General features: G+C 43.4%; 3 protein-coding genes across 4 annotated transcripts in view; 2 read left to right on the forward strand and 1 right to left on the reverse strand.

Moving 5' to 3' along the window:
• Nucleotides 1–15,293: 15,293 nt before the first annotated feature.
• On the forward strand, nt 15,294–31,755 carry thbs2a (thrombospondin 2a; the record flags this gene model as incomplete). Its single annotated transcript, XM_080550400.1, has 21 exons — nt 15,294–15,360; nt 15,853–16,406; nt 16,909–16,993; nt 19,914–20,113; nt 21,222–21,362; nt 21,476–21,569; nt 22,242–22,412; nt 24,027–24,203; nt 24,761–24,934; nt 25,319–25,446; nt 25,568–25,720; nt 26,993–27,211; nt 27,381–27,488; nt 27,924–28,083; nt 28,590–28,708; nt 28,989–29,223; nt 30,463–30,690; nt 30,864–31,135; nt 31,249–31,346; nt 31,461–31,600; nt 31,721–31,755. 21 exons carry the CDS (start codon nt 15,294–15,296, stop codon nt 31,753–31,755), a joined length of 3,558 nt encoding a protein of 1,185 aa, XP_080406526.1.
• A 24,605-nt stretch (nt 31,756–56,360) lies between these two features.
• On the forward strand, nt 56,361–67,854 carry agpat4 (1-acylglycerol-3-phosphate O-acyltransferase 4 (lysophosphatidic acid acyltransferase, delta); the record flags this gene model as incomplete). Its single annotated transcript, XM_080550402.1, has 8 exons — nt 56,361–56,538; nt 57,372–57,541; nt 58,878–59,039; nt 59,168–59,321; nt 60,039–60,141; nt 60,417–60,492; nt 61,042–61,240; nt 67,763–67,854. The coding sequence occupies 8 exons, from the start codon at nt 56,361–56,363 to the stop codon at nt 67,852–67,854; spliced, it is 1,134 nt and encodes a 377-aa protein (XP_080406528.1).
• Nucleotides 67,855–69,333: 1,479 nt separating this feature from the next.
• The window catches only part of map3k4 (mitogen-activated protein kinase kinase kinase 4), a 28,703-nt gene continuing 25,947 nt past the window's right edge, over nt 69,334–72,089 (reverse strand). For both annotated transcript variants that reach the window (XM_080531840.1, XM_080531839.1), the window contains 7 exons: nt 71,831–72,022; nt 71,680–71,750; nt 71,429–71,545; nt 70,923–71,205; nt 70,510–70,616; nt 69,782–69,961; nt 69,334–69,545 (listed from right to left, as the gene is read on the reverse strand). In XM_080531840.1, coding sequence (XP_080387966.1) covers nt 69,525–69,545; nt 69,782–69,961; nt 70,510–70,616; nt 70,923–71,205; nt 71,429–71,545; nt 71,680–71,750; nt 71,831–72,022 — 971 coding nt within the window. In that variant the 3' untranslated portion in view covers nt 69,334–69,524. The remainder of the gene's footprint in view (nt 69,546–69,781; nt 69,962–70,509; nt 70,617–70,922; nt 71,206–71,428; nt 71,546–71,679; nt 71,751–71,830; nt 72,023–72,089) is intronic.

A 72,089-nucleotide genomic window follows, 5' to 3' on the forward strand; every position in this document is an offset into this window, starting at 1 on the left:
CACTTCCTCCTCAAGGTGCAGTTCTTCGCCAGATGGTCGCGCCCACAGTTCCAGCACCTCTGGTTCTTCTCGAGCCACCTCTGCTTGGCCTCGGTACTCAGGTTGTTGAAGTCACTGCACTCATTGAGCCAGTGCTCGCTGGTGCAGTACGGACATGGCGGTGGACCTCTCCGTCCCTTTGGAGGGGGTTGAGAGGAATCCTTTCCCTCAGGTCGGGTGGTCCTCTCTCTCCGAGGCTCCTCCTCCGTGTGCAGCACTCCTACTGGGCGTCCTCTGTTCGAGCTCGGCCCGTCCCAGCGGTCTCCCTTCTCCCTCTCCTTCTTCGGCTCAGCGTAACCCATGGCGTCTACGTTGGTGTCATGCACTTCCTCCAGTAGGAACTCCGCGAAGGCAGCCATGCTCAGACCCAACTTCTCGGGGTTACGAACGCGCTGCTGTCTCCGGAACCTCTCCTGCCGGAAGCGTGGGATCTTGCGGAGCAGCCGCTCTACGTTGGAGGTGCTGTTGATCTCGCTGGCGCCAGCTGGGCCCTGCGTCTTCAGCATCCCAACCAAGGTGTGCACGCGGAGCGCGAAGTCATCCAGCGCCCGGTCATCCTTGATGGGGGCCTGCTGTTCGAGGGCTTGCAGTTCAGCAAGGGCGTGGTTCCAGGGACGACCGTAGCGGGCATCCAAGTCAGCGAGCGCTCTGGTGTAAGGTGTCGGTGCGGAGGCATGGGCCAGTACCATGTTGTGGGCTCTGGGGTTCCTCACATGCTGAAGGAGAATCGCATATTTGTAGGACTCTGAGCAGGAGTTGTCCAAGAGCGTGTCTAGGCAGATGCGTAGCTCCACATACTGGCTCCTGTCCTCGTCCTTGAAGAAGGGGAACTTGGGTCCCTCCACCTGGGGGAACATCCTGTAGTGGATCATCGGTGCTGGAGTGACGGTCTGGGTGTCCGGCCTGCATGCATTTTGGTGCACTGGAGGACCTAGGGGTGTGCTACGCTCTTGGGGGATGACTCCCCTCCCGGGCAGCGACGCTGGCTCCCTCTGGGCCGCGTAGCGGTCGGGTCCCTGGTCCTCTTCCTTCCAGGTGGTCAGCTGGGCCTGCAGTTGGACAGTCATGGCGGGGGTCATGGAGCCATCGGCGGGGGGTTCAGGAGATGGCACTCGAGAGGGCCGTGCGGATGATACTCTGGAGCTACGGGCCGACGGAGTTCTGCTGAGGCACACGTCGCGCATGGTCTGCATCATTTCCTCCATCTTCTCCGCGTGCAGTTGCTCTCTCGCCATCTGCCTCTCCGCCGCGCGTTCCGCCCCCTCCATCTGGAGGCGCTCGCGCTCGTACTGGATGCGTTCCCTCTCTAACGCCTCCTGGCGCTGTCTCTCCGTCTGGAGGCGGTCGCGCTCCATCTGGAAGCGCTCACGTTCTAGCGCTGTCTCTCCGCCTCGCGTTCCGCTCCGTTCATCTGGAAGCGTTCACGTTCTAGCGCCTCCTGGCGCTGTCTCTCCGCCGCGCGTTCCGCTCCGTCCATCTGGAAGCGTTCACGTTCTAGCGCCTCCTGGCGCTGTCTCCCCGCCGCCTCCATCTGGAGGCGCTCGCGTTCTAGCGCCTCCTGGCGCTGTCTCCCCGCCGCCTCCATCTGGAGGCGCTCGCGCTCGAAATGGATGCGTTCCCTCTCTAACGCCATCTCGGCCTGTTGGCGCTCCCGCTCTAACGCCATCTCGGCCTGTTGGCGCATACATTCTGACAGCGCGGCACTACTCCCTCTGGAGTGCAGGCTATCCGCCCCAGAGGCATAACTGCCCACGGAAGCCCTGGACCGGTAGGAAGCCACTGAGCGGCAGGAGCTAGGTCTCGAGCGCGCCGTACTGGGAGGCAGATCGTTAAGGCTGAGGCCCTCCCTCTCCCGCCCGCAGGCGCTGTCGGACCGGGCCTCTCCTTCCTGTTCTTCCGTTTCCACGGCAAAACCCTGCGGTTCTGCCATCTCATCCTCAGGCTGGTGCTCGGTGAGGGCTGTCTCAGTGCTAGCCACCCGCGCGCCGGCGGACACCTCGGCCTCTCCGACCACGGTATCCCGTGGAGTGCGCTCCTCGCTACCACTCAGTGAGCTTTCGACCTCGAGCTCATACTCCTGTAACCTCGGAGGCAACCGCGGGACTCTCTGTGGTCGTGGCTCTGGCTCCGGGGGCGGAGAAGGGGGGGTAACTGTCTGGTCTGGTTGGCTGCGCTCAGCCATGCTATCACTACACTACCGATCCGGCTCGAAGGACCAATTGTAACCAGGGAGTAGCTGAAAAGGACTGTATACTTTAGGAAGGGGCTGGTTATCTAACTAAGGGAGCTAAATAGGCAGTATAGGAGGATACAGGCAGGGGGCGACAGCAAACCGTTAGACTAGCAGTTAATGTCGTTAGCATTAGCAAGGGAACTAGCATTAGCATTGGAGCTACAAACAACTAGCATTAGCATTGGAGCTACAAACAACTAGCATTAGCATTGGAGCTACAAACAACTAACACACGGTATTACATATGAACACACATTTATTACACATGACGGTTGTATACATCCCCAAATACACATTCCCTCCCGGCCGGCCACACACACTCTCAATCACTCACTGATAGTCTCTGGCCTGAACAGGCTTATAGTCCAGTGGCGTGGTGCGCGTTGAGGCCTGGTTGAATGGCCTGTGCGTCGATGAAGTGGTCCGCATCGAAGCTCCGCTGGAGTCTGTGTTCGCTCGTGGAGGCGACGATTAATGTCCAGCTGGCGTCCCGCTTGGTCCAACGTTGAACACAACTAAAACGGGCTACCGTGGTACACTCGATAATCGCTTTCCTGGCGTCTTCAGTTGCTGCACGGGGTGCGCGCTGCTGAATCCGCCATCTTGGATCGGCTTCTCGTTATTCTCTCTCGTTCTGCTTCTCTCTCGTTCTGCTGCTCACCACACACTCACTGACTGACTCCGCCCTTCCGTCTCTTATATAGGCACCACCGAACGTAACATCCGGGTCACAGACACACCCCGGATATACTACGTCATCAACATATACATAAACAGTACAATAATAATACATACACTTCACAAACGTATATAATTGTATAGAAAATAACAAAGGAAATACTAGGGGCAAAAATAGGGCTGGTTTGGGGAAACTAAACTGGCACTAAACTGTGGGCCTTCACAACACTTAGGTTGTGGGTTTGATTCCTGCTGGGACTATATATATTGAAAAATGTATGCACTGACTGCAATGTAAGTCGCTTTTGATAAAAGTGTCAGCAAAATGGCATTATTTTAAAATCCACTGGAAGCTGACAAGGCTACAATGGGTCACTTCTCTTACTTCTGGTGAAAAGCCTGGCAGCTGTATTCTGCACACTAGCTGCAGACGAGAGAGAGCCCTTTGAGCTGCCCTCCCTACTGGTCTCTCACTGCATTTCAGACTGTTGGAACTGTCCATTTATTATCCATCTCTGTCATGCACCACGGTATGATGATGAGAATGAGTCACAGTGAAAACTTAAAACCTTTTTATTAAAAGGAATTGGCTACGCTACTGTGGCTTCTGATTGGTCTTGTCTAATAATTGATACGGATAGGTTAAAGGTCTCCAAGGCAGATTTGATTCTATAACAGGAACTTTATTATCACAAGCGACAGTATATTTACAATCACAAGCAGGGATGCAGCCAATTCCATTTCAGTTCAAATTCAATAAGAAAACATAGTCATTTTGTTCCACTGTCACAGTGGAATAAGCTATATCAAAGGCATTTTAAATGTTTTACAGCAGAATCTTTTCCCTTTGAATATCATTTAATTTTGTTGTTTTATGGTTATAACATGTCCATGCTTGACTTTGAGACATAGGTTGGGATCTCCCTATGCTCTTGTTCTATTTCCTGCTTAATTTCTTACTTCCTCATGAAGCCATTTATTTTTTTAGTTTTATGATGGCAACTTTTCAAATGAATGCCAATTTGCTGAAAATATAATTCATGATGACCTAAGAGAAACTAAAACAATATATGAAACAGTAACACATTTTCCACCACTCTGAGGCTATATTGGTGTAGGGTGACGGAGTAGTAATGCCTAGCTGTGGAATATGCAGTTGCTCCACAGATCTCCGTCATCAGCACTCTGAGACACATGTGAATCTGGAAGTCATTACCAATGATTGCATTACAAAAATGAAAATAGAAGTGCAGAGAGGGTAAGGGACACTGTGATTGCTATTATGTAACACCACCCATTGACTTCAATTTAAATGTGCATGTCACAGTCCAGTGTCTTGTTCACTGCACAACTGTCCCTGAGAAAGGGTATACAGTATGTGTATGAATGGGTACACACGCACACGCACACACACACACATACACGCACACATGCACACACACACACACACACACACACACACATGCACACACACACACACACACACACACACACACACACACACACACACACACACACACGTTATGAGACAGACCCAGTAGAACATTTTATTAAAGATGTTTATAACATGTTGATAAGTAACAAAAAGTAGAGATAAGCCTCTCCTCGGTGGCCATTCCTGTCTCATTATGAAGCACTCCCTCCAGGTTCATTATTTATATCATGCACCAGAGCACTCAACTCAACCTCAATATGCACCTGGTTTATTTCACAAACCATACACAGGATTACGCTCCGCGGACGTTTTGCCCGTGTGCAAGTCCAAGAATCCAAATCACCATCTGGGAAAAAGTCCTTCCTATTGAGTTTGCCTCATAACGGAAAATTCATATTAGTGAACTGAGATCAGCATGGTTACATCACTTTGACAAGCCATGTTGCCTAACCATGGCAGTCATACATACTCCTGATCAAACTTACCTCTTTCCAGCAGGCATCTGGGGCCCCTTAGTGAAGGAAGTTAAAGTAAGTTTAAGTAAGTAAGTAATGTAAATTATATGTCAATAACAAAAGTAACACTTATCAGCTTTTCAAACAGGACATGATATAAGGACATGCTATTGATGCTAACTTTCATTCAGATTCCTACACACACCCAGATATCACTACACAAAATGTGATTGTATTTTTTGTTTTTTTTATCAAAATGGGTTTTAATTCCAGTGTTGAACAACATATGGGAATAGACAGGATTTGATCTGATTTAGACTCACTTTGAACTTAAATCTGTGTGGTATTTCCTGTGGCATCCATCTCTCCCTCTATCATTCCTCCCTGTCTACCTTAAAACCCCTTGGCAAGACAAAGAGGCCCTTTTCTACTATACAGGGAAATATATCATTTCACAATAAGATGAGCCCAAGCTTCTGTAACAATACACCACCTGTAGAAGCTTATAAAACACAAGTGTGTGGTACACAGTGTAAGGTTTTGGGAAACAACCTTATCAGGCCAACCATTTGGAACTGGGTTTCACCACCAAGGAGTGGTATTACATGAATATGAATATGTTAACGTTTTGTATAGTGCTTCAGACTGGGTTAAAAACACTACAAGGGCTGGGGGAAAATGCAATTCTTGGTTCAGACCCAACCTTAAATTGCACTAGGCAGTGTCTTGTGCAGAGTGAGGATATGTGTATTGATGTGAGGATGGAATCTTATTGGTCATCGGATAGTGCCTGTCCCAAATCATGCTCCCAAGCTGCTTTAATCCTGTCCAAAGCATGGAAATGTTCCTACACAATGTGGACAGTGCCCTTCTGGGTAGTGAGTCAAAAGAGAGAAATGTATCAACAGGATTAGTGTCAGATTCCTCAGGAAAGCACGGTAAAATAGAGTGCACATGATGCCTCTGATGCCTTTCCTGTGCCAGTCTTGAAAGACTGAGTCGTGTCGGGATGGGGCGAAAAGATGGTTGGAAGCAACAGGGGTAATAAGAGAGAGGTCCCCATAGCCAAAGCCAAACGTCCTCCTGAACTCCAAACCAAGATGGCAAGATCAGAAATGCCAAGTTCCTCCAGAATATCCACCCAGTCCTTCTATTCTAGGAGAACCTTGCAGGTCGAATTGTTTTTATAACATCAAGTAACATCTAAGGAGTCATGTCATTGTTAAAGTAGCATTACGAGGAAAACGGACAACACCTAGTATGCATACCAAGAAAGACGCTAGTTGAGTGCTAATGTCAGAGGAAAACTGTCCCTTCCCCATCTCCCAATAGCTTTAAAAAAAAAAGTGAAAGCACAAAAAAACCGAAACATCCAACCGTAGATAGTATCACAAGCTGGACTCAAGTTATTTTGTATAATTTGTGTGATGTGACTTAATTTGCTGTGAATCATATCTCTTATGTAGCAGTGGTGTGCAGCTTGCTACCTTTTGCCTATTTCCGCTGTGTTTATTTGAGTTATACAGTGATACATCTCTGTGATTGCGTTAGTGTGTTTTCTTGATTTGATTATCGTATGCGTATGATTACCGCACTCGGCTGGGTTCCTGGAGCCGGCTTAGCTGTATTTTTTGGCCTGTTTCGGTGACATTGTCAAGTTGTCTTGGCATAGGATGTGTGAAAAAAAGAAAACACTAATAAGTTTCACTTCGCTGCGTGCAGAAATTAGGCTTTAGAATACAGACAGTTAGCTGCGGTTCCTCACATCTGCAGCTTTAACGAAAGTGCAGACAGCTTATGATTACTTGTGGTAAACAAGCAATCAGAGGTCTGAACTCACTTTTTGGGGATACACCAACACAGGCAGACACACAAAGGCAGGGGGATAGATTATCTGTTGATACAGTAAGGTTCCCAGTAGCCCCAGTGCATCAAACAACCACCATTACACACGCACAGGGTCACACACCAGGGTCACACACCACAGCACTCGGTCATCACCGCAACAGTGAAACCAATGTCTCCCGGAGACACAGACTCACTGGTTAGGAACCTGCTCAGCTGGACCCTGTGGAATGTTTAACTACGGTACTCTAGAACTTAAGTCTGATTTACATAACTTAACTGATTGTGATGTGTTGTGTTGATCGCTTATCCGCCTAATTTTTTGGCCAGCGTTCTTCCTCAGAATATACAGACTATGAATGCAGATGCGGAAGCTAGGAAAAAGACTGTGCTTGCTGTATTGGGCACTTATAATAATAATAATAATAATAATAATGGATTTTATTTATAAAGCACTTTACATTTCAAGAATCTCAAAGTGCTACAGTCAATAAGAGAAACAAAAACAGCACAACACAATAAAGATCACTAAAAACATCAAAAGCAGAAAGGTTAAAAAGACACTGTGGCATAAAACTAAAGAAACAAATAAATACAAATCTGGCTACTGGAACGCTTTGTTAAAAAGATGAGTCTTAAGTCCGCTCTTAAAAGAGTCGACCGACTGTGGTGCTCTCAGGTGGGCAGGGAGGGCGTTCCACAGTTCGGGGGCGATGGAGCAGAAGGCCCGGTCTCCCATGGAGCGGAGGTGGGTTTTGGTGGGTTTGAGGAGGTTTGCATTTGATGAGCGGAGAGTGCGAGTGGAGGGGCTGTGGGGTTTGACCAGGTCCTTGAGGTAAGGGGGTGCGTTGCCGTGAATGCATTGATGATTTAACAGTGAGATTTTGTAAATGATCCGAGAGGAGATGGGAAGCCAGTGTAGTGAGTGGAGGATGGGTGTGATGTGATCGTATGTGCGCACTCTCATCAGTGTTCCATCCACCATCCACTTGTTCAGTAGATTAGAAAAAGATAATGTTGTCAAGGGAACATCCGGCAGGATATGCATCCAGGTTATGGGAAGCTTTAAATTCATACACTGACATTGTTGGGCTAACTCAGAAGGACCCTCTTTTTGATGCGAAGTGGCCAAGGAGGCAGAGACCCTCAACATATTATGACTCAGATGGAGTTATTGTTTGCAGTAAATGCGGGGAGAGGGGGCACATAGCAAGACATTGTCAAAGCTTTCACAGGGGGTGATCCTCACATGGTTTCTCCTACCACTGCTGTGATGATGACTTAACTCTTTCTCTCTCCCCCCTCCCTCACAGGTGACCCCCCCTCCCTCACAGGTGACCCCCCCCCCTCTGCGTGCCTTGCAGACATGTCTGCTTGGATGTCAGCCCACCACCTCGAGCTCAACCTTAACAAGACTGAGCAGCTCTTCCTCCCTGGGGAAGCCTGCCCTCTCCGAGACTTCTCCATCACAGTCGAGAACTCCACTGTGACCTCCTCCCAGACAGCCAAGAATCTGTGGGTGATCCTTGACAACCATTTGAATGAATGAATGAATGAATGAATGAATGAATGAATGAATGAATGAATGGTCTTTATTGTCATTGCTACAGTACAGGTACCAAACAACGAAATTTAGGAGGGGTGGCTCCCCTGGTGTTAGGAAAGGAAAAAAAAAACTTTAAAAAAAAACACAAGAAGGGAAGGAGCTGGTTTACATAAATAAAGGCTATGTACACTATCCACTATACTATACTGTACAGATAGACGACTAGGGTTGTCATATTGCACATAGTGTTATTGCACATTTATTTAAAGTGTCGCAGTTTGCAGGCTTGAAATGTACATATTTGTGCCTCAGCACTACACCTGATTTTTTCAGTCCAGCAGCTGCCATCAATCCGTCCAGACTGTCCAGGGCCCAGAACCTAGGTCTTTGCTGTGTTCAGGGCCTGGACGGCCCTGTGGTAGAAGCTGTTCTTCAGTCTGTTTGTCCTTGCGGCCATGGTCCTGAACCGCCTTTTCGAGGGCAGCTGGGTAAAGTGTACGTACCCAGGGTGGGTTGGGTCCCTGGAGATCTTGGAGGCCTTCCTGAGACAGCGTGTGTTGTACAGCTCTTCCAGAGAGGGGAGGGGGGCGCCGGTGATCTTCTGGGCTGTTCTCACGACTCTCTGTAGCGCATTTCTCTCCGCGGTTGTGCAGCTGGAGAACCAGTTGCAGATGCCGTAGGTGAGGATTTATCCTGTTCGGCAAACATCACAACTAAAATGTACTCCTGTAGATTCTTCCTCTTACAACATCCGGCAAGGATACATCGATTCCTCACAGAAAAGCGGCACAACTCTTGGCCCAGGCACTTGTGATCTCCCCAGCCTTTGACTACTACAATGTTCTCTTCGCCCCGGGTCTCTGCCTCCACCATCAGACCTCTGCAGCTCATCCAGAATGCTGCTGCCCTTTCTGGTGTTCAATCTCCCCAAACTCTCCCATGTCACCCCCCCTCCTCCGCGCCCTTCACAGGCTCCCGGTAGCAGCTCGTCTCATCCTCTACCAGGATGCAGTGGTCGCATTGTTCAGTCACAGCTTTTCTCCATCTTGTCTCCCCACTGTTGTCAGGTCTGCAGAGTCACTACCTATCGTCTGTCATAGACTGAAGACCCATCTCTTCAAGCTACACCTCGACTGTCCCTCATGAAGACCTCTTCACCCCCCACTACCACTTTGTACAGTTCCTCTACTTCTAATAATAATAAATAAATACAAAATCCTCCCTTCTTCTAGCATTGTGACTGCCAATGGCACTTGGTCCTAGCATAGATTTGTTCTTATGATGACTGATGTGTAGATGATTCACTCACTTTAGACAAATGTACTTGTAAGTCACTTTGGATAAAAATATCTGCTAAATATCAAACATTTTTTAATGTAATGTAAATGTATTACATGTGGCAAAACTGGGTATATTGCGAGACAATGTGAGTCCCAGAAAGTTGATAGACCAGGCTATCTGGACCTTTTGCGGAAGGTAGAGCAGTTGGAAATTGACATGGCAATACTTTTAGCAGTTTAAAATACGACAACGGTTGGTATTTTCTTGGTATTTTCTTACAACAGTCATTATTCTGAATCTGAATCTGAATCTGAATCTATTCACAGGACAAGATTTTTATGACAGGGGTTGTAACTTGTACTGTAGAAGTATGCATCAATGTTTCATGGTGAGTTAGATTAGCAAGTGTTCCTATTCCTCCATAAAGTCTCAGTAAAATCAACATCATATCAGTCACCACGCCACCCAGAAGTCTGAACACATCATCTAAGATGATACTGTGCATGGCTTGGCACTGCTAACACTGGGTTTGGATGGAGGTACTGTTCCATAAACAATTTCCAGGCTGTTTTTCAAAGTATTATAAAAAAAAAAATAGGAGTGTGGAACTGATAGCAGTTGCCCCAAATGTTAATCCCAGTTGATTATCTTTGCTAAAGATAACATGTTTGGAATCTGTTCCATTGCGAATATTGCGTCAATTAAATGCATAGGAAATGTGAGATTTGATGATTTGTTGTCATGCCTCTAATCTTTACGATTACATAAAACAAACCCCACAACGTAGGCGTATTATAAATGACAGTGAAGTGTTATATTCACCCCAGAAATATTCCATTGTATATCAACAAATCCCACTCTCAAAGGTTGCATCTAATCTCCTCTAGGGTGGACCAGTCAAACATTGGTTATCTCACTTGCATACAAATGATTGTAACATGTCAGTGATCGACAATGAACTCTGAATGAAACCATGCTCTGATAATAACAGTAACTACTTTAGTTAAGGGAGAAAACTCCCTTGGTGAAGTGGTTTAATGGCATGTACTGGCCAACTTTTATAGTTTCAACAGTGTTCTGACTCTCATGTTGACTTCCTCACCCCCTTTACAAAACCAATGTCGACAATTCATGCAGCGCTACATTCCAAGTTAATAAACAGGCCTGTCCAGCGACTCAAAGCCTGTCGTAACTTACTGCCTACTAAATAACACTCCTTCACAACATGGGGGGAATACTTGCTGTGTTCTAGATATTAGATATTAGATATACTGTATGAAACCATTTCTCCAGGAAATCAAACTAGCGGTGAATTTCAGAAAAGAGAATTATTAAATAACTATTGCTTACAGAAGTTGGTGGGGAATAACTGAAGGTCATTAGGACATTGCTCTGAAGGCAATGATCTAATGCGGAGTAATCTGCATGTCTGTGTCTATGACCTTAACTTGGCTTGGAACATTCCTCTACTTTACGAAAGATAATGTAATAATTCATTGTCTTTATACAGTTCTTATAGTAGCTCTTAGAGTAGGGTTTTACTGAGTCGTGGGCAATAACTCTTTGGAATGTTTCTTCTTTTTTAAAACTCAAATCTCATCATATGGGTGACCCTCTCCAGGGACATCCTCTGGAACATATATTGACTGGTTAGCCATAGCCATACAATCATGTCAGCCCTGAATGTCCTCTAAATACAGCCAAAGAAACGTCATCTAAGTAATATGAATAATATAATAAAATACTTTGTGGTAATCCTAGATTATACCACCTTTCCAGCTGGGAGAATTGTTAAAGCAGCATTTTACAACGCCAGCCATTCTCGCCAAATTTGTTTTACTGGCATGACTCAATATTTGGCGTAATCAACATTAACAGGCAATTTGCAGTAAATCTTTAGGAATAAAGTCAACAAGTTGACCTTTAAAGAGATGAGTAGAAACCTTGCCTTAAGCTCTCTCCATCACATTCTCCAAATGCCCTGCAGTGCAAAACGTTTAGATGCCAGATTTCCCTTGTGATTTCTCCTCTAGTGTCACTCTAGCCCACTTACTTTTAAAACCACATATGCCCCTATGATGAAGTCACTGTTTTTAAGCAAAGTGGGGGGAAACCAAAATTGTTGATTAACAAACTGACATGCATCAGCGCCTGTGCTCGAGACTGCTTTCTCAGATCAAAATGGGGGAGTCCACGTTTCTCAATGTAAAATGTTGATCTCAGCAGCCGACTAAAAAACATGTGACTGGCGGACCCGTGCTGTGAATTGGCTATTCCAACTGGCGTTGTTTCCCAACAAGTAACTAGAGAAAAAGACCAAAGACAGGCATGTGCAGGATCTGGGTCAGACCACTACCACCGGGCAACTGTTAAGATTCCAGCCTTTTAATTTAGATTCTCAGTTTATAGCACCGTTTAATAGCTAGGTACTATATATATAAGGCCTTTGTACAGAGTTCCTGTTGAAACAATGCCTAAGGTTAGGGCTTCCACATGACCTTTATGCCATAAGTGTTTGAAATAAATAAAATACTGTATAGAAAAGGTGGTTTGTCAAAGACTAAATAGATGAAAGTCTCCTTTGATTGGACTGATGGGCATAACTTGGCATTTTCTCTCCTATTGCTACCATAGGTCGGAAAATGACCATATAGACACCAAATAAAAATCCAGCCTTAATCTAATGTACCTTGGTTTGGCTTGACCTCAGCCTCCCAAGACTAAGTGGGCCAAACCCATAGGTCCAACAGTTCGGGTCGAGGGTGCAACAATTGACTGCACTGCAACCTCCAGTTGGGTCTCTTGGGCCAATTTGGGAGAGAACGTTAGCTGTCACTCTGTCGGCCAACCTTCCTGCAAACAGGCCGCTAATATTTCCTGCATGAGGACCGCCCAAGTGCTACAGTAGCCGTAGCTTAAATGATGGGTCTAGCAAGTTGTCAAACTTGAGGAATTATAGCCATGCTAGCAAGAGTTCAAACTATTCTGTGGAATTGTGAGCACCAAGCTAACTATCGACCTACTTGTGTTTGACTGCTAACTTGGAGAGGAGCAGATATGCGTAAGGTTGAGTTGCATTTCATGTACGAAAGGCGCTATATAAATAAAGCTTTACTTACTACTTACTAAGGTGAAAACCCTCAAACTTTCCTTACCAAGTTCATCAGTGAATATCGAACTAAAACAATAAGGTTTGGGTAGAGTCAACCTAACCCCCCAGGAGAATCGTAGCATTCTCAGTAGAACAGCTTCAGACAGTCAGCAAGTGAAGAGTGAAAAGGTTGCATTGACCTTTATAGGCCGGGCAGTAGGCCCTGGCTACCTGCTTGCAAGTGTCCCCCGCCTGTACGGCGTGATTGAATAGGGCTTAGGTGAATAGGTACACTGAGTTCAGTCCCACAGTGAGGGGTCGAGCTGAGTCGAGATTGAAAGAGAACCTGACTGACGCATTCTTGGACACCATTTAACAAATCTGTTTTTTCCAATAAATGTCACATGAGAACATTGTGTTTTTTTCATTTGGTAAGAAACTGTCTGTTCTCTTTTTTAGGATGAGGTGTCCAAATGATGAGCCACCTCCAAGGTGTTCTATTGTGACATATCCTCACAACCTCCGAACGAAACTCCCAAGAAATTGGATTTCAGTGAAATACGCAAGCCATTCCTTTCTGACACCATAGAGGGGACCAGAAGTATGGGGAAAACTAATTATTTCCTGATCCCAGACAAGAGGTCTTGCCAGCAACGTATTAGGAACATGATATGATATGATATGATATGATATGAAAGCTTTATTTCGAACATGTGAAGAAAAAAAAATAGCAAAGACAAAATCAAAAAGAAAATAGAAAAAACAAGAAAAAAAAACACTATTAACTTAACATGTCCGAAAAGGAGTAGGAAGAAGCATAAGCTTATTTAATCCTACCCCTTCTCCAATACTCAGAGATTAATAATTAATAATCTACAGTTAACTTCAATATTAATATAACATTCGAATTCTCTAAACATTTAACAGACACTTTTGTTTTTAACCCTGAAAATCCTAGCTAGTTTCCACAATGCTGGTCATGCCATTAGTGAATCAACATAGTGTTCTCTTAGCAAATAGCACCATTATCATTCCATGGTACACATGAATGTAGTTAATGAATTTCTTTTTATCTGTTTAGTATCATGTTTCATTACCAATTGCATGTTGAATAATTTACTTATTATACTTATACTTACAGTAGCCTATATGCTAATGCTAATATAGGCTACTAATGCTGGAAGTAGATTAAACAGTATTTTTCATCACAAACTAAAGCACTACTAAAAGCAGACTAAATGATAAGCTCTTTACAGTGTGATGTAAAGAAAACAAATCTATGTTAGATTGTTGTCTATAGTGTCATGTTGTAATAACTGTGCCGGTCTATTATATTAATAATTCCAAGCAATACAATGCCTAATCTTTATGATAATCTGTGTTTTTAAAGGATTGCAAAAGTAGAGCGGAGTTACCCTTATTTATTTACATCAACACAGAATTCATTTATTTATGCATGTCAGTTTTCGCATATCCACAGAAGATATGAGTAGTGCTACACTTGGTGCGCACTACCAAAAGGTGACGTTAGAATTATAAGGTTCTATCTCCATTTTTGTCAAAATTGAGTTTTTTACATAATCTGATCCATTAGGTGTTTATTAATGCCTGTGTGGTGTTATTTTTAAAATGTTGACATTTTTGAGTTAGTAATTAATAAAATACAAAGGTTCCATCTCACAAAATATAATAGAATGTAAAAACTTTGACGCTCAATATCTCTGAACTGCCCTAAACGGAGATTATCATTCTAAACTCACCAAAAGCCAGTGCGCACCAATGCTCGCAATCACTTGATCATCCTAGGCTCCTAACTCCTCCCTGAAACTAGACTCCACTCCGACTCTGGTAATGAAGTGGGTTTGATAGAGAGGTGGGATTGGGGCAGGAGTGAGAGGGAGGGGTCCATGGGTGGCCGGTAACTGCCCCTGTAAACAGGTATGAGCAAATTACGATATCAGAACGGAATGATGTAATTCGGCCTCAACAACGGATCCAAACATCTCACACTGAAGCCTCCCTGACAGACAGGACCATACTGAGCTGTATAAAAGAGGGGAGGGATGTTGGTGCCTCAGCCACTATCGCTCCAGCCTCTAAGTATGTGGATCTAGTCAACCAAGTGGACTTTACATTTGACGCGTTGGGTTAAAGGAGGTCACCTTTTATCTACACTTTTGATATTTATTATTAGAATAACATTTGCTCCTGTTTAACCTATTTTTTTCGTTGGATATTGATTAACTTGAATTAAACGGATTGCACATTCACCAGGTAAGCTCCTAGAATGGGTACATTTACTTTATAGTTTTCTATCTGCGTGGCAAATAATTATTGTGCATTATTTGTCTTTTTTTTTTTTTTTTTTTTTTGTCATAATAGGTCATAATAATCCGTTCCTGCTGTAATATCTATGTGTGTCTTTAGTGGTACTGTGCCGATATTTACCTGGATATAAGTGTGAACGTAGGCTACGTTTATTGTTGTTGTAATAATAATAATAATTTAAAAGGTATTCACACATAGAAGTTGGCTGACGCGCTATTAATTAACAGCTAAGCTCTTAGTGCATAATAGGGCGATAGGGGGGGGGGAAAGAAAAGGCAACTTTATGAGTTATTCAAGTGATGGAGTAATAACATTCCTGAAAAATGATCATCAGCATTTGTCTTTTGTGTTTTGAAGGAGATATGATACTCAGGAGATGTCTCTATTTGCTGCCCATTTTATTTCTTTGCTCCCCAGCGCTACCTCAAGGTAAATACACAGGCTTATATATCTTATGAGCTTCTTCTTCTTCTTCTTCTTCTTCTTCATCACCATCATCATCATCATCATCACAACGTGGATTCTCAGTAGAATCCACGTTGTGATGATGATAGTCTCTGCATAGTCAATAGATTTCACTCTTATTCAATTTCTTCTAAATGTTAGTATATGTTGATGTCATGTTGCATGCATAATGGAGAGAATGCACAAAGTTAGTCTTTTTAGGTAGTAGTAGTAGTAGTAGTAGTAGTAGTAGTAGTAGTAGTAGTAGTAGTAGTAGTAGTAGTAGTAGTAGTAGTAGTAGTAGTAGTAGTAGTAGTAGTAGTAGTAGTAGTACACTTCTATTAGGAAATACTTTTGGTCAGTGCAATGGAATTTACATCTTTTAAGTCTACTGAGAGAATATTGCAGTTTTATCAATTTCCCCCTACACAATACCCCTTAATTAACAACCCCCTGTCCTGTCCTTACTCCTAAAAGATGGTGAGCTGGAGGACGACACTATGTTTGACCTGTTTGATATCAGCCATATCACACGCAAGACTCTGGGGGCCAAGCAATTCCGGGGCCAAGACTCAGAAGCACCTGCTTATCGCTTCATTCGCTTTGACCAGTTACCCTCAGTCAGCGCGCCCGTGCTGAGACAGATGCTGCGGCAGATCCAGAACAACGAGGGCTTCGTGTTCACGGCCAGCATGCGCCAGGACCGCGCGTCGCGGGGCACCCTGATTGGTCTGGAGGGCCCCAGTGGTCGGCGGCAGTTTGAAATCGTGTCTAACGGGCGCGCCAACACACTAGACCTCGTCTACTGGGTAGATGGTTCGCAAAATGTGGTGTCCTTCGAGGATGTGGACCTGTCTGACTCGCAGTGGAAGAATATCACCCTTCATGTTCATGGAGAGAATGCTAATTTGTACGTGGGCTGCAGCCTCATAGACAGTTTCATCCTGGACGAGCCTTTCTACGAACACCTGAGTGCTGAGGGAAGCCGCATGTACGTCGCTAAGGGATCCACCCGTGAGAGCCATTTCAGGGTATGAGTGTTGGCCTACCTACACTGTGCTCTCCTACACTGTGTAGAATAGATGATGTGGTTACCGTACTAGAGATCCCTGTACTGTATGGGAAAAACCTCCATATAGGCCTACTGTAATTGTTTGTGTCTGTATTGCTAGACATCCAAGGGAGCAACTATAGTTTTCCATCTCTCCTCTATCACTGTGTGGTCTCATAGGGTGTGTTGCTTAGTTGCAAGGAGGTCTGTCCAATATCCTACTCATAGTCACGCTGGTAATTAAGGTTTAAGAAACAACTTCAACATCTGCTTTGCAGACATCATCATGCAACATTTGCAGAAAACTGTTTCGTTGACAGGTCATACAGTGTTATCTGTGCTTATTATTTATAATTTGTAGGCCTATTTCACAGAGCACGCTATCATAGAAACCCATGATCCTTCCTCAATGGAGAGTCGGGAAGTAAGTGTGACCTATTGCAACCGCAGTCACAGTGACTGGTCTCTTATTCAACACACAGGGCTTACTTCAGAATGTGCGTTTCATCTTCGACACGACCGTGGACGACCTCCTCCGTAACAAAGGCTGCGAGATCACAAAGCCAGGTAAGAATTGTGTTGGAAGGTTTGAATATTTAGTTTGAACTGATTGAAACCAGCCAGTAGGGGGTGCTATGTCGAGGTACCCCAAGGACATACGCTGAGAGGATGTGATGCTGTACTGTGTAATGTGATGCCACTCTTGTGTGTGTCATGCTGGTTGTGCACGCTCTGAATATTTTGGTGATGTGACCTCAAGTTGTCCTCACTGATCTTCATAAACCCCAAATTAAAGTCCCATGCGATGCAGATGTGACTGCAATCGTGACTCACATGCAATATCTTGGTTACTGTATTCCAGTCAGATAAACCATAGCAAATTTCCAGACCAAACCACTTAGATAGATTTAGATTTCTGTCTTCCATTGTTTGTATATTGCCTTTTGGTCTTTCGTTTAAGTGTCACAAAGCTTGTAGATCAGATATATGGAAATATCTTACAGTATTACATCGTGTTTATGGAAACAGCAGTGTCGGTGTGGTGATGTGAGGTCAACCAATGTGCACAGTGAACAAAAGGAGATACATATGCTTAGACTTATTTCCATTGGCAAACACACACACACACACACACACACACACACACATATGAAACGCTTTGTTAACACTGGGCGTGGTGCCCTTTGGTCCTCAGCAGGGCTCTCATGCAGAGGGGGCTGCTGAGATGGTCCAGATACTCCATAGATATGATTTTCTTTGGGCTGTCTTCCTCCACCACCTCTGGATACACTGTCTCTTCATGCTGGAAGTAGGGTGTCTGTGGACCATGACAAAGCAAAGCCATATGAGCACTGTGTTTGTGAGTGCTTTTGTGAGTTTGTGTGTGTGTTGTCACGTTGCAGTTGTCACCCGTGTGTGTTAAATTCCAGTTGAGTAAGCGTATATATTTAACAAATGTCACAAAGGCTTTCCAGTCGCTGGAAAGTGTCTAGACACTCCTACGAGCCCAGGCTTTGCCAGTGCAAAAGTCACTCATAAACTCACACAAATCACAGTTGTAAAAAACGGTCACATTGGACATTAATGAGAAGCAAGAAATCTGTGAAATTTTTCTTCGTTTTTTTCTCTCTATCTTGATAGAAAAAAAGGTAAATGCGTCCAGAGGAAGCAATTGAAAACACATCCAGAGACAGACAGACACACACACACGCACGCACGTACACACACACACACACACACACACACACACACACACACACACACACACACACACACACACACATAGATTGAAACATACTTGAGATTTGAATGACTCCACCAGACGTTCAAAAAAGAAAAGAAAACATAGCATTGGCTGCAATGGGACCACTTGATGTAAAACTGGGTCAGCACAACTGCTTGATTTAGAGTCCCTGTGCTCTCATTAATCCACGCCAATTTACATACTGCAGATATCAAATCGACCTCTTGGCTGATTAATCAGTGTTCCTCTGTCTTTTGTAGACCGGAGGAGCACTCTCTGGGGCTACTAATCAACGGAGATCTTATGTCTCTCCACAGTTTATCATGTATTAGCATGTATGTATGTCATAAATGTGTAGTGAGACCTCTGGGATGTATTGAGACAATGGGATTCAAGCGAGACAATGTGGATCATAGACGTCATGCATAATGCACTACAGCAGTTTTCAACTCTAGAGAGTATTATAACCACACAATGGGTGGTTAGTAAGTGTATGTTTTCACAAACATAGGAGCCCTGTCCTGTGGAAGGGATATCTGCCCACAGTATGTTAGAAGTGCACAGCTGGCAGACACATCAACCCACCCCGGTGTGTTTAAACAAAAAATGTAGGCCATGCCACTCTGACTTCCTGCCCCACATGTGCACTCCGTGGAAAGAGAACCCAGGGAACTCTGGGTCTTGCCATGTTATTTTTCCCCAAAGCTTGGGGAGAAGAATGGACACACAGACAGGCAGCGGCTGACTGACAGCCACCTGGGTGGAGACTGACGGATAAGGAGACACTTCCTTTTCAAAACATGCACTGTGAGACGAGAGCAAAAGGGGAAGTGTGTCCACAGCCAACACCTAGCTTCCTGTGAGAGAGCCCTGATAATGCTCTCTGCACCGTCAACTGAAGTGAACCTAGACAGGCGCCCGAGGGCTGTCTCTATCCTGTGGATTCGACTGTAAACCTTGCAGAAGAAAACCCCCTTATTTTGTGGTGCCTATTTTTGACTCCCTTTTGGTCTTTTTAGGGGGAATGCTCTCTAAACAGGGAATGATTAGCGAGTCAGAGGCTGAGACCATTCTCTGAAGGAAGACTTGATGCAAACCATGAGTCTGCCAGCCTGCCCACCACAGCGGAGCTCTGTTTACACCACACTTTGGGGGCCTCTGTGATGATTTGCTCAAAGAGTGTGACCGTGAAACAACTTCCTTTCATTGGCTTCTTGTAAAAATCCATCTCCACCCATTATGGTCCACTCGAGCTTGTTAGGCCCACGCACATAGAGTTGAAGTGGGGCTGACGAAACCAAACAGTCTGCTCTTCTATGAGGACTCTTTGACTGCCCTCTCATCTCAGGGGTAATGAAGATTTATGACATGTGGCGTGGCTTTCTCATCACGCGCAGAAGCGGCGCACCCAGATGTGTATTTTGAGTTTTATGGTTTTATGTGCATCCCTCACCCCTCTGTTCAGTCTTTGTGTCCTGTTTGATATGTTACTTTTCCCAAAGTGAAAGTTTCTCTTTGTTGGGGGCATCTCTTTAAAAGAACCATTATTAGCATGTTGCTGACCTCATTGTTCAGTTAGAAGACTCCCAATTATTGTTAAATTCCATGATCAAGTACCTTTTACCTTGTTCCCTTGTTGCACTCTTGTATCATTGTAGATAATCCTTTGTAATGTTCCATCATGCATTCATTCTAATTTCCCTTTTTTCGTCTTTTCTCTTTTTCTCAACCCGTCCTGTCCAGATGAGGCCAACACAGTGAGCGAGAGCACAGAGATGGTGGACGTGAGTCCTGCCATCACCACTAACTTTATCGGGCAGAAGACAGAGAAGCTGGGGGCAGACATGTGCGAGCGCTCCTGTGAGGAACTCAGCACCATGTTCCAAGAGCTCAAAGGCCTCCGCGTGGTGGTTGGCAACCTGATCGACGGGCTGCAGAAAGTGGTAGGTGCTCCATCCATGTGTTAGCAACTGTCAGTCTGTTTATTATACTATAGGTTTGTGATAGAATAGAAGACAGGTTGATGTCAGGAAAGTTACTGTATCTTTTACTGTACATTTAAGTACAGTCATGTTTATAATATGGTGTATATCTGCTTATCTACAGTTTGAATGCTAAATTGTTATCTTGAATCAGTGTATGAACACATTTTTTCTGGAGAGCTATTGTTTGATATCAATTTAAAGAATAGGCTGTTGAATGCCTGGCATTATAATAACCTTGTAATAACATGATAATCGCATGATAAATAGAGACAGAATATTTAGACAGCGGATAGCCTTCATTGATTTGGTGGAACACGTGTGTTTTGAGAGGTGCTGGTGATGCCTTACCTATGAAAGTCGTGCTAGAACTCCCGAGCCGAGCCTGACAGTTGGAAGTCAGACAGTTTTGTTATGGCATGTTACATGTGGATATAGGAAGTGTTCCCTTGGCAGCGATTGGGTCCAGCCTAATGTCTGGCTGTGTTTAAACAGCCCGTGCGCTTCCTCTGGGAGCCTCCTGGCAATAAGGGAGTCTGGGCATGATCCTTGGGAAAAACCTGCTGGGATAAGAAGGGATAAGAAGGGTCCCTTAGGCTCTTCCAGACCAAGTGGTGTCTCGTAGCCTCGTAGAACACTACCGTCTCTCTAGTCAAACACACACACACACACACACACACACACACACACACACACACTCACCCACACACTTTGGCAGTAGCTCATCTGCTGACAGCTCCCAAGAGTTCAGAAACTCAGCCAGGAATCCTTTAAACTCCAATCTGGTCAGAGGTTACAATGTGCAAAGTGAACACGTTTGGCCGCCTTCACATGATAATTGCATGATAATGGCTGCCGTCACATTTTCGTTATAGCAATACACATTTCTGCAGAGAGACAGAGCATACCCCCACTTAATGAGTTGTAACAAAGTCTGTTTGCACATCTTCCCCCCATATGGATAGAGTCTTTCTTTTATTGGGCCTTTGTTGTCATGTTTTTTTTTGTGACAGCTTTCTTTCCAAGCTTCTTTCTAAACGGTATGTCTGTCATCTGCTGTAACCGTCAGACAGAGGAGAACACAGTCATGAAGGAGGCACTGGGGAAGATGAAGAACTCCAAGGAGAAGAACATGTGTTGGCAGGACGGTCGACTGTTTGAAGATAAGGAGGACTGGGTCGTGGACAGCTGCACCAAGTGTACCTGCCAGGTAGGTTGAAGCTATATTGACACATAGAAGACAGAGAAGAGAGATGGCATAACATTAACATGCTGATATGTCACAGATAAGAGAGACACTAATTATCTTCTTTATCGTGGCAGGAGTCCAAGATTGTCTGTCACCAAATTACATGCCCCGCCGTAGCCTGCGCCAGCCCGTCGTTTATTGATGAAGAGTGTTGCCCCGTATGTCTACGTAAGTAATCACTCATCTGTGAATGATCACAATAATGACCGCTTAAACAAGTTGTAAAGGAGATTGCATTTAAGTACTCAACTCACTCAAGTACAGTAAAAGGAATGGCATCGCATTGGCTAATAAACACACCCCCACGCGCACACACACACAGTTAATTTTATGCTTTGTTACTTTTAAGATACAGGTCCTCAGATGCCAGATAGTACCGGAAAAAAACAACGCTCTGTGTATATTAAGTTTGAATAATAAAGCTCTGTTATTGTTATATAAAGCCAGTTTGTTTTTAAGGGCCAACCACAGATTGTATTATTAAAAGCTAACCACCAATTCTAGATGCTTCCAAACATTGAAGTGGTCACTGTGGGACTTAGAATGATGATGTCATGCAAACCCAGGAACCAAAACAGCCTGGACAGATCCTTTTGTCTGAGCTTTTTAAACCTTTCAACAATGAGAAGAACTGCAGAGTATAGTAGGGAAAGATGCATTAACGTCATGGGTGTGTGGAGTGCACTCCATTAAGAGCCAGGAATGAGTCTTTTGTTTTATTAAAGTTGTATGTGTTTCTCTTTACAGTATGAGTGTTTGTATTATGTCCTGTGTGGATTTGTGTGTGTATAATAGAATTGTGTGTAATACAAACGTAATGAATCTAATAATTAATTCCAGCTAAAGACAGTGAGGACGGCTGGTCTCCCTGGTCAGAGTGGACAGAGTGCACTGTGACCTGTGGAACAGGAACTCAGCAGAGGGGTAGATCCTGTGACGCCACCAGTAACCCCTGCTCTGGCCCCTCCATCCAGACCCGCAAGTGCAGCCTGGGAAAATGTGACAGCCGTGGTGAGTCTCTGCTGCCAACCTCTCCCATCACTACCGGTACCTTATACAGTATCTGCTCATAGACTGACTGACTCATAGACATGGACTGTAGGTCTCTCTTGTTATGTTATGTTAATTTTATTTATAATGCGCCCCCCATCCAACTTTTACATCGGCCCGGGGCGCAGCCCGGGTAAAGGAACAGATAAAGACAAGGACAAGGACAAGGAACACAGAAAGCAAACAGACACAGACGACTTAAACGTACATCTCAAGGGATACAATTCACAACAAATAGGGAGTAGACTTAGGGAACATCATTGACGAAGAGGTGGGATTTTAACTTGGCTCTAAAGGAGTCCAGAGTGGGGGCAGACTTGATGGCGGAAGGGAGCGCGTTCCACAGGGTCGGTGCTATCACCGCAAAGGCACGGTCACCCTTGCTCTTGAGGTTGGTGCGGGGGACCCTCAGGCTGAGTTGGGCGTCGGACCTGAGCCTGGGCCTTGAGGTGGAAGACAGGTCCAGGAGGTCCTTGATGTAGGGTGGGGCGAGACTGTTGGAAATGTGATTCCACACCTTAATGACAGTTCACTAGGTAAAGGATAGATTAGATAGACAGGCGCTCAGAAATACATTCCCTTTACACACCTCTAAGAACAGCAACAATGACATGTTAACAGAGTCTAGAAGAGCATTGTAGCAGCGACAGTTGCCTGCCGCTTCCATAATGTGAGTGTGTGTGTGTGTGTGTTTATAAAGTGATAGAGGCTGCATCGTACTTTAACAAAGGATCAAAGTCAGAGAAACAAGAGGATGAGACCAGAGAGCCCTTTCATTATGACATATAGGACAGAGTGACTTAAAAATAGAGAGGTTCTTCTAGGGTGGAGTTTGTTGAAGAAGGACCTCTTCCAATTCTGTCTCTTTTATAACAGTCTGGAACTCAATGCCACCAAGCACTCTGGTCGTTTGGTTAGATTTGTTTGGGTTTTGTGTCCTCCTTTTTTCTCTACTAAATGTTTACATTGATAAACAGTGGGCTGATGAATAACTGGTTCGCTTTGTGGAGCATCACCAACTGTGATACACATCATTCTGTTCCTCCACTTTTGGGCTTAAAGAAAATACAGACAGCGGCTGGCTGACTGTGTCATGGTCTAAAATACAGTCTGACTGGTCTACCTACAATTACCTCTGTTTGGATGGAAAAGTCCAGTTTAAACCACTGGCCCACCTATGATTGATATAGAGAATAGGAAGATGGCTTGTATGAATGAATGGACTTTATTGTCATTGCTACAGTACAGGTACCAAACAACGAAATTTAGGAGGGGTGGCTCCCCTGGTGTTAGGAAAAGGGAAAAAAAAACACTTTAAAAAAAAATCACAAGAAGGGAAGGAGCTGGTTTACATAAATAAAGGCTATGTACACAATCCACTGTACTATACTGTACAGATAGACGACTAGGGTTGTCATATTGCACAATAGTATTGTTTCACGTTATTTAAAGTGTCACAGTTTGCAGTTTGAATGTATTTTTCATTACTCATTTGCTACAGTTGGTAGTGTAGCTATTGAAGGTATGTGATTTAATTCTCTTTTGTATGACTGATTCATCACTGTTTGTGTCCAGTTCGCCAGGATGGTGGTTGGAGTTTGTGGTCACCTTGGTCCTCCTGCTCAGTGACGTGTGGAGAGGGTCAGATCACCAGGATACGCCACTGCAACGCCCCGGTCCCTCAGCTGGGGGGCAACGACTGTGAGGGCAGCGGGAGAGAGACCCAGAGCTGCTCGGCCATGCCGTGTCCCAGTGAGTACTGTATGAATGAATGAATGAATGAATGAATGAATCGTTTAATGACCACATGACCAAGGTCGGTGGAATTTGTTGTCGGTACAGATGGAAAAGCTCAGTACAGCAGTGTCAATTACATCAAACATACACACATTACACATGACTATCACAATGGACAATGTACACACACGTAACCACAAGACAAAATCATAGTCAATATTTACAACTTATAAAGTGCAGTACTTCTGGTAACAGCATTCATACTCACTCACTCACAGTATAGGTGGGAGGGGCGGCGACAGTCACATACCCAACTGATATCCTGTCTGTTGTATGAAATGTCAATTCCAAATCACCTCAGGATGGGTTAGGTTCCAAGCCTCTCATGCTTAGAGTGGAATGGCCACTCTGCAAAATGGATACAAAGTGTTTGCAGATTTGTAGGTCTAAAAACTACAGTAACTCTTTGTTTCACGTTCTTAAAAGTGACATGATGACTATAAGGTCATGATTATACGGTAAAAAGTTCATTATTATGGTCTGTTAAGTGCTTAATTGGTGTCCATGTGCAGTTGATGGTGGTTGGGGACCGTGGTCTCCATGGGCAACCTGTTCTGCGACCTGTGGGGGCGGCATTAAGGGTCGAACCCGTGTGTGTAACAGCCCTCATCCCCAGTATGGTGGTAAGAAGTGTCCCGGGGACGCCCAAGACAGCGACGCCTGCAACAAGAAGGAATGTCCCGTGGGTGAGTCAGCGTCACACACCCCTCCCTTTCTCTGTTTCAGTTAGATTATCTCATTTTAGCATAACTGTGATAACGGCTCTAATAACAAAGTCTGGGTAGATTTCTGACATCTGCACATGGTAATCCATTGTTGTGGCTGGCAGAACCACAGCGTAATCATAATAACAATTTATGACATTTATGAATGCTTCAGTGCCTGAAATAAAATAGTATATTTGAATAGAATAGAATAGAATATTTGCAAGAAAAAAAAGAAAAGAAAAACAAATATATATATACAGTATATATAGCCTTATCACTGTTCAAACCCAGCTTTAGTATGGTCCTGATAAGTAAACAATTTTCTGTTGTTTTAGTTATTAATCTTTTATGACTCCCTTCCAGATGGCTGTCTGTCCAACCCCTGTTTCGGTGGGGTGGACTGCAACAGTGCCTCTGATGGCTCCTGGGAGTGTGGGACCTGCCCCATTGGTTTCCGTGGCAACGGAACAAACTGTGAAGATATTAACGAGGTAAACGATAGAAGCCAAGAAACTGGATATTACAGATATGTATTTTTCCTCTCAGCACAACGTTACTAAATCACATTGTGTGTAATGACCCTGGTTCCCCTTCTGATCCCCCCCTCCCTAGTGTGACATGGTCTCTGATGTCTGCTACAAAGTGAGCGGAGCCCAGCGCTGCATCAACACTGACCCAGGCTACCACTGCTTGCCCTGCCCTCCCAGATACAAGGGCACCCAGCCGTTCGGCATGGGAGTGGACGCCGCCAAGAAAAACAAACAGGTCAGTCACTGGCACTTCACTCAAGGTCGTCTTTAGGCTTATAGAACACACACATACACGTGAACACCGAATTGGCAATTAGTTGAAAGTCATGCAGCTTTTCACATGTCAGATCCCAATATTTATGCCTGACGGGAGTGGCAGCACATGTTGATTTAATGGCCTCATTCTGAGAATGCGCATGCACCGTGCTGTAGGCTAGCCCCCCCAGCTACTATACATAAATGTGACACACCTTGACCCAGGCAAGAGAGGGGAGGGGGTCGGTAGCAGAGCTGGAGTTACGTAATAACATCTGCTACATGTGTCTGTTTTTCTCCTTCAATTCAGCATATTTACAGTATAAGTGGACACACCTCATCGTTCACACCTAATTGTTGTGGCCTTGAGACTGTGGTTATGTTGCTAAGTGTACAGTAGCATAGCTGACTGATCTGGTGGAGGATGTATCATAGCATAAATTATTTAATAATCTAAAAGGCTTGCACACTTTTATCAAAGGTGGTATGGAAGGAATTCTGCATGTGCTTTTGGGTTTCTCTATACCTTTTGCTCGATACCTGAGTGCAAGGGGATGTGTTTGATAAGAGACACATGTATTGCTTTTTAATGTGCTGTTGTCATGGCATTAACCACTGGCACAACATCTGTTGTGGGACATAATATTTCTCCCTTGATAACTGATTTCACAGATTCCTTGGAAAATCTAATCATTCGCCACACCGCTCTGCCAAAATGTTGCATAACACCCCAAGTAAATCCCATTGTCAGTGCCCTCTAAAACTGGAAGGCTTTGATCTGACGCCACCGTTTCACCAATTGATTTGAGGAAAGGGCAATTGTCTCATAGCTGGCAAGGCTCAGCCTCGTTTCACAGTGCAGATGAAAGTCATTCTCATGCTGTCACGTCATGCTCTATGAGTGGCGTCCAGAGTGGAATGATGTCCATCAGTTTATAATGACGGACAGCTGTGGCTTCCTAGTACCGGAATACAGAGGGCACAGCAGGGTAATAGCAGGGGGCACGTATACAATAGACTACTCACATGATAGTTGTATAAAAATATGATATGATAACAATAATAATATGATATGTTGTCTGAAATTCACTTCTCTTCAATAAATGAAAAACTGATTTCCTTAACTTTTCCTGTCTTAGTAAGTAAACATAACATGCCACGTGAAGACAACAAGGTATTAGAGATGCAATATTGTATGGGTTTATTATTTAATTATGTTAACTTTGGTGACATGCTGTGTCCCTCTCTCAAGGTGTGTGAGCCAGAGAATCCCTGCAAGGACAAGACCCACAACTGCCACAGGTCTGCAGAGTGTATCTACCTCAGTCATTTCAGTGACCCCATGTACAAGTGTGAGTGTAGGATCGGTTATGCTGGAGACGGCTTCCTCTGCGGGGAAGACTCCGACCTGGACGGCTGGCCAAATCAGAACTTGGTGTGTGGAGCCAATGCCACCTATCACTGCAAGAAGGTATGGTACCCGACCCAACTCAACCCTTTGGTCTATTTACAGATAGGTGTCTGATATAGATTCTGTGAAGCCATTCATGTGAAGCCATTCATAAATTAATGCTTTGATCCAAGCCTCTGACACTCTGTGAATATCATCAATTGATATCCATTTCTAATCAATGTCGCAGGACAACTGCCCCAACCTGCCTAACTCTGGACAAGAGGACTTTGACAAAGACAGTCAAGGAGACGCTTGTGACAAGGATGACGACAACGATGGAATCGTAGACGAGAGAGTAAGAGCTTGTACAGGCAGATTTATAGAAAAGAGAATCAAATGTCTTCTCCATGAGGAAATGGAAAATACATCAGTCAATATCTGCAGAAGTATAGATAAACAAAATGACTTCTCTGTGGTGTTAATCTATAGTGCTGCCAATATATTGAATCATCATTGTGTGGTCCGATGACATCAAAAGTGGATGCTCTGGGGCGCTTAGGTGGCGTAGCGGGTTAAGCGTCGACCATGTAACCGCAGGGTCTCCGGTTCGAATCCGGCCGGGGACATATCCTGCATGTCATCCCTCCTCTCTCTCTCACCCATCCTTCCTGTCTAAATCTTCACTGTATCTGTCAAATAATATAAAAAAATATAAGTGGGACTGCCCCACTCAGAGAAAAAAATAAAAGTGGATGCTCTAATTAATAAACACATTGCTGCTCTCTCTCAGGACAACTGTGCGCTCCTATACAACCCCCGTCAGTTTGACTTTGACAAGGACGACGTGGGCGACCGCTGTGACAACTGCCCCTACGAGAACAACCCTGCTCAGATCGACACTGACCACAACGGAGAAGGGGATGCCTGTGCAATTGACATTGACGGAGATGGTACTCATCACGAAATTACTTCACAATATACTTTGACATTATTGTCATATCAAGCAGAAGTTCGATACTGAACTAATCAGGATTAATCAGTTCAAGAAGTACTTATTTCTAGTATGTGCTTGGCATCGATTAGCAATTTACCTCTCTGCCCTCAACTGTCTAGTGATTCATTATTATCTAAATGAAAATCTAGATATACAGAGTAGATTGTCCTACAAAGACACTTAGATTTAGATTTAGTAATCTAAAAATTAATTAGACCCCTATACTTTATTTTATTAATTTTTTTGTTTCTTTTTATTTTACTAGTCGATCTTTTCAGTTTGTAAAGTGTCTTTGAGTGTCTAGAAAAGCGCTATATAAGTCTAATGTATTATTATTATTATTATTATTATTATTATTATTATTATTATTATCTCTGTGCCATGGAGTCAGATACAGTATGACATGTGCAAGCACAGGCAAGTACTGTCAATATCTAAGACTATGACTACCCTTTCCTACAGACATTCTAAACGAGCAGGACAACTGTCCCTATGTGTACAACACTGAACAGAAGGACACAGACATGGATGGAGTCGGTGACCAGTGTGACAACTGCCCACTGTTGCACAACCCAGACCAGGTAAGAAACAGAGTCAATGGACCAGAAGTATTATGGTGCAAAGCATCACTTCTCTGGGGGGCCAGCGCGGTTTGTGATTGAATAGAAATGGAACGGAGTTATCTACCAACTTCCCAGCGGGAGTTATTTACTGACAAGCGGGGTGCCAGGGGGTCCTGTTTGCGGCTGAATAACGTTGCTTTCCCGGTGTTAACAGCCAGAATTCTAACGTGTCCATTAAGTAGTGCCAGAGAGGTAAAAGGTATCGGTCTGTGAAAACTGACGGTTATCTGTCCAACAGGCTGACACAGACAACGACTTGGTTGGAGACCAATGTGACAACAACCAGGACATCGATGAAGACGGCCACCAGAACAATTTGGACAACTGCCCCTACGTCGCCAATGCCAACCAGGCTGACCATGACAAGGACGGCAAAGGGGACGCCTGTGACTATGACGATGACAACGATGGAGTGCCTGATGATAAGGATAACTGCAGACTGACTCCCAACGCAGACCAGCTGGACGTGGATGGTGAGGGTGGGGGTTTGGGAGGCCAGGTCCAAATGCTTTAGCCTCTGATGCACTTTCCAGGTCAACTGGTACCACTAGAGTGTGCTAGCCACATGCACACACAGACAGACAGACAGACAGACAGACAATTAGACAGACACACACATACACACACACACACATACACATGTGCGCACTCACACACACACACGTGCGCACGCACACACACACGTGCGCACGCACACACACACACACACACACACACGTGCGCACACACACGCACACACACACACCATGCATCAGCATGTTGAATGTCCTTCCTCTGTTTTCGCTTGGCCTGCCCTGCTCAAGACTGCAGCTGCCTGTCTCTGGAGTATTAGCCAGTAGCTACAGGTTGATTTGTGACTCCTGTAATATCCCAATATATCTGAGATACTGTCACACACCTATCTATCGATCACCCTCTTCAAAATGAGAAAATTAGTCAAATGTGAAATATGGTGGGTTATGTAAGAGTTACAAATGTAAAAAAAAAAAAAAATCAGGGTTGCTGATGATATTAGCATAATGACTTTGACTTGACTTTCAGGTTGTGAAGTTTTTATCTCCAAGGGGCATAATGTGCTGGCTTAATGCATTAATGCTTAGTTAATAGTTGCTTAATGATTAATCCTCATTGCTCTATTTCACCGGGGTTACTTCGAGTTAGTTTAGCTGCATTTTATTGGAAACAGAAGTAAGGCCCTCGAGCCAGATGCTTTCACACTATTCACACCTCATCAGATAGTGTTTATTTGCTAGAATCAAGTCAGTCCCCTGTGCAATAACTAGAGAGCTGAGAACAGGCAGCTACTTCTCTGTTGTGGGCTTTTTTGAACGCTGGCGTCCTCCTCTCCCCTAGCTGTCCGCTCAAGCCCAGAGTCTGTTTCTAATAGACTTCAGACTCTCAGGTAGTTACATGTATCAGTGAAAGTCGTCACGGCATGAAAAGATAGCTGAGGTTCCTTATTGGCCTTGGTGGGGGTATTAAAGCTGGCTTCTTGGGAGGAACTGTTTTTTTCCATTCTGTTTAAAAAAAAAAAAACTTGATAGAACACCTCAGTCCTCCCTGCAGTGGGATTTTTGAAACATTACCGTTAATATGAAAAGAAGAGCGATTTATACCTCAGTACCCAGAAAAGACAGCCTGTCGTTGAGGTAAAGATTCAGAATAAGACGTATAGGAATGTGTATATTCACTGTGCCGCTGGGTTTTAACAGGTGACGGTAGGGGAGACGCCTGCAAAGATGACTTTGACAACGACAGCATCCCAGACATCTTTGACGTGTGTCCAGAGAACAACGCTATCAGCATCACTGACTTCAGGAAGTTCCAGATGGTCCACTTGGATCCCAAGGGAACCACACAGATCGACCCTAACTGGGTGGTCAGACATCAGGGCAAAGAGCTGGTCCAGACCGCCAACTCTGACCCTGGCATCGCAGTAGGTGAGCAGGATCACTTCACAGTATATTACTTTCTTATAAGGTTGTAAAAGCATTCCGTTTAGAGATGTGACATAGCGGCACCATAGCATACACCATACCATACACAATGCCTAACTGTTCATCCGCCGTGAATAGCACTTAAGTACTGACATGTTTAACCCCGCCATTCCCAGGCTTTGACGAGTTCAACGCCGTGGACTTCAGTGGCACGTTCTACGTGAACACGGACCGGGACGACGACTACGCAGGCTTCGTTTTCGGGTACCAGTCGAGTGGGCGCTTCTACGTCGTGATGTGGAAGCAGATCACACAGACCTACTGGGAGGACAAGCCCTCCAAGGCCTTTGGCATCTCTGGGGTTTCCCTCAAGGTGGTCAACTCGACCACGGGCACAGGGGAGAACCTCCGCAACGCCCTGTGGCACACCGGCAACACTAATGGACAGGTACGTTACCGTGGCAACCATGTCACACTAGAGTGACGGAAAGTCATCCACATCATATCGGTTGTAGCTGCCCCCGCCCCCCCGTTTTCAACATACACTCCACTCCTTCACAGGTGCGCACTCTGTGGCATGACCCAAAGAACATTGGCTGGAAAGATTACACTGCCTATAGGTGGCACCTGATCCACAGACCCAAGACTGGGTTCATCAGGTGAGAAGACTCACACGCCACACAGCTTCTCAGCAATGATGTTACATACTGTACACATACACCTTGACGATGGCAGTACTGTTAAACCCAAACCCTTTTTTGTGTGTTTTCCAGAGTTGTGGTTTATGAAGGTAAACAGATCTTGGCAGACTCAGGACCGGTGTATGATAAGACGTTTGCTGGAGGACGGTTAGGGCTGTTTGTCTTCTCCCAGGAGCTGGTCTTCTTCTCCGACCTGAAATACGAGTGCAGAGGTGAGTAGTCTTCCTGTTTATGCTTAGTGAGAAGAATGTTTGGTGTGTGTAATGGCTCTCTCCTTTTTTGGACAAATTCAGATGGGTTTTTAAACCTTCAACATCTTTTCCAATATTCAGATAAGCCGGACATTCCAACTGTGTTCATCTGGTAACAATCGTAAGGAGTCTTTGTTTTGTGTCGGCTTTAGCAAAAACAATCACGCTTGGTTGCTGCTTGTCACCTTGCCTGGTAACAATGACTGAGACACTTTAAAAAAAAGGGTGCATGTGTATACATGTGTATACATGTGTGTATGGATTTGATCAAGTAGTAGAAACATTGAATCCTGCTTGTTCACCATCACATTGTTGTCGTTGTCGTTGTTGTTGTTGTTGTTGTTGTTGTTGTTGTTGTTGTTGTCATTGTTGTTGTTGGTGTTGTTGTTGGTGTTGTTGTTGGTGTTGTTGTTGTTGTTGTTGTTGGTGTTGGTGTTGTTGGAGACACGCTTTGGGATGCACACAGGCATTAACTGTCCAGAGTCGTAGACACAGTATAGGTCCTCACAACATAACGCTGCACTGCAGCTCATTGAAAACCATTGCTGAACCTGGTGCTTGGTGCCACACGGCACTGTTGTGTCAGCCTGCAAACCGATTGACCACAATCGTACAATTTCAGGACCTATAGTGTAGACATAACCTACGGCTCTGCACTTGGCTATTGAAACTAAATCTACTTTTATGTTCAAGCTTTGTTGCAGAACTAATATTCATCATATTAATTCTTTGTTTCCATGTTTCCATTTTCTTTCTCCAGATAATTGAATCAGAGGGCAAAAGATACTAACCTCATCCCCAAGTATTTTCTTGTGTCTACCAGTGAAATTGAGCTTTACTATTCAAAGTCCATAGGACCTCCTACTTTGCCTGTAACTATCCTTAGAAGAGGAAACCATGGCCGTTTCCATTTTCCTGAGTGCCTTACGTGAAAGACATTTCCCTTGGAAGTGAAAACAGATGAGAGTGGACAAATAAAAGCCTTGGCTAAAAACTAATAGTAACCAATGTTGTCAACATATTATAGGGATTCTTTGTACAACCACTTTTGTCCTTTTCTCCTATATTTTCTAGTTTCTACAGCTTTGAATTGACTTAATGCAGTACATGCAACTGTTTTATATAACATTCCTCTATATATTTTAATAAACATCAATATTGTATGGGCTGGGAGAGAAAGCAACCTGAGGTACATGTTCAGTGAATGTCAAGGCTTCCATGTCCAGCATCTAAAGGTCTCTCCGTTGACCTCTGCATTTCTAACCAAGCAGTGAACATTTGGCTCAATCTTAATTAATATGCCAAACTCTTGATTAACACCAAAGCACATTCATGTACAGTAGCTAACTTTGGCAAACGTCCCTTTTTGTATAGATTCTCACCATACTGAATGCAGTTTTGTCAAAGGGTCTAGAGTTACTCATTTGAAAATGTCTCTACATCTGTAAGCCATGAAACCATTTTATAGCATTTTTAAGTTCCTTTGGTTCAAGATGTTTATACTAAGTCTGTATTATAATTTCTTCTGTAAATTATTTATGTTATCCGATTTTGTGAGTTTATGTCGTGTTTGCTTGTTTGCTTTTTTGTTAGAGATTGTAAATACTTATTTATTTGTTTACACTGATGCAATTTCACATTTGAAGTACAACAGATAATTGTTCAATACAACCTACAAATTTCAAACATCAAGATAAAATACACTATCACAAGCTTTGTGTAATATACAGTGTTGTCATACTCAATTGATATGTTCATTAAGTAAGTTCTCAAGAGACAGTCATACATTCGGCCAATTCACTCAGATCTACTATAGAAAGCAATACTGTAGTTATGAGATATGTATTTATAAAACCAAGAGTGTTGAGGCACAGAGAATGATGTCATGTAATGGCCAGGTTGATGTGATGTAAGAATGTTGTGTTTAAGTTAGTTGTAGCAGTAGTATGTGTGAGAGAGCCACAATGTTCATTTTATTAAATGTTCACAGCATTCTTGACCTTGCCAACTGATGGTCTGAGGTTTAGGCATCTATGCATTGTGTGAGAGGGCGCATTTTACACTAATTGTGACTTTCATATGTCAGGGTTCACTCAAAAAGACATTGGGACTGTTTTGAGTGAGTGAAAATTAAACCAGATGTAGGCAATTCTAAAATCTACTTTATTCCAAATCACAAATGTTTCTTGTAACTTTTGGTCGCATCATATGGATCAAGGAATTTGCAGTGTATAGCTACTAGTTGTTGTGAGTCTGTATAGCATTTATTGTTTTGTTTTTTTGTGGTTTGTTACTAGCTTGTTACATTTTGTTGGGGATTTTGCAATGCACAAATGTAAATTGTTTCTGGTATGAGTTGTAAAATCTACATTTTCTACAAACCATTATTTGTAAGTGTTTTACTTAAAAGAGATTATCTTGTTTCATAAATAAATCACTTGTACACCACTTGTTGTTCATTATGACAATTCATTGATAGATTAAGGATTTGCTTTTAATTTTACTAGACACTTTATTTTTTGCAGATACTATAAACTTATTTAGAAAACAGTGCTAGCTATTCAGCCTATACAAAATGAGAAGGAAAATGCCATCATTAAAACATTTCCTAACCTTGGGACCTGTGTTTAATAGGAGCAGCAAATATTGATTGAAGGCAGATACCATGTTGCAGATGTAAGACACACATATCATTTTTACTATATTCCATGAAATGATAATAATAAACCCCTATTTCAGATAAACAAGTTCACCTCTGTAATCTTTCAGTGAGATTCCAAACAAAAGGATGTTTGAGATGTTTTCACAGTAAGGTTAGAGAAAGGCTATTGATCAAATTTGACCTTTTACAAGTGAACTATACAGTCATGTACACTATTGTACAACTTGACTTTAAAATATAATTAATTATTAAGTATTGACCCCCTTTACCCACTCCTAAAATGAGCTCAAATGCAGAAACGTCTTGAACAAATTACTCAGTAAGTTGAATTGATTCCATCTGAGTGAAAGGATAATTGTCCATGTGTTTTCTGAATGAATATCTTTGATTTTATAAGTTTTCTGATTTGCATAGGAATCAATGACACACCGTGTAGATCAGGTTGTCATCACAAACTGAGCAAATGGAGAGGAACAAAACTACTACCCTGTAGAGTGCTACCCTGATGCCTGGGAAGACATAATACAAACATCTACAAAGTTGTATGACTGAGAGGAAAAAGCACAACAGATAGGACATCATACCAGTCACTCTACTCACTGGCCCACTATATTGACTATTTGACATTATGGGGTATTTTGTGTAGATCAGCAACAAAACATTTTGATTAAATCTATTTTAAGGCTGTAACCGAACAAATGTGGAAAAAGACCAGGGGCAGTCTTATTGAAGGCAGTGTCCATTTGCAATGTTTTGTGGGATGCAGTAAATTGGATTCAGATGGCTTTCCTCGTCACATTGTTCAGACTTTGTTGTTGTTACACACCAGTGGTATTTAACCATACTTCCAGTGGCATGGTAGCAATAGGCCTCTCCTCCACAGAAAACCCTAACGCCGCAACACTACGAACACTGAAACAAGAGTGTACCGTCATAGTTCAGTTTACCTGATTTTCAGGTTTCTGCACCAAGAGCGAGATGAGATGCGCTGTCACAAACGTTGATCTGACGACAAAATAATCTATATTATTTCACAAAGGGAAGCTATCTGAAAATGGCTATATGCTTCATAATGGGAGGTTATTCTTGAAACCTCAACAACCAATCTGCAATTCCAATAATTTGAAGTAGCCTATACATTTATGACATCAACAATTGTGTCAACATCTTTTTTTAATACAAGCCTAAAATGCGACACCAAACCTTTCAGTGAGTGCAGGATGATTTGTACAGTAGTTCTACTTAGTTTTAGGATAATTTAGATCATTTGTGAATTTAGATTTGATATTATGTGTTTCTTTCTCTGCATTGTATGCTTCTACAACGCTCTCACTGCCGAGGAAAATAGACTCGAAGTGTAAAACGACACTGCTTCAAGCGAGCCTCGCTTCACAGAGGTGCTGTCTAACATGTCTCATAGATCACTGTGAGTTGATGAACTGCGCTACTATAAGAAACCAATAATCAAATATAACAGCAGTAGAACCCAGATAGAGCCGTGTCATTTTGCTGTTGCACAGTGTGGTGGAAGTCTTAGTGAAAGGAGCAACAGCACCAGGAAGGAATCTGAGGCATGTGATAAATGATGACAGTGGTAGGAAGAGGAAAACCACTGGAGGCTGGCTGGAGAAGGGAAGGGTCTGGGGTCTTAACATCTGAGGAACAGTCTACACTGCACCATCTGCTCATAATGGTATGGATAGAAGGGAGACTGAGGGTGCTGGCTGTGGCACGAGAGGGTGGGCCAGAATTTCTCAGCACAAATGATGGCACTTGACCTGCTCATTGTCTTGAACATGCCTATCTTACTGCTACTCCCCCACCTGGGCGCAGGCGAGACCGTGTACCAGCTCTGTGATGAATTCATCTTTTAACCACTGATACTCATTCCTATTATGCCTGCATTTGGACTCCGATTCCTGGGGGTGCACATACAGGATGACCTGTCCTGGAAGAACAACACAGCAGCCACCATCAAGAAGGCACAACAGCGGCTCTACTTCCTGAGAGTCCTCAGGAAGGAACACAACAAGCAGGAGATACTGGTGGCCTTCTACCGCGGCGCAGTGGAGAGCATCCTCACCTACTGCATCTGCAACTGGTTCTCCAGCTGCACAACCGCAGAAAGAAATGCGCTACAGAGAGTCGTGAGAACAGCCCAGAAGATCACCGGCGCCCCCCTCCCCTCTCTGGAAGAGCTGTACAACACACGCTGCCTCAGGAAGGCCTCCAAGATCTCCAGAGACCCAACCCACCCTGGGTACGAACACTTTGCCCGGCTGCCCTCGAAAAGGCGGTACAGGACCATGGCCGCAAGGACAAACAGACTGAAGCTCAGCTTCTACCCCAGGGCCATCCAGGCCCTGAACACAGCAAAGACCTAGGTCCTGGGCCCTGGACAGTCTGGACGGATTGATGGCAGCTGCTGGATTGAAAAAAATCAGGTGTAGTGCTGAGGCACAAATGTGTACATTTCAAGCCTGCAAACTGCGACACTTTAAATGAATGTGCAATAACACTATGTGCAATATGACAACTCTAGTCGTCTTATCTGTACAGTATAGTATAGTGGATAGTGTACATAGCCTTTATTTATGTAAACCAGCTCCTTTCCCTTTTTTTTTTCTTTTTTTTTTCTTTCCTAGCACCAGGGGAGCCCCCCCCTCCCAAATTTCGTTGTTTGGTACCTGTACTATAGCAATGACAATAAAGACAATAAATCATTCATTCATTTTTGTCCAGTTTTGCCCCAGCTGAAAATACAGCTCTGAGGGTTTCACTAATCTAGAGGCAGGGAGGGAAAAGATGTATATGATATGGAGGAGCCTGGGAGTTTCAAGCTGTGTTTGTGGCTGTACGGATAGGCCTTTTAGGCTGAGGCATGAAGGATGGCCCACGTGGCACGCACCACAAACCGGGCACAGGTCCGCCACATGGTCCTGGCTGCAGGCCCAGACTGCGTTCCCGGGTGGTTCACGAGGCAACGCTAAAGGATACCACCATTTTCTGCTGATGCGGGTCTTTTCGGCAACCACGAAACTCTCTGGGATGATGAGGAGGACATACTCACCCTAGAGTGAGCCGTTTTTATAACGGTATGATTCAACTAAATTTACTGCACGTCGTATTTTAATGCAGTTTGAAATATTAGTTATAGAGCTGTCGAGGACACATGAGTCATGCAAAGGGCTTTTGGTCAGTAGCTTTTTGGTGAACTTGCGCCACCTCAGCGAAAAACAATACCAACGTCAATATCAAGACAGGCTCCCAGAGGTGTTTATTTCAGCTGGGAGAAGTCAGCTAGGAAAAGTATACAAACCAGATAAGCTGGTGTCAGTGTGTGTCTGGCTTGAGAAGGACGGATATGGACCTTGGCACTAGTATGTCAGTCTAAACATCCAGGAGAGCCAGACAGGCAGCCAGAGAGCTCTGGACTGGAAGCCTGTTACGCAAACACAGGTTTAAAGGGGAAAAAATGCTGTGTGATGTTCCCCCTTCAGTCAAAGTGGTGTGAAATACCTGCCTGTCTCCATAGCTTACCCCCCCCCACACACACACACACACACACACGCACGCACGCACACACGCACACACACACACGCACACACACACACACACACACACACACACACACACACACACACACACACACACACATGCACACAACTGCTTCTCTCCAGGCTGCTCCTGTTCCTCGCCTCCCCTCCCTTCTTTGCTTTTTTCTACTCAGTCAGGATATTGAAAATGTAGGGGTCTGGGCGAAGCTTGACAGCATAACAGTCAGAATGAACTGAGCATTCCAACAGAACTCAGCGAGCGCAGTTGTAGTGAAGAAGCTCGGTCAAGTACACACAACCATCTGTCCATGTCTCCCCAGACAGGCTAGCCTAAAGCTATGAGCAGTATCCCATTAGAAAAAAAATAAACATAGATAAAAACTTTTGAACAACATCCCTGTCAATATGAAGCTGTCTCACTGATGGTTAACATAGTCTAAGAGGTAAGAGATGGAACAGTGACAGGGTCTGGTGAAAAAGTCCTCAAGTAGGGCAAGGTCATTTTTCTGTTTTTGACCGATTATGAAATGGCAGATTGTAAGCTTTCAAATGATGTGTCATACAAATATTATTTGGGAGGCAAAGAAGAAGAGAGGGCTTGGTTGAGTATTCAAACCAATTGCGAGTAGTCATCATAAAGGAATGTAAACTCAAGATACCATGGGAACCTCAACAACACATGATACAAATAAACAATGCAAAAAATCTCAACCTAGGCCCAGAAACACTTAACCACTTCTGCAAATCAACCCAACTTCAAACTGGGATGTTTAATCCACCAATTATCCTGGGGAAACATTGCATGGATTCAGTTTCCCTTCCCGTAATCTTATTGAAATCAGCATTATTGTGTGCTTCTGCTATGTTCTAAGTTCCCGACTGGCTAAATTAATGAGCAAAAGCTCTGCTAGTGCTGAACTGAAGTGAGGAAGGGCCTGGCACAGGGAAGCACACTAGTGAGAAAGTGGCCCTGTCATTTTAAATAAAATACGTAATTCATTTTGAGGCATGGGTCCCACTAGTCATTGGGAAAATATCCCTAGTCCTGTCTGACTGCCAGCTGTGGGGCGCGTACTCGTTGCTTGCAGAGAAGGAGAGAGACAGAAACTCTGGGCTGAGTTTGAGGGCTAGCTACAGTACATGGGATACAAGTTATTTGCATGAACTTCCCTCTTTGATGTTGTGTCCCGGGCAGTCCGACTGCAAGTGGTGACTCCGACAGAGAGGACCAGTTTTAGTTCACTAGCGTGCTATGATTGAGTCAATAATGAATGTGTTTGAACGCGGTGATTACTCCAATCATGCAATGTGTCAAAAACATGACACAGTGCTCTTGGCCTAAAAATATAAAAACACACCGGCTCAAAGAAGCCCATGGTGGGCTTAGCGTATAAGGGATGTGCTAATACAAAGACTGCTGCAATTGCCATATATCAGTGTATGAGCCACAAAGCAGATACAGTATTCAGTCCGGTGTGTTTAATTAAGTGTGGCTTGTTTCCCCTGAGGTCTTGGCTTGACAGCTTTGGTGTGAAACTGGGAACAGATGCACTGGGGCCCCCCCAGTCCCCTTAAATCAGGTTTGGAGTTCTGACCCACCAGCAACCTTGCACAAAACAAATCCAGACAGTACAGATAGCGATGTGTGCTATAAAAATTAGATTTATCGGTCCTACAACAAAGTATTCAGGTCAGATATTGAACATGGCAATAAGGCTCTCATATCTTTTGCAAGCAGATGCAATCGTGAAATCCCCAATTTTCTTCTGCTTTCATTTAGAGCTCTCTCTCTCTCTTTTTTCTTGGAGCTCTCTTTAATCGTTGTGGTATAAACAAAGTATGCAGCCCCCATGAAATAACTCTGGATAAGGAAAATATGCATTGGCTGCCTGAGACTCAGACGTGGGGGGTGGCAGAGATCTGACAGACCTCAGTGGTTGATATTAGCAGTGTGTCTGTGGTGGGGATAGTAGCAGTGTGTCTGTGGTGGGGATATTAGCAGTGTGTCTGTGGTAGCAGTGTGTCTGTGGTGGGGATAGTAGCAGTGTGTCTGTGGTGGGGATATTAGTAGTGTGTCTGTGGTGGGGATATTAGCAGTGTGTCTGTGGTAGCAGTGTGTCTGTGGTGGGGATAGTAGCAGTGTGTCTGTGGTGGGTAAAGCAGCAGTGTGTCTGTGGTAGCAGTGTGTCTGTGGTGGGGATAGTAGCAGTGTGTCTGTGGCAGGGATATTAGCAGTGTGTCTGTGGTGGGGATAGTAGCAGTGTGTCTGTGGTGGGGATAGTAGCAGTGTGTCTGTGGCAGGGATATTAGCAGTGTGTCTGTGGTGGGGATAGTAGCAGTGTGTCTGTGGTGGGTAAAGCAGCAGTGTGTCTGTGGTAGCAGTGTGTCTGTGGCGGGGATATTAGCAGTGTGTCTGTGGTGGGGATATTAGCAGTGTGTCTGTGGTGGGGATAGTAGCAGTGTGTCTGTGGCGGGGATATTAGCAGTGTGTCTGTGGTGGGGATAGTGGAACACACAGTCATGAAGCAGGAGCAGGAACATGAAAGTCTTGATCTTAGCTGGAGGTTTTCCCTGGCTTACACAACATTCTGTAAAAACAAGGGTTTTAGAGACCCTCTTACTCAGAGGACATGACCCATAACCCACAAATCATATGCTGTATCTCTAAGCCAATCTATAAGACATAATGTGATAAGACGTAGCAGATCTCAGAACTTTGAACTGATTCAATATTCTGTACTCTCATTTGCAATGACGACCTGGCCAAGAGAAAAAACTGAGGCAAGTCTGTACAACACAACACAGTATATACAATATAAAACACGTGTACGACATCTTTGAAATAATAACAACTATAGATCCCCCTCCCCCAAAAAACACGAGTACAAAAACAACAAAGGTCAATTTAAAAGCATCCTAACAAATACAATATTACAATATATACAGTATATATACAGTATATATAAAAATAGCAGGGATCAGGGGGAGGTTATTTCAAAAGCAGGTGCAGTGATCAGAGACAATATCTAGTAATGAGTTTTTAAAAGAGGATAATGGAGGGTAGAGGAGATGAAGGGGTTGCGTTTGAGTGTTTTTTGCAAATCCTTCCAGTCAGTAGGGGCAGCAAACCAGAAAGAGTGACGGCCAAAGGAGGTGCGGACTTTGGGGATGATCAGAGTGATGAATTTGCTGAAGCGTAGATTGCGTATGCTGGTGGAAATGTTCAGTAGTGAACGAAGGTACGGGGGGGGGTTTGCCGATGATTACCACAAAGCTATGTGCCACTGGAAGCATTATACACAGGTGGTGCACCATCAGTAGTGCAATGCACTGCATGGTGTCAAAACAGAAGAGTTCGAGCCTTATGTGATGTCATAGGCTTAGCTATGTCACTCATCACTACTGTATAGTACACTACCTTGATGTCGATCGAGGGCTGGTTCAAAGGACATGTGATTTTACCATAAAAGATCATTATGTTTCAGAAAAGTCATTAATATTCCATGTTGCACAACCCTAATTGCCTGAGACTTTTGAGATTTTCACGAGAACCAAAACAACCCCTACATGAAATGACGGTAGCTAGCGAATACAATGGTGCAAACACAGCCAGATCTTTAGCCATGTATGAACCTGTGGCTGAACCTGAATGGGAAGATCTCAAGCTTGCAGACATGAGCTTTTGAAATCAATTCATGTTCTGAGAACCAGCCAGTTAACTAGGCCACTTCAGAACTACTATCATGGATGCACATTTACTTTTTTCTAAGTATTTTTTGGTGAGTGGGGCAGTCCCACTCATATTTTTCTTTTTATTGGACAGATATGACAGACAGGAAAGTAAGGAGAGAGGGCATGTCAGCAGGGCATGGGCCGGATTCGAACCCTTGCCAACATCAGCACATGCGTGCACTGTAGACCGCGGTGCTGGACCACTGGACCACCTCAGGACATGCACAATTACTTTTACTGCATAGAGTATAACGTCCCTGTGGCCAAACACACAAGGACTAAGGGTGTTTGCTATTCAAATGAAACGTACATTTCTAACATCAAGGCAGAGGCCAATACCACACCTTCAAGAAACAGCTCGAAGCTCATAGTTTTCAAAATGTAAGCTTTGTAAAATGACTCAAAATATACATTTAACATTTTCTCAGTGTTCATTGAATATACCAAAGAACATTCAAAAGACAGGAAGATTTGAACATTGACTGCAATGGGCCTTTTAACAAGCACGTTTTTTTGTTTTTTTAAATCAAGATAATAAAAAAGTGACAATAGTACAGGACATAAGTGACAAATAAGATGATTTACAATGACCATTTGTAGACAATAAGGCACTAGGCATAATTCAATAAAAGTGTCAAAATGTACTGTATATAGCGTGTTCTATTTCCTGTACACAAGCACCCCAAAATGGTAAACCAACTGAAAGTACAATCAACCAAAAGTAACACAGACACATTTTTCAGACAGATGGAAGAGATTAATCTCACAATCCCTGTTTTTATTTTTTTAACATTGAAGGTAAGTGTCAGCTACTATATAGCATTACATTGTTCCATCAGCACTCTGCTCTCCACATGAATATTCATTTCCTAGCAGTGTTGATAAAAAAAAAGAAAACTCTTCAGCTTGTTTTGGTTTCTGAAGTCCTGAGGTAGATTCATGAAGCTTGGTGGGGCGTGATTGGAGAGGAAGGCGATACTGGGCCTGTTTTTTAATGCTACTAACCCCTCCCCCACCACCACCCTGCTGCTCCAGTGGAAACATGTGATCACAGCGTATCCTTTTACATCTCTGATGGCTTTCTCAGCCATGTTGCACTCTGCTGTAATGGAACATCCACTTATAAAAATACGCATGGCAAGCTGCTCTAAAGATATGAGCGATTCTCCCTTTCCTTCTCTTTTTTGGGATTTGCCCAGTAGAGAACTGTTGGAAAATTGGAAACAAATGTCCACCACAACCAGGGCCAAAGCATTTAGGTTTATGTTCATCAAATTATTTTTGAGTGATTGGGGTACTAAAATATGTATCTTGCGTAAATCCTTGCCAAAGTAACGTTTTGAGCCGAATCTTTCATTCCTCTATCTTACTATAGCCAATGGGTGTCTGTTCACTTTCCTCTTATCTTTAATTTGGTACTTGCTATGTCCCATAATGAATGAATGAATGAATGAATGAATGAATGAATGGTCTTTATTGTCATTAATATAGTACAGGTACCATACAACGAAATTTGGGAGGGGGGGCTCCCCTGGTGCTAGGAAAAAAAAACTAAAAACAAGAAGGGAAAAGAGCTGGTTTACATAAATAAAGGCTATGTACACTATCCACTATACTATACTATACAAATAAAACACTGTGCTGTACTCTATGCTATGCTATAAAGTGTATATAAAGTGCTATACCTGCTATAAAGTGCTATAAAGTGTACACTGTGCTGTACTCTATGCTATGCTATAAAGGTGGTAGGAAGCATACATATGACACGGTCTAGTGTTTTAAAGTGTTTTAAAGTGCTATAAAGTGTACACTGTGCTGTACTCTATGCTATGTCCCATAAAGGTGGTAGGAAGCATACATATGTGACACGGTCTAGTGTTTTGGTCCGCATGTCGGCATCCGATTTAATGTTCAGACTTTTCTTTCGAAAAATGTGCATACATTTCTGTCTTGTTGAAAATCAATGACACATCGCTAGTCAACTAACACAGCTTGTTTTGTAAGCCTGCTAACAATGTAAAGTAGTGTTCTAGTTAACTAGGTAGCAGTGGGGGGGATTACTCACTGACTAGCGAGTTTGTGTTGTGATTCTCAACAATGTTGAATTGTATTTCCGTATTTCCAAAATAAAAGCATATTGATTGGTTGCCAACATGCAGACCAAAACACTAGAACGTGTCACATATGACTAAATTAAAGCTAAATTACCCTACCTATATGAAATTATGAATATCCTTTTGTTCAATAGGAAATGACGTAACTTCCAACCAAAGCTTGTCAATATAGGTGATATACTGTATATATAAGACAGCTAAATCATTTCAAGCCCCATTCCCTTTTTACTGAGGAGATATTACCCATATGGTAGAGTTTACTTGCATGTCACCAACACACCCACGTCTCCACATACCAATGGTAAGAATGGTCAGTATTCTTCAAACAGAGTTCAAATTGACTGCATATTATTGGTGCAATTAGGGGTTTTTCAGAGGTGTGCATGTGTGCGTGCATGTGTGTGTGTGTGTGTGTGTGTGTGTGTGTGTGTGCATGCATTCCCTCTCTATGGTTACCTCCCTCTGTTTTACAAGTCCAGGTTTGATAGGCTGGAAAGGGCCCAGTGGTTACAGTGCCCCGATGGACCGGGCCACAGTGGTGAGTCCCAGTGGGGATTTATGAGCCATGCATCAGGTTCACATTACTGACTCACCTCCCTCCTTGGCTGTCTCACACACAGTGTGCACTTCCATGTGGTCATTTGCAATCAGGTGGAAGTGTTGTGTATCCATTTTTAAAACTATGCTCCATTCCTCTGATAGACAATGCCCTGCGTAAGTAATGAGAGAGTAAAACATGTTTTCTTCTCTTAATAATTTAATAGTTTTGCCATTTAGCAGACACTTTTATCCAAAGCGACTTACAATTACGAATTACAGGGACATTCCCCCTGGAGTAACTGAGGGCTAAGTGCCTTACCCAAGGGCACACTAGTAGTGGTGTGGCTTCAGGCGGGATTTGAACTCACAACCTTCCGATCACGAGTCCAACTCACTATCCACTAGACCACCACTACCCCGTAGTGGTTCTCTTGGCTCTACTATCAAGTTTACAAGTTTGGATTGTAAATCAAACAAGTAATATAAGGTCAAAGATCCTCAGCTTTTATTTGATGGTATTTGGTACATGTTGGTTTCACCATTCAGAAATCGTGACACTTTTATGCATAGTCCTCCTATTTTAGGTTACTCAAAGGTAATGTAGCGAAACGGCAGGGGAGAGTAACTCACCCCAAGCGGGTCTCGAACCCCGACCTCCCATTTACCAACCTGCACACGCTAACCACAATGCCAAAGGAGTTAACTTGGTAGAGCTGCTAACACTGCCACTTGACACTGCTGTATTGACCTTTTCCATCTGTACCGACAACAAATTCCACGGACCTTGGTTGTGTGGTCATTAAACCATTCATTCATTCAACGGGCCTCATACAGGTTTGTTACACTATCCCCTCCTTTCGGGAAGGCGTGCCCTCAAGCTCCCTCACGTGGACACGCCTCTCCAATGGCCTTCACAAGTTCACAGTCGCGATCCCACCACTGCCACCAATGTAGCGAAGCGGCAGAGCAGAGTAACTCGCCCCAAGCGGCTCTCAAACCCAGATCAACTCCTTTGGCACTGCGGTTAGCGAGGCCGATTGGTAAGCGGGAGATTCGCTTGGGGCAAGTTACTCTCCTCTGCCATTTACGAACCTGTATGAGGCCCATTAGCAGCTCCGCCAATGAGCTGTCAGCAGTTACAATCATCAGTAGAGATGTAGGATCTCTAATCAGAGATCTACATCCCCAATCAGAGAAGGGATGGGAATTGATAAGATGTTATTGATACCGATTCCTTTATCGATTCTGCTTATCGGTTTGATTCTTTATGGAAGTAGGGCATGGTCATTTTTCAGTTTTTCCAGATTATGAAAGTGCAGCTTTTATTGTGAGCTTTCAAATGATGTGTCATACATTGAAATCTGAAAATAGTTGAAGAAGATTATGCTTATTTGGATGTTGGTACACCTCAAACCAAACCTACCAGAGAAACTCGCTCTGAATCAAAACAGGCGCAAAAAAAATCAGCTAGTAGGCTAGCGCAAAAAAGGAACATCGCTACGAACATCTAATTGCTTGATGTTTAGCACATCACAGTTGATAACAGTGATTATTGGTTATTGATCATTGAGTTGAGTGATATCTATTGACTTCTCGCTTCCTCCCTGTCTCCTCAATAGATGATATTGACCCTTCCCCCACAGATGCTTCCAGCCATACCTTTTTTTACTGTTTGATTTTGAATCACATGTCTGTCTTCCTTACATTATAAAGACCCTATAAGGAACCGTATGTTGTAACTCAAGGTGTTTGAATTATTTCCTTGTGTGTAATTCCCAAGGTGGCGTTGTCTGGCTAAGGTTGGTCCCCCAACCACACCCTCCTGTTACATATGTACGGTATGTATGTGTACTCAAATACTAAGAAATACATATAGAATCTACACTTATTACCCTTATTACACTAACATCTGAACATGAAACAACTGCCAGATCTGTTGTTTCCTATTTTGGTATACGTACTGCCCTGAGAGACCTTGGCGAGGGAGATTTGTGACAGGGATGCTATGGACACGTTAGCCCTTAAACTTCACATGCTGTAGGATAGACTCATAAAAAGAATAGTTTTGTCTGCTCAAAGCATCAACCGTGGACTGAACCTGCTGGTTCACTCAAGCCCTATGTCATTCCTGTTTCTACATTAGAGCCTCAAACACAAAAACAGATGAGGACTGCATGTTAGAGAAGGGTGGGACAAAATCTTAGCCTAGATAAGAAGAGGTGAGATCTTGAAAAACACCTAAGAGTGAATTTGAAGTGAAAAGTAGAGCCCTGTGTCCCCGAGTTTTCTCTTAAATCATCACCTGGTGTAGTCCCATCTGCATCTCATCTCTGCTGCTGGTGTTTTACATCTTGTTTTACATCTTGGGGGATCTGAAGCTGGTGTCTTTTAAGAACAAGCCATTGCATTGGTTGCATTGTTCCAATGCACATACTGTTATTACTTAGATAACTGAAATGTCACATTTAATCAGCATTTAATCTTTTAACATCTTCTAAGGGTTTCATCGGGAATGGGAGCTAATTTGTATGGTGTGAGGAGAGGATGTCAGTCATGATCTGTTGAATGAAGGTCCATAAATCACTCTTACACAGTCATTCTATTTAATCCCTCTTTATAAAATGTTGTCATTCAAATTAACTCTAGACCAACAGGCCCATGTTCCTTCATGGCTGAGAGTTATTAGCAGAGGCCTGCTTTACCAATTACATTTACAGTTGTAATGTCACCCAGAAATGCAGTCACTGTTCCACATTTAAAAAAAATTGTATTGAATGTGTCTAAACAATTTAGGAAAGGTATGGGAACAACCATCAGATATTACACCCAATCATTCTCCCCTGAGAGCAGGGTGAGAACCGAGAGATCTTGAAGATGGAAAAGTGGAGAGCTGTGGTGTTCAGTCGGCCAACGTTCTTAAAAGTCAAAGGAACATGTAAGCTGATTTTATTATATTTGGTCTTTGGTTTGGTTTGGTAGGGCCACTTTCATTCTTACATATAACTCTCTTATGCAAGTTGACTTTTACAGAAGCAAGGAAGGGAAGTTCTTGTGGTAAGGTGCCCCCATCTACTATGAGCCCTTCCCTCCCCATCCAAAGACTAAGTTTAACTCTACCCCAGTGTTTCCGGAATAATTCTTGGGGTAGACTTTTGGTTGACTGGATACCGTCATTAGCCTTTGGGTAAACACACCTGCTTTTACTGTTCTTGACATTCAGCAGTGCAACTGCACTTGCCTCTTGGGCAGTCAGATGCCATGTAGGAGGGAGGGTCTGTACTAGGCTGAGTTTGTCTCCTCTGTGGTCTTTCTGCCACTATGTTTACATGGCAAGATGTTCCAGTTTGAACTGGAATATAGGAGGGAATATACTGTAGGGATCTGAATACAGTATATGCTGTGTGCAATCTGAATATATGCTGATGTCATTCGGTGAACAGTAGGCCAATGGCTCTGAGCTGTTTTGCTGTGCTTGCCTGCAGCATCTCAAAAGCATCTGTGAATCATTACAAGCAGCTAACGTAATAGCTTCATTAAGTCATTTCATTTGTAGAACATCTAACTTCTCGTCTTTCTCATTGTATTGAGTTTTTGCAAGGCTGAAAATGTCAAACTAAAAAACTAAAAATTAAAGGAATAGCTTCATTAAAGCAAGTCCTGATCTTGTGTTTATAGTCTGAATGGTCAGTCTAAGCACAGTAATCCCCCCTGTTTACCTAAAAAGACATGTCTAAATGTACTATTTATTTTAGGTATCAGATATGATGGTTGTAGTATCAATGGAAGCATTTCTGGGTTCTTTGTGATATCACAGTGAACCCTAGCTATTATGATTGATCATACAGACAAATGTTGGGATTAAACATAATTAAACACAGTCCTTAACTGAAAGAATAAAACACAAACACATTCTACTAGAGGACATGACCCCTGTAGTTGGATCTTTCTTTCTGGAAGGAGAGCAGCAAACATCAACACTTCACATTGGTTGTGAATTGTCAGTTTGCTGTAAGAAATATCTTCTTGTCTGGGCTGAGGCTCCTGAAAGGCCCACAGACAGACAGTGAGGCGGCGGGAAGGAGATGCCTTTTTATTATACTATGAACAATCACAAGTAAATGTGAACCTATTAGGACTCTGTGTGGGGGGGGGGGGACTCTGGAACTCCTCACATCCGCTGAAATCTGGAGCTAAAGCGTTGAGGTTAGCTGAAGTTGTACATCTTATGATGTGTTACAAAATGCATAAACGTTAAAAACTCACTGATGGATACAGTGACAAAAATTAAACAATTACTATGAGTGTAAAGTAAAGATTCTCAGCTTGTATTTGATGGTATGTGTGCACATTATTGGTTTCACCATTCAGAAATTACAACACTTTTTATGCACAGTCCCACTATTTTAGGGTACCCAATAGGCCAATGAAGACTTCCACAGTGGATGAATGCTCACCATAATTGCACTCTCCAGGAGGTGAGAATGTGTCAGAGACGATCATCCACAGAACACATCACCAGCCAACCTACAGACGCTTCACTACAAGGGTCCAAACCACTAGTTATCCTAACAAAGGATGGTCAGGTTACAGTTTGCTAAAAAAAAAAAGTACCTAAAAAGCCTGCAGAGGTCTGGAAAAAGGTCTTGTTGGCAGATAAGATAAGAATAGTATCATATACCAGTGATTGCAAGAGAATGTCGTTTGGAGAATGTACACAAATATCATCAAATAAAAGCTGAGTGTCTCTACGTTAACCTCATAGTAGTTCTTCGATTTAAATATCAACCGTACAGTTAAAAACGAAATAGTGGGACTAAAAAGAATGTGAGCCCTTCTCAGTAGACCTGGTGGTTTTCAGAGGGTTTCCCTGTCTGGCAGAGGGGGAGAGAGAAAAATGTAGAAACAGGAAAAAAAAGAAAACAGAACAGGTATTAAGAATATTATTGGGTAGAGAAAGAGGGATGCTAGAAGAGCGAAATGTGAGAGGGAGAGAGATATAGAGGGAGGACTGGAAAGGAGGACAAAAGGCACATTTATGGGTTAGAAATAGACTTTCGCGTGCAAGGGATGGCCGTGGTTTAGCGGTTACATACCTGACTTTCTAGCCTAGAGTCCATTATTGGACACAATGCATTTTAATACTCTCACGTATACCACGTTTCCAAAACCTCTGCCAGGGCCTCGCTCAAAAGCCAAACTCAGGTTCACCATCAGTGTAGGTCGTACAGTAGTGTAAAAAGTTGAATAAATCACTAGAAGCAGCATAGAACTTACTGTTTCAATTGGGGGAAAAGTATAGTGTTACTTAAATATGCATAAATAAGTCCTCTTGCTGAGTTCCGTGCCAGCTAGGATTTTATTTTTCCAGGCATTCTCTCCAGTCAGTTGGAGCCTCAGATCAGATTGGTGAGAGTGTTTTTTCAGAGCCAAAATGAAATCTCCCTTAGCGACACCTTTACTGATCTTGTATTGGCGTTCTGCTTTAGGAAACAGATCTTAAATACACATGTGAGCACGCACACACGCGCACACACACACACACACACACACGCACACACACACACACACACACACACACACACACACACATACACATACACATACACATACACATACACATACACATACACATACACATACACATATACATATACATACATACACACACACACACACATACACACACACACACACACACACACACACACACACACACACACACAGTTTCCTTCTGTTTGCGGTTTTCTTTGTCCTTGAACCCTCTGCCCCCATTTCCTCGCTCCTCCTCCACTTTGTACTGTAGTTCCAAGTAAAGGGTGTTGTTTCATGAACATTTTCAAGTCTCTGGTCACATTTGAACAATAAATAGAATGAGAGTTCTAAGTGTGGCAGTTAGAATTACAGGAATGGACAGACCCTGCAGTACAGTGGATCCTTCTATGTGGATTTTGATTATCATTTGGAGTATACTTGTGCAGAAATGATCCACCCTCTCTGCTCAAAACTTGCATTTGTGTCTGGAAACAATCAAATTTCCACCGGCAATTACTTGAAGAGCACTTATAAAATCTAAATATTTTATGAAAAATTCTGGAGTTGTTAGGATGGAGAGTGATAATATGAATAGAGTAACTGTATAGAACTTAATTTGATTGAATACCTGTGATGGAATTTGTTAGGAATGTTTTGCTCCATGATTAACCGTCAAGTGCTTGTCAAGTCATTGCCTCAAAGTGAGTTAATGAAATCAATGCAGATTTTGGCCTATAGGAATTCAAATAGATAACACATGTACAGTAACCCTGCTCCATGAACTGAAATGTCATGTGCTATAATCTCATTGTCTGTTCTCCATCTGTATGTGTGTGTGTGTGTGTGTGTGTGTGTGTGTGTGTGTGTGTGTGTGTGTGTGTGTGTGTGTGTGTGTGTGTGTGTGTGTGTGTGCGTGCGTGCTAAGTGCGTGCGCGTGAGTGTCTGCATGCCTGAATGGAACAAATTCCAGACTAAATCTGTCAATGTCTCTCATCTATCTGTATCTGATCGCTTAAGTGTGACTTTTTTTTATTGCATTTCACAGCTTTTCATATCTGTCTGGACAATTTTTGCCAAGAGCATACAGTGATGCATCCTTCAACTGTTTGTACAGGACAGTCTATTTGACTAGGTTGAGGAGTGAATGTGCTTTGGAAACACCAGAGAGATAGTCAAATCCACCGTCGGTATGACCTCTGTGTCCTCTATTTGACAGACCTGGGTTCAGCATGACCCATAAAGAGAAGTGCTGCATTCCCAGAGAGCCTAGGTGTAGGTATACACAACTCAGGCACTTATCCCATTAAAACCCCCTAGTTTATTTTTCTTCAAAGGAAACAGGGGGGTGGTGGTTCAAGTGGGAGTCAAATGATTTTTACATGAGACAGTAAAATGTGATACACAATATCCTAGAGATTTACGGGACCCATCAGCCCAGTGAGTCTTTGAAAGGCCATCTCTTAAATGAGGCTGGTCAACATAACACAGCTCAAGGTGAAACAGTCACAAAACTCCTTGACCTACTCAAGTAGATTTGGTCTCCAGGGACAAAGGATAGCCCTATAACTCCTAGGTTGATAGATCACTCAGGAAGATGTGTCTTTTCTCGACCGTACAATAAAGTGGTCAAAGCAGACACCTCCCGCAGCATGCAGTCTTTTTCAATCAAAAGATGGAGCTGCATGCAGTCATGCCCGGGTCTAATATGGTACAATATGGTACTGCATAGCGTACAGGGCACAAACAGAGACATCTATTGCGTTTTCAATCTTGTGTCATACTTTAAACGTAATCTTCTCCAAAGTAAAGCCAGAATTAAACTCTTCTTTTCCTCACCCAAAACTTTTCTTTTCAACTCTTTTGGCATAGTAGTAATAGTTATTTTTTGATTCTAATTACTTTTGAAGTACTACTAGCACTGTTGTTGCCATCCAGCTGGTCCTATTGCAAGAGCATAGTGATGATCACAGCAGTGGTTTTTATATGTTTCTTTGTTAAATAATATATTCGTTCAGTTAATTTACTACATAATTATTGTTCTACTGCCCCTTTCTGTCATTGTCTTTTTAAAACTATTGTTGCTTATATAGTGTTGTCTGTATATTTATGTCTTATGCACCAACCACACCAAGTCAATTTCCTGTATGTGCGAATATAAAAATAATAAAAATAACAATAAAAATAATTCTGAATCTGATTCTGGTTCAGAGCGGCCGTGTTATTTATGGTACTTGGCTAAAATATGTTTGCGTTGATAGACTTCCTGGTCCATGCTGTATATGTATTTGCAGATAATTATAAGCAACATCAACAATTACAAGTTGTAGTTAAGTTTACTGCTTGGAGACCCCTAATAATCAGAACTCTCTCTAGGGATATCGGTCCAGCTCCAGCTCCTCCACAGGGACCTCTCTGTAATGCTACTCTGATGCCCTCTGCTGGATAGAAAGGGGAATGCGATTCGGTGGACCAGTGATGCTTCACGCAATCGGGCCATACAGTTTATGGGAGGACAGTTGACTTAGTGAGTTTTCTACCTACTTGCAAAACTACCATTAACTCTTGTGTGGGTCAAATCTGACTGTTCCAAATTAGCACATCAAATAAAATTAATATTAAGTGATTTCCTGCCATGTTTGCTTCCCTAGGAAACAAGCAGGCGGATCCAACCAGGACAACACAGTTGCCAACCAGGGCCAAGTGTCAAACAGTTTGAGAATCCATAAGAGTTTGTTTTCTTAAGAAACGAAAGTAACCGTCTGGAATGGAATAAACTGATGTATTTGTTTCACTGACCATTATTACATTTTAACTAAACTAAGTACAGTACACTGTTACACTCTGATTTATTTGGCCATAAGCTATACTTTTAAATCTATACTGACACTTGTGAAAATGTAGATCAGTATACATATTGTTTTCCATAGCTACCTCACTTTGCTGAGTTGCTTGAGTTGTTCATTAGTCAAGTCAACTGTTCCACTGAGACAGCCGTGTGGGGAGGCTTCCAGTCAAAACAATAAATGCCATGCAGTAGCCTCCATCACCAGCAGAGGGAGGCATTGACTGAATAATGAAATAAAACATGTTCAGAGGGGTTGCAATGTTTGCATGAATAGTTTTGTTTGTACAATTTATTTTGTAGGCTAATAATCATGTTCACTGCAACAATCAGAATCAGAATCAGAATTATTTTTATTGCCAAGTAGGCTATATTCGCACATAAAAGAAATGGACTTGGTGTGGTTGGTGCGTAGGACATGAAGATACAAACAACAATATAATAATAATGTTTTTAAACAATGTAATAAACAACAATATATAAGCAAAAATATTTTTAAAAGACAATGACAGAAAGAAGTAGCCAAGAACAGACATTTACAACAGGGACATGAGGACCCGGAGCTGTGAGCACACATAGCTTCCCCATACCTTCATATCCTTACAGACATTACAATACAGACATGAGGGCCCTGAGCTGTGAGAATGTGTAGCTTCACCTTCATATTCAGAACAGACATTTACAATAGGCACCTGAGGGCCCTGAGCTGTGACAGCACGTAGTTTGATCTTCATGAATGAATGAATGAATGAATGAATGAATGAATGAATGAATGAATGAATGAATGGTCTTTATTGTCATTGATATAGTACAGGTACCATACAACGAAATTTAGGAGGGGGGCTCCCCTGGTGCTAGGAAAAAATACTAAAAACAAGAAGGGAAAAGAGCTGGTTTACATAAATAAAGGCTATATACACTATCCACTATACTATACTACTATACTATACAAATAAAACACTGTGCTGTACTCTATGCTATGCTATAAATATCCTAACATTTCCTATCTCTGAACCTTCTGTACACGAGGGTTGTCATATTGCACATAGTATTATTGCACATTCATATTAAAGTGTCGCAGTTTGCAGGTTTGAAATGTTCACAGTTGTATTTCAGTATTGCACTTGATTACAATCTAGTAGCTGCCATCAAATTCATGTCCCCACATATACTAGAGCGAGAGCAGTTGAGAACAGTTTCAAGTGCATGGGTGTGGTTGTTGAGTAATGGGAATTTCTCTTAATGCCTGTCCCTTAAGACTTAAGTCACTCTCTTTACTACACACAGTTTTCTCATTCAGTCACTTTTGCTGTTTGGTGGTTTTACGTCTGGAGCACCAGGAGGCAGGGATATGGTAAAATATATTTATGAAAAGTATTTCTTAGTTTTACTTCTATGTGATTTGATTATCAATATCATTCTCATTGACTCACAAATAGATTTTCTCTGTACTTTCTCCTCTACTTTATGGACTTTCTGTTTCTTGCATGCTTGTATGTAGATAGATAGATAGATGCTTGTATGTATGTAGGCCTACTACAACTGGTGAGAGGTGGAAAGATTGTTTGTTGTTGTTTTTTTAATAATTACTGGAGTAGGACACAGGTCTATGTTTACAGTCTGTTCGTTGAACATGATGGGGAGGTTGAGACATGATGGGGCTCTGTCACTTTCTATTGTTTTGTTTAGCCGCGTTCTGAACTTATTCCCCAAAAACGGAGATTTGCTTCCTTGAAGCTAAACCTGTCAGGTAGTTAACCGTGATTGCTACAGCGTCTTCCACATAGCCATTTGCACGTGCGCATTGCCCTCAAGGAATGATTTGCATTAATGAAATACATCATTTTTCTGTTCCAGAAGCTAGTTGTTGACTTCCTCTTCCATACAACCATCAACACACATATAGGCCTATTCGTGACGTTAGAATTATAGGTTCTATCTCCATTTTTGTCAAAATTGAGTTTTTTTACATAATCTGACCCATTATGTGTTTATTAATGCCTGTTGTGGTGTTATTTTTAAAATGTTGACATTTTTTAGTTAGAAATTCATAAAATACAAAGGTTCCATCTCACAAAACATAATGGAATGTAAAAACTTTGACGCTCAATATCTCTGAACTACCCTAAACGGAGATAGAACCTTCTCATTCTAAACGGAGATAGAACCTTCTCATTCTAAACGGAGATAGAACCTTATCATTCTAAACTGAGATAGAACCTTATCATTCTAAACGGAGATAGAACCTTATCATTCTAAACGGAGATAGAACCTTATCATTATAAGCTCACGATCTGCCTACCTGCATATTATATTCCATTATATTGTTTATATTGTTCAAATGCAATGTTTGTGTAAGTAGAAGAGCCCTTTCAGGTCTTTTCGAAGATGCATTCTGAATGTCGACTTCGGGGCCAAAAAGGAGCCCGGCCAATGCGACCTCATAGGACACTACCAAATAGTATGTCGACATCCATGGTCGGTCATTTGGTACACAACGCAAATCAAGTGAGAACTTACTTCGAGATGAGACACAAATGAACAAATGTCAAAACGTTTCGTTGTAATGACGTCTTAATAACTATACTAGAACGATATTGGCTTTGGCCATGGTGGTCTTAAGCATACACTGCAAATTCTTACCATAATGTGTTATTTGTCATAACTCCACGTTGGGTTTTTAGCAAGAGGTGGGGGGGGGTTCCCCCTGTTCCAGAACCCTAACCCTTAACCCTATTATTATAACCAAGGGCCACAATATGACATACAGCATAGAGAAAACTGATTTCCTTTCCTTTCTACTGAGTACAGTTCTTCACTCCCATGAAGAAAATGTGTACATGTTGTCAGGTTAGGCCAATCTGTTGTTGGTATGTAATGTTTACCAGAGAGTGATTTTGAAGGTTGTTACCTTGTGTAATCATCAGCGAGTCAGGCAGGGTGTACCTGTACCTTAGGCAGGGTGTACCTTAGGACCTGCCCATTCCTGTCCAGGGGGAGCAGGTTGACATTTAAAGGTGTTTTTCAACAAACAAGTTGTCATATATGGTAGACTATTGTGAGTGAGTGAATTAATGACCTTATTTCCTCAGCCATGAGTACAACAACACAACAAAAGAACCAACAATTTCCAAGAATACCATAGCCATCATTTGAGGAGGGAGTGTTTGTACCTGGGACTGGTTTTGCAGGTAATGTAAATGCTACTGTTTCCTGTATCACTTTTGAGTATGTGCACAATGAAATGTATGAAAAGTAATTGAATCATTTCTCCATATATTCTCCAATATTCCACTGGACATTTGTCTCCAGAGTTATACTGTATATCTCCATGTACTTCTGTTCGTGATCATTCTGAATGATGATGGTATGAACAGTGACCTTATGGAGACGGTTGCATTGCTCCTTCTGGGTCCGTAGTTGATCCTCACTAGACCTGAAAGGCTTCTATTCAGCTGAGAGGGAGGGAGATGAAAAAGTGCAATGAAAGGAAAGCTTTATTTTTAAACAGTCAGAGCTTTGGAGTGCAGCGTTGTGTCAGCCGGGGATAGCACTTCTGCCTACAGCAGACGGCCAGAGTGGGGTTTACAAGACTGGAAGCTCTCTGACGGATGCTGATCCGTGAGATTATTTCCCATGATCGAGTGTGTGATTCTAGGAAACTGTTTGAGATTGGAGGATCCGTTTGTGTCTTCATACAGGCACTTTTAAAGGGAGGATTCGAAAAAGAAAAGAAAGAAAGATGGGTTTCCTGCAGCTGCTGAAATCCCAGTTCCTGTGTCAGATGTTCATCTGCTATGTGTTCCTGGCCAGCGGCCTCATTATCAACTTGTTGCAGATCTGCACTCTACCTCTGTGGCCCTTCAACAAGCAGCTGGCCCGCAGGATCAACTGCAGGCTGGGCTATTGCATCTCCAGCCGTGAGTGTGTGAGCTACATCTAGGGCTTAAGTGCTTCTCTCTAATGTCATGCTTGTGTCTGCAGTGCATCTGACCAGTCATCTGACAAAGGGCTCTGTTATTTATACTATCAACTATTTAGAGACTATCCACTCTATCAAGACTCTAACTCTCTCTGTACGAGGTGTTGTAGGTCTTCAAAAAGGATTTACAGGATCGAAAATATGCACATTTCACTTGTTCGTTGATAACTTTAAACACTACTCAAATTGGTGATCATTAACTTTGTTTTTGCTTCACCATGGTTATCACATTGGTGTCACTTAGCAACAACAGAGGGAACAGATAAACAGGAAGCAAGTCTTCATCGGAGTCAGGGCAGAGCTTGTGCTGGTGGTTTCATGCCCTTCATAGTTGTCCATATGTCATCTGCCTTAACCATAGTCTCATCATGCCATGTGATCCACCGCACTTAATGATGTGTGACTGAACAAAGTCCTGTAGATATTCAGAAGTTTGCCATACACACGATGCTTGAACTGCACTGCAAAAAGTAAATCAAAGTAAGATGAAATATCATAAATCAAGGCAATGCATGCTTGTTTTTTTGTCTGACTGCACTAGTTTTAAGATATCTCTTACTTGTTTTAAGAACATCTTGGCAAGTGACATTTTGCCCTTCTGTCATTTTGCTTATTTTAAGTAATGTTTCCCCCATTTTATTTGTGTTTTTTCTTGTTTTTGAGAGCTGACTTTTTGCAGTGTGAGCATGATTAATTGTGTGTGTGTGTGTGTGTGTGTGTGTGTGTGTGTGTGTGTGTGTTCATGGCTCATGTGTGTGTCTTATTCCTTAGAGATGGTGGCTATCCTGGAGTGGTGGTCTGGCACTGAATGCACACTCTACACAGACCCAGAGAGCTACAGGCTGTATGGCAAGGAGAACGCCATCGTCGTCCTCAACCACAACTATGAAATCGATTTTATGTGTGGCTGGACCTTCTGTGAGAGATTTGGGGTCCTTGGGGTAAGGGCACAGGGGTAATTGGTGGTACTATACTCATGGGATCAATCAGCCATCTGGTAGGCACACTGCAAAACCTAGTGGCCACTTGTGGTACGGTTCTAGTTCTCACTGGTAGTTCTGCCCAAGTCCCAATGTAATTCCAATGGCAGAGTTGGTATTGTTCCTAACCATATCGATTCTAAGCTATTTAATGCCTTGCTTGAAGCCATTGGCAAAATTGAGGATATTTGGACCATTAAACATTTCTACATTGTAGCGTTTACGAGATCTGAAGATATGGGTATAGGCAAGCTTCCATAATGTTTATGCTACTTACAATGTAATATTACCGATTATATTGAGTGGATTATCATTGTACACATAATGACTGAAGTCATTGAAGTCAACTTTTACCATTCTCTCGTGATAGATTGATTTTCGGAAACTTCCAATGCACTACTCAAGTTTCTCACATTACCAAACTCCTATAGTCTACCTTTTATGATTAGGCTTTGTTGAGAATCAAATCTGACTTAGGCTCGATGGGATTGACAATACAGTTGGTGGTTGATGATGTAATAACATAAAATATTGTGGCCATATTGAAAGTAGTCACTATTTTAACAGAGAGGCAGATTAGGAGCTTCTCATAATAAAAAAAGGATTTGCACAAAATCTGAATAAATTACACTCTAGGGCAAAGATTAAACATCAAAACCAAATAAATACCCTTGGTTTATTAGATTTTTTAAATTAGCCTTGGTTAAAGAAAAGCAACTTCTATAGCTGGTATTGTTTTACGAGCTGGATAATAGGCTGTCTGTATTGCTCGGTTGCTGGCATGCTGGATGAGGGCTGAGGAACGTTCCCCTGTGCTTCTTGTCTTGGTGACCCGCCCAGGACTGCCTTTGGCTCACGCGTTCTTCTTGTGTTGGGCTAGACGAGAACGAATACGGAGCTCGTTCTGTGAATAGACAGCCTTCAATGTGTCCATTCTTTAGTCATTGATTATACTGTACTATGCATTGGGACTGGGATTTCCAACAGTGTTTGGTGCCCTCTACAATACATATATTTATATAGTACATGTTACGGTACATATGGGAATACGGTACATGTGGGAAAACTAGGGTTAGGGTTAGGTGCTACGTCGACTTGGTACATGCTGGCAAGTCTAACCCTAACCCTAATCCTAACCCTAACCCTAACCCTAACCCTACCCCTACCCCTAACCCTAACCCTAGCACCCTAGCACCTAACCCTAACCCTAGTTTTCCCACATGTACCGTATTCCCACATGTACCGTAACATATATATACATATATATTTAACAATTGTCAAATATTTACCCTTTCAGAGCTCAAAAGTGTTAGTCAAGAAAGAGCTGGCTTATATGCCTGTCATTGGCTGGATGTGGTACTTCCTGGAGATTGTCTTCTGTAAGAGGAAGTGGGAAGAAGATCGCGAGACAGTAACTCAGAGTCTTCAGAACCTGCGGGACTACCCAGAGAACTACTGGGTAAGTCCTGGTCAGTAAAATGACACCACATTTCCTTCGCTACCTAGTTGACATGAGTATGCAGCATGGTTGATAACCTAGTACAGTAGTAATAAAGCTAACAATGACATCTCTGACTCTCCTCCTAGTTCTTGCTTCACTGTGAGGGCACCCGCTTCACAGAGAAGAAACACCAGATCAGCATGCAGGTGGCAGAGAGCAAAGGCCTGCCCAAACTCAAACACCACCTCCTGCCCAGGACAAAGGGCTTCGCTGTGACTGTCCACAACCTCAGAGGGACAGGTGAGCATCACAGGGCTCCTCTGCGGCTCGATTCAACTGTATCTAATATAAACACATAGAAAGAGTCAAGAAAGAGTTGGCTTACCTGCCTCTTGTTGGCTGGATGTGGTACTCCTCTGTGGCTTGATTCAACTGTAGAAATGCCATGTATTGCCCCGCGGTGGCGCAGCGGTCTAAGCATCAGTCTCTGGTGCAAGCTGCCCACTGGGGACTGGGATCGAAACCCGGTCTCGCCAGACCCGGATATGGCCGGGGCCCACATATTGGAAGCATATTGGACGGCCGCTCCCGAGGGTGGTATAGGCTATTTCCGGATAAGGATCCGTCGCGCAACACCGCCCCCGTCTGGTGCCGGAATAACAGTGTTGGGCTCGAGGGGCCGGTAGCTAGTCTATCGGCTCTCTCATCTGGGCTGCCGGCCACGGGGTGCGCGTGCGGCCGATCCTACGCAATAGGCGACAGGGGATAATTGGACACTAGGTTGGGTATAATTGGATACTAAATTGGGTGAAAAAGGGATAAAATCAAAAAGAGAAAAAATAAATGTCTAATACATAAACAGAATATTTTAGACAACAATTGATGCCACTGAACAATGCTGTTTCGCTTTTGACTGAAATGTTAATTCAGTCAGTAGATTATGCAGACACTCCACTGCAGAGCCATGTTGTCTGTCTGTGTGCTGCTACCTCATGCATTCTGCCCTCTCCTCTTTAGTTGCTGCTGTGTATGATGCCACACTTAACTTCAGGAACAGAGAGACTCCGACGTTACTAGGGATTCTCAATGGGAAAAAGTATCATGCAGATCTCTTTGTGAGGTACCGAAAAAAATGTAATCATATATATAAAAATCACATGAAATCTTAACCCCCTCTTGTTAATGATATTATTGTGTTTTTCAGCCACCATAGATAGATAGTAACTTGACTGATATTGTAGAATCAGATGAAGAATAAGTGTCCCTCTACTTCCTGCATAGGAAGGTAAGGTTCAACATTCCATTCATAATGAGAGAGTGTCGTGCCACGCCTTCCTATGCAGTGATTTTGTTATTTAAAACAACGCCTCTACTCTTCTCCTCTGCCTCCCCCAGGAGAATCCCTCTGGAGTCCATCCCAGAGGATGAGGCAGAATGTGCTGCTTGGCTCCACAAGCTTTACCAGGAAAAGGTTAGAAGAAGACCCGAAAGGGAATCTGAATACAAAGACTCACAGATGGAAATGTACCTAGCCCACTAGCGTAAGGCTAGTGATTTTCAGAGCTGGCTAGTGACATTATTTGGCCAACTAGACAGTCAGGCCTAGAGATTTGTGTTCTAATTGCAAAAGAACAGCAATAGAAAGAAAGTAATAACCAACCACTCACAATGTTACATTGCTGTATAATAAAATAAAATTTAAAAAGCAAGAGAAGAGTAGAGAAATAAGAGAAATACAAATTGTGTAGTCGAATATTAATGTATATATTAATTGAAATAGTGTTTATTTAGTATTAAAGGCATTGTTTGCTTTAGCAATGGCATCATTTACACCATGGGCTAGTAGCATGTCACCCGGCTGGGCTAATAGAAATTACAGTCTACTAGCTCAGCTGGATAGTGCCTCCTAGAATCCTTAAATGCCATCCCTACATAGACTACTGTTACATGTGGCTCGTAGACTCTGGACCCCTATTTGTGCCCCTTGTTAACTGGTTGTGTCTGTGTTTCCTCCTGACAGGACAGGTTTCAGGAGCAGTACCGTCAGACAGGGTGTTTCCCCGGCCATGAAGTCAGTCCTCCACGGCGGCCCTGGGCCCTGATCAACTGGTTGTGCTGGTCTGCCCTGCTGCTCTATCCCCTCAGCCTGCTCCTCATCCAGCTCGTCACCTCTGGATCCACGCTTACCATCTTGGGCACTCTGGCAATCTGTGTCGCAGGTGGGTCCTACCCTACACATTCTTAGCTGAATCCATTGTATCAGTTTAACAGTTTAACAGTACAAAGGCTAGGTAGTTAGGTTCTACAGACGGGAGATTTTGAGGGTTTTGATCGTTAACCTGACAAATGTGACACGGTCTGGTCAATTGGTCTGCAAGTTGGCAGCTGATTTAATGTTCGGACTTTTCTTTGAAAAATGTAAATACATTTCAGCGTTGTTGAAAATCAACGACACACTCGCTAGTCAGCTAACAGCTTGTTTTGTGAGTGACAATGTAAAGTTGTGTTAACTAGGTAGCAGCAGATTACTCACCGAATCCATTGCGTTGCAGTATTTTGGCTTGACTAGCGAGTTTGTGTTCTGATGCTCAACAACGTTGAAATATATTTCTGTGTTTCAAAATAAAAGTCAGACCATTTTGATCGGTTGCCGACTTGCCATGACCGGATCGTGTCACAAATGTGACTAGACTCTATCTACTGTTGTGATAGAGTCTAGTCTAATCTGAGTCATTGTTACCCATCTAACCTTTGTCCAAATATTCAATATGCCGTAACCATAAGAATAACTTTTCTTTAAGTCTACTCTGTTCGATCCCTCACTATGGGACACGCACGCTGTGTACCTCTATACAATCACCCCTGGTACAGCCCGGTGATGCTTGTAGGCAGATAGACCATCTACCGTCTGTCCTATATACTGTATAAGACCTATATCGACACATTTGGCAAGCTACTCTCTGAGCTAGCAGGCTAACATGAGAAGGCCGACAGCTAACTTGCAGGCTCTTTTTAATTGTTTGAACCCTTGCTAGCGTGAAGTTATAGGCTTACAACTCGTTAGGTCTCTCGTGTAGGCTACAACTAACAGTCGGATGGTTGGCTAGCTCGCTTGTTGTCATTATTAAATGACTTGAGCCTGGGAAGAGGAACCCACCTAGAGCCAACAGGGACTCACTGAGTCTCCAGTACCTGACCGTGGAGTACACCTTACTGTACACACAAGCATGGCAGTTATACTAGGCAGCACTGCTCAGGACCCCTTATGCCCTATAAGTCAGGGCTGGCACCTTTTTCTGCAATAAAAAGTTCCCTGCCGGGCGGACCTGCAATAAAAAAAAAAGTGAGCGACCTGCCCTCTCTAGGGGTTACATGTGCATGGCCACTCGTGTGCATGCGTGGCGTGGGCTCCCTTTCACTTGGAGCAGTAGTGCACATGCTCATTCTCCCCCAGGGTGTCTACAGACTGCAGCGTGCATGTCCAACCCTTGCCTGTTGGGCAGAGGCATTCGGGTTCTCACGTCTATCGGCGACTGGCTCGTGTGGGTGGGCACAGGCAGCGGATCCTGTTGTCGCATCTGCTCGACCCTTGGAGGCTTCCAGATGAATCATGTCAAAACATTGCTCAATCCCAGACAAACGGTGACCTTAGCAGTAATCATGGACTCTAGAGCTTCGCTCACCCCAGCCAGTTTAGCAGCACTGGCATGGTGGAGGGATACCCCACCCCACCCCTCCCCTCCCCTCCCCCCCAACCCCAGGGCTCACTCGTAGGGAGAGTCGTCGAGCAAAAAGGTGTAACGACAAACGCGCCACTTCAGAGATGGGGGGGGGGGCGTTACACAACGGTATCATGTGCCGTGTTATGCGCATGTTTGCTTATGACAACGTTTGCGAAGGCTGCGAATGAAGTGCGACACTGATAATATTATGTGATAGAAAACTCATTAAAGTGCGTGATGAGTAAATTGGCCACATGATATCTGAAATTGCATGATATCCGATGACTGTTTCAAGAAAACAGGAATATGCATGAATTACCTGCGAGTGACTGTAACAGGGTAGCTTGTAAACAGTGGAAACAGTAATTTGGGTTAAGTACGTTACTGCTACTATTGATGCTGCTATAGGCATCAGATTTAAAGATCATATATATATATACTGTATATATGTATCTCCTCCCCATGTCGGGGTTAAACCCCAGGGAGAGGTTTTATCTGGTTGTCTGTCCGTCAGGGTAACTTGTAACTTAGGGGAACGATGACAGGGCTTCTCCTCTGCCGGTGAGCCCTAGTGAACTAGTAACTCTGAGCTTATCAAACCTCACAACGGTCTTGCTAAATGGTTTTGCTGTCTGGACATCGTTGACCATATATACTTTTTTTTTTTTTTTTGTACATTTGTTTTTCAGATTTTATCCCTTTTTCACCCAATTTGGTAGCCAATTTAACCCAACTTAGCATCCAATTATCCCCTGCCTATTGTATAGGATCCGCCGCACGACCCCGTGGCCGGCAGTCCCAGAGGAGGGCGCCAGGCAGACTAGGCTGACTGGCTCCTCGAGCCCAGTACCGTTATTCCGGCACCCAGGGGGCGGTGTTGCGCGACGGATCCTAGTCCAGAAATACTCCTATACCCCCCTCGGAAGCGGCCGGCCAATATGCCGCTTCCCGTGTGCCTCGGCCATATCTGGATCTGGCGAGCCGGGATACGAACCCCGGCCCCGGTGGGCAGCATGCACTAGCGGCCAGTGCGTAGACCGCTACACCACCGCGGGGCGACCATATATACTCTTAATCCAACTCATGTATGTATAAAAGAACAGTCCTAAACAGGAGGGTAGAGGTTGGTCAATGGGGTTAGGGGAGGGTAGAGGGTAGAGGGTAGAGGTTGGTCAATGGGGTTAGGGGAGGGTAGATGTTGGTCAATAAGGTTAGGGGAGGGTAGATGTTGGTCAATGGGGTTAGGGGAGGGGAGATGTTGGTCAATAAGGTTAGGGGAGGGTAGATGTTGGTCAATACGGTTAGGGGAGGGTAGATGTTGGTCAATAAGGTTAGGGGAGGGTAGATGTTGGTCAATAAGGTTAGGGGAGGGGAGATGTTGGTCAATGGGGTTAGAGGAGGGTAGAGGGTGGCCAATAAGGTTAGGGGAGGGTAGAGGTTGGTCAATAAGGTTAGAGGAGGGTAGAGGTTGGTCAATGGGGTTAGGGGAGGGTAGAGCAGTGGAGACTAGTGGATGAGGACATGGGGAGAACAGGCTTGTGGTAATGCACAGAATGGAATGAGGATGTCTGCCTCCGCTGGTGGAGATGGTAGAGGTTGGTCAATACTGGGAGCAGTGGGGCACAGGCCAGAGCCAGCCAGACAGCCCTGTGAGGAAACAGTAAGCCAACAGCAATAACAGATGGGTTCATATTCATACTGATAGGTCAGAAGTCTCTCTCTCTCTCTCTCTACTCTGCCCACCCTTTCTCTTTCTTTCTCTCTCTCTCTCCCCCTTCTCTACTCTGCCCACCCTCTCTCTTTCTCCCCCTTCTCTACTCTGCCCACCCTCTCTCTTTCTCTCCCCCTTCTCTACTCTGCCCACCCTCTCTTTCTCTCTCTCTCCCCCTTCTCTACTTTGCCCACCCTCTCTCTTTCTCTCGCTCTCCCCCTTCTCTACTCTGCCACCCCCCCCCCTCTCTCTCTCTCTGCCAACCCTCTCTCTCTCTCTCTCTCTCAATTCAATTCAATTTCAATTTAAAAGCTTTATTGTGCAAAAAAAAACTTGTTTATTGCAAGCTTTCGGTCATAGACCTTCTTCAGGCATAAAGCGACAAGTGAATGCAGTGGGTTTTAAGGGTTCAAACAACATCACTTGATTTAGCCAATGCACAACACCTGTGTCAAAAATGTCACCTAGTGACTAAGCATCAAGGGAATTGTAGTCTTAGATTTAGTGGACTACAAAAATATACACAAGTGTTCATGAGACAGGAAACACCAAAAACAAATATTTACAATAATATACATAGCAGAACAAAAAAAAATACAAACATGCAGACATCATATAGCATAGCCATAGAACATATAAATCTAAAGTAATTTATTCATAGCATGACACTCATGTCGAAATCCTCATTTAGACCTAGGGGTTGTAGACTTTCTAGGGTGTGGATCCAAAAAAGCTCTCTCTGGCATAACCTCCTGTCAACATCACCCCCTTTCTGAAGGGTAATCTGCTCTATGCCCTGGAACCTAAGGGAGGACATGGGGTGGGAGTGGTTATTGACATGACTAGGCTACGGGGTAGTTCACATCTTTTCGACACTTTTTATATTGTTTTACCAATATAGATTTTATCACATTGGCATTTTGATGTGATTAGTCCACTTACTGGGATTTCTAGGGTGGCTGAATTCATTGGTTTTGTGAATTCATTGGTATTGTGGCACTGGGCACAGTTGCCACAAGGGTAGTTTCCCAGTTTTTTGGACACAGGTGTTGTGCATTGGCTAAATCAAGTGATGTTGTTTGAACCCTTAAAACCACTGCATTCACTTGTCTGCTTTATGCCTGAAGAAGGTCTATGACCGAAAGCTTGCAATAAACGGCGTTTTTTTTGCACAGTGTTTGAGCGTGCGGATGCTATTATTTTGCACACACAACTGTGAAAATAGTATGGATGTATGGTGCAAATAGTGCAGATACTTATTTATGGTTTTTACAGTGGTTGTGCTTCATTGGACATCGTTTTATTGTCACAACAGCTCACAAATCTTGCTGCTGTGTTTGCACATGGTTGTACTTCACCCAGCAGATTTGACATTAGTCAATCCTTATTTTTGGGTGTTTGTAATCTGTGGGAAGTATGTGTCTCTGATTTGTGTCTCTTTGTACAGTTGGCAGGTAGTCTCTGTCTCTCTCAATTTTTCCCAAAAAAAAGAGGGAAAAAAAAGAGGAAGGAAACAGTAATAGTTTCATAAGCTGCCCCTAACCCTGTATGACCTGAGGAGGAGGGCAGAGTGAATGTGTGATCTGTAGATCCTCTACTACTCTCTAGTCTCTACTACTCTACTACTTCACCACAATACACTTGAAATTCCTGAGAAATTAGTCAGAGGATCAAACACACACACACACACACACACACACACACACACACACACACACACACACACACAAATCCTGCCTATTGGGTCTGTGAGAAATACTGAGAAGGGAAATCGTACTGTAACAAGGATGGTTATGATGACTATGAATATTGCAACCCCATTGAGAGCTGGAGAGGGACAATGTAGTTGCTCACAAACATGCACAGTGCAGTCTTGTTTCCACTACTCCTCCTACCTGGTATTTCCCCCTCCAAATATGATGACCATCAGAGTAGGCATTCTTAACTTATAGGCTATTATGCCACTTATCCCCCATTCGGAATTTGACTGTATCAGAGAAGAGGTAGGCCTATGTCTAAAGAAATCTCATTTGCAATAGAACTGTATGAGATATTTCCATACAACTACTGGTTAGTGTTCAATAGCACCCTAGACAATTCAGTAATGATATATTTTTCAGGGATTTCTGTTTTTTCTGATAAATGAGAGAAAAGTGATGGAGTCCTATGTTCCTGTCACCAAAAAGTGCAATTTCCGTCTAAACTAAAGCTACGTTTACAGGACTATAATTCAGTATTTATTTAGGTAAATAGTTGTCTGACTATTTGGTGATGTAGGACAACCACCTGGTTCATACCTCAGCAAATCTGAAGAGGAAAAGAGTGATCATTCTCAAGTTATGGGCTTTTTTGTCACCTTCCCCATATTCGGCCTGGTCTAATTTGGCTCTTTTTCAGGGATTGGGGTAGCTCTAAAGAACAACCCAAAAAACATATTTCCCCCAAAAATAAAATTTGACAACAATCAATTTCATTCATGGGAGACCCTAAAGATAAGAAAAATCATTGTTGTCATTTGTTCTACCTCGGGTAGGGGTATCTCGAAAATGTGTTTGTTATCCCTCAGGGCCAATCACGCGCCAGGAAAACCGAACACATGAGCTGACTTACTGTTGTAGTCACCTCTTCCAGGGGAACAAGAAGTATTGAGACACTAGGATGTAGCAACAGTAGATCTGTTCGCATTGTTGGAAAATGTGCAATGGCAGTTATTCTTTACGATCATAAATCACCCCCCCCCCCCTTGATGCCTCACAGTAAGCAGGGACTTAAGCAAGAGTCCCAAGCAAGAGTGACCAACATGCGCTTTCAGTCCATCCGACATGGACTCAGCATGGACTGACAAAGCTACGGTTACATTACACCCAAACGCCACGTTCCCAAAGTCACCTGCAAGCTGCTGCAGCCATGCTGCTGTACTGCTCTCTCTCCATCACCTGCCCTTCTCCTCTCGGGGGTAGGTGCATCTGAACACCCTCTGTCCTGTATGCGCTTCTGTGTTCACATGGCCAGGAGGACATCGTTCTGGTTGTGTGATCAGTTCTTCGTCTTGCTTTGCGAACCCCGGCAACGGGTTAGGGTCCTGTCTACACAGTGCCTCTACCTTTAGATTGTAGGAGCCGTTGTTGAGGCTTACAATTGTCAAGTATTGTAGGGTATAAACCACTCTATAATGATTTTGGTGTGCATGTGCATAGTCTCTGCTGTTGTTGGATAACAATGTAACTGACTAGTCCCATAGTTTTGTCTGTGACCCCTTTAAGTTCAAATGACTAAGTTTGTATTTATTTTTTCTCTTTTCTCCCTAGCTTCTGTTGGCATGCGCATGATGATTGGAACGACTGAGATTGACAAGGGGTCAACCTATGGGAATAAAGAGGCGCACGTGAACAACGACTGATAGATCCTTGCCAACATCAAATGATCAATCACTTTACCACCGCGGGGATAGCAGTCAAGGCAGGACATGAGAGGCAGCAGGTGTTTCATTCATTCTAAGGCACATACTGTAGATACCCACCTGTCTAATGGGATCAGTGTACAGTGTAGCGGTCATTACAATTGTGAAGATGCCATGTCTCCTTATCTTATCCAATGTAGACATTGGCTCAAAAATGTGGTCAAAGAATTGCCAGGTAGATTTCCCTCAAAAGTTGATGCCTCAAGTTTTTTAGAATGATACACAGTGCTGTGTGTATGTAACGGGACAGTTCTTTTTGTCTCTATACTCTATAAGGTTTTCACAATTACTATTAAGTTAAAGTAGAGATTCTCAGCTTTTGTTTGATGCGATAGATATGTGTACATATTTGTTTCACCATTTAGAAATGACACTTTTTATACATAGGTCATCATCATATGTAATGGAACAGACTCAGTCTAAAAAGTGTCATTTCTAAATTGTGAAACCAATTTCTGCACAAATACCCTCAAATAAAAGTTGAGAATCTCTACTTGATCTCTACTTTGATTTCAAATTAGAAATGTTGGGAGTATAGAACCAAAATAGGGCACTGTACAGTATGTGTGTGTGTGTCTGAAAACATCCTTTAAAAGGGTGCATGCATTGACAGAATATTGCCCATAAGATAGGTAAAGACCAGAAAATGTACACAAACCATTTCTTAAAAAAAGTTGTTTATTAATATTGTTTGTACATAGCAAACACTGTAAGAGCAGCAGAGGACCGGAAGTTCTGTTTGTCAGTGTATGTATATGGGTGTGTGTGTGTTTGTTCAGCAGCAGGGAGTGAGCGGACCACTTCTCTCTCCTCTCATTGGTTGGATGTGCTCCAGTCATTATGCCCAGTGCTGAAGCCTTGAGCCCTGCACCACATCCATACAGGCTTCAACACTAACTGTTAACAATGGGCTCCTCGGCATGGCCAAAGGAAAAAATACAATATTTAAAAGCAATCAAATAAAATAAAAATGTTTTTCTTCGAAGTCTCTGCCCTCAATTTGCATGTTTGGATAGGAAAATGTCATACATTTAACACAGCATCCTCTGCTTCTCTGTAATGGGGCTCAACACATCCAAAGACTACAGGCAAGACCACCACCTTGGCCAGCCTTGCTGTCTGAATTAAGATCCCTTTGCCCTGCTCAACTGTCCCTCTCTTGTCCTCTATGCTCACTGAATGGGTACAGTTTAAAAAGTGCCATAGCTTTTGTTCTTTTTGTTCCATTTCTCCTGTGTTTTCTCATTACCTTTTTATTCAGAGGTCTTCGATGAGAACAACAGACGGTGGCTATAATTACTTAAGCTGTACAATATGGTTTATACAAGGATCAAAGCCAATCCTATTCTTACAGTATGTACAATACATTCCCTCCAGCCTCCTCTCCCCTTCCCAGCCCTCCCCAGGAAGACTGGACACACAAGACTTCTCCCTTGACTTCATTTGCTCCTGTCCAGTTTACTCACTGAAATTACCACTTTCGAGTTCTTCAGTTTAGCTCCATGTGCCTGCAGCCATGATTTCACTCATTTCCTTGTGTCAACAGTCCCTCGTCAACACCACGTACAGTGCTACAGTTTGTAAACATGAGACCTACAGGCTGGACCCAATCACTCTTCATCAGTGCAAACCTGTTATTGTGAAACAAGAGACAGCAGCTTACAATTAGGGTCACATGGGATCCTTCATTTAATCAGGCTAGACAAGCATGTGACTATTGCTCTCTAAATGCACGTCTTTGAGCGTGCTCTGCCATTGAAGCGCAACATACAGTACAGTATGTGTACGGTACATGTGTTATGCCAATGAGGGTGGATGTGTCTAATCCAATGTGGTGCTGTGTTCTATGTGTGTGTGCGATACTGACCTTGACAAACGCGTGGTCCAGCAGCGTGCTGGCGGTCCAGCGGCGTTTGGGTTCACTCTCCAGACAGTGACCCAGGAAGTCCTTCCCCTCTGTGCTCAGCTTCTCAGGAATGGGGGGTTTGTGTCCCATGCCCACCTTGTACATGATCTGGAAGTTGTGCTCATACTCATGCCAGGGCCTCTGCAAGGACAAAGACAAAACATCAGACATTCTGACTGGGACCAGGCAAGCAGGACAGCCTCAACGTGCACAGACAAGCTCGACAATTCCAAGCGTGACAATTTCAAGCATTTTGGAATGACTTTTCAAGCCAATGGAATTACACTACTCCAAACAATTCACGTAGTAGAAATTCAGGACCTTTATGGTTTGTGTTCTGTCAAACATATCAGCCAAATGCTATACTATAGTAAGTAAGTAAGTAAAACTTTATTTATATAGCGCCCTTCTCAGCATGGGTGATTTACATCAAAATAAGAAAAGTGCAATCAAAACATACAAGGATTAAAAACACAAACGGGGGAACACCCCACAGGGGACAACGTAAACAGAGCATAAACAGGAACAATACAATGGCTATGGGTGACTGCCGGCCTGCCTGAGTCTTTAATTGCCGCTTAAAAAAGAGTTCTGAGGGAGTGGCTCTCAGGTCAGGGGGAGGGCGTTCCAGAGTCTTAGGGCCGTCACCTCAAACGGTGGGTAGAATTTACTCTGGCAATAGTTCTTACCTTCCCAGTCACCATCTCAATGAGGACACAGCCCAGACTCCAGATGTCCGCTGCCCGTCCGTGACCTTCGCCCTTTGCTCTTGTGATGACCTCAGGTGCCATGTATGCTAATGAACAACAGAGATGGGACACAGAAGACTAACTCATAACATATTGAACATGAACAACATAGAGCTCTATTATTGAGTATAGCTGTCTCTGTAACTATAGTAGTAGTACACAGTATGGATGTTGAATGGAGCAACAGCCCAGTGAGAAAGGCTACTGATGACAAAAGGAACAACATTTATTAGGAACAACATTATGCAAACAATGTCAGAGCAGGCTGTGCCTGTGAATGCTTTCACCAGAAGTAAAATACTGCCCCCTTGTGTACTGAAACAAAACCAAAAAGTTACAATTCTGAGGCTCACCTGCTGTTCCCATAGTGCTGTTCACCTCCCCAGGCATGGTCTGGTTGTTGTTCTTCAACTTGACCGAGCAGCCGAAGTCACCCAGTTTGATCAGGCCTGACGACGTCAGGAAGATGTTGGCTCCTTTGATGTCACGGTGCACAATGCCGTGCTCGTGGAGGACGTTGATGGCGGTAGTGATCTGTTTGCTGTAGAGACGGATGACGTGCTCCTGCAGTCCCAGCCTGGACACCTCCTCCAGAGTCCCCTCGTCACAGTACTCCATGAAGATGTACATCTCCTCCTGTAGGGAGAGGGAGGGAGGGAGGGGCAGCGGAAAGAGAAGAGAGAGGGATGGTGGAGTGGGGAGAGAGAGAGAGACGACAATGAGACAGTATTTTGGACGTATGCATTACATTGTCTACATATCAAACTGCTGCTACAGTGCCATGCAGCATATTCAAACAGAGACTTGTTTATATACAGACTTGCATTCAGTTTGACCTAGACTCCAAGGCTGCTCTTACCCGATGGAGCTCAACACCAAAGTAGCGGACCAGGTTGGGGTGCTTTATGCCTTCAAAGATTTTCAGCTCGTCTGCCGTCTCCTTGATCGTTTTATGGTCGTTAGGCTGGAATCGGATCTGTTTGAAAAAGACGGATCCATGTTTTAGTCACGGTCATTGAATAAATCAGACAAACACTACACACTATGAGAGACCTGATGATTGGCCTTGCAATTAAGAGATTTTTCAGTCACTTCTACATGGATATCTACCTCTTTCATGGCCATCAGTTCTCCAGTGTCGATATTGATGCAAGTGTACACCTTCCCATACTGCCCCTCGCCTGCAGCCAGAGAAGAAAGAGATGATGTAACATTATGTAAATACAAACAAATCGTAGTCATGGCAGACTCGGTCCCATACCTATCTTGTTGCCCCTCTGCCACTTGAAGGTGACCTTCCTCAGGCCCACGTGCATGACGTTGTCGTAGGACTTGGGTGTGTGGCACACCTGGCCGATGATGTTGCGCTGCTTCATGACGAAGTAGCGCTTCTCCTCAAAGGAGCGGATGGAGCGACGCACCGCCTCCATGGGGCTCTGACGTGCCGCCGTGTCTGAGGGGGAGGAGAGACGTGGTAGGGAGCAGACAAAGACATTATAATAATAATAACAATAATAATA

The sequence above is a fragment of the Nansenia antarctica genome (assembly GCF_963989245.1).
Source record: "Nansenia antarctica genome assembly, chromosome: 1".
Taxonomy (NCBI): domain Eukaryota; kingdom Metazoa; phylum Chordata; class Actinopteri; order Argentiniformes; family Microstomatidae; genus Nansenia; species Nansenia antarctica.